This window comes from Leiobunum rupestre, chromosome 8 (assembly GCF_980474605.1).
Source record: "Leiobunum rupestre chromosome 8, qqLeiRupe1.1.hap1, whole genome shotgun sequence".
Lineage (NCBI taxonomy): Eukaryota > Metazoa > Arthropoda > Arachnida > Opiliones > Sclerosomatidae > Leiobunum > Leiobunum rupestre.
Genome location: NC_143391.1, coordinates 45,918,191 through 45,990,106, shown reverse-complemented (window position 1 = coordinate 45,990,106; position 71,916 = coordinate 45,918,191). Strand labels below are relative to the sequence as shown.

The 71,916-nt window shown below is 39.2% G+C and overlaps 1 protein-coding gene across 1 annotated transcript; it reads left to right on the top strand.

The window, feature by feature from the left end:
• The first annotated feature begins 32,721 nt into the window (after nucleotides 1–32,721).
• On the top strand, nucleotides 32,722–43,035 carry LOC149933513 (uncharacterized). Its single transcript, XM_090156170.1, has 6 exons — nucleotides 32,722–32,794; nucleotides 33,967–34,096; nucleotides 36,006–36,139; nucleotides 38,387–38,428; nucleotides 41,299–41,328; nucleotides 42,876–43,035. The coding sequence occupies exons 2-6, from the start codon at nucleotides 33,982–33,984 to the stop codon at nucleotides 42,951–42,953; spliced, it is 399 nt and encodes a 132-aa protein (XP_090012296.1). The 5' UTR covers nucleotides 32,722–32,794; nucleotides 33,967–33,981; the 3' UTR covers nucleotides 42,954–43,035.
• Nucleotides 43,036–71,916: the final 28,881 nt, after the last annotated feature.

Sequence of the window (71,916 nt, the reverse complement as noted above, 5' to 3'; positions counted from 1 at the left end):
TTAAAATTTTCTTAAATTGACCTATTTGACATGAAATGGGACGTTATTGTTTATATCGAACATGTACAAGTCACCAATCATCAAAGGGATTTACCTCCCAAGATATAAAATTTATCCCTGTCCCCAAGCCTTGAAGGAACTTAGAACTGTGTAAATTGTGGCTAGAAGCAAGAAATCGCCCTGATATAAAAACGCAGAATGTTAAATCACATCATATTATATGCTCAAAACATTTTATCAGTGGAAAAGGCCCAACACTGGAATTTCCGCATCCTGTAAATGAAATTACTAAAGTATGTCGAACATTAACATTATTCACATCATATATATATCTCCCTCTCTCTAATCATCATTTTTCTTAGCCATCATTTGTGTTAGACCACAATTATTGTATGTATACCAAGGATAACGCAGAACAACAAATCGTGGATCCAACTGAACCTTTAGTGCCAGTCTTAACCAAAACTTTACTTCTAAATGATGGCGATGCAAATTGTGAGCCTGAACAGATGTTGGAACAATTTTCTCTAAATGAAGTGAACGTTCATGTGACAGAAAATTATAATTTGCAACACCTGCAAGACAATGAACTTTTGATTGAACAATCTTCAAAAAACCACACACAAGAGTTTCAAACTAATGAAGAGGATTTAAACAACAAGTTACAAGAGATTGAAAGTAAAGTAGTTCAATCAGAAGAGCCCAATAATATGCATTTGCCAATTGAATCTCTTCGCCAATTAGCGCAAGAATTTTTACTATATCAATCAAACAACTTAGACTCCATTTATTGGTTTATTCATTTAAAACAAGAAAAAAGTCTAATCTTGATATTACCCAATTGATTTTCAGCTAATGTTCAAATACTAATATATTTAAAGTGGAAATGGATGGCAAGTTAATTCCGAAACTCAAGTTTTGTAATGAATATATTTTGAATAGTCATGCAATCTTTAAATCAAATGGAAAAGATTGGAAACATTTGAAATATTCTAACGGGTAAATCAAAAGAAGTTGATTCGAAATTTAGTTTACCCACACACATTCTTCAATTGATGGTCAGAGGAATTACCACTAACTTTAAATATGCTGATGCATTTTTCCCTGTGGTAATCTCAAAGCCGAAGATCTGTACTCAATCGTTTGGGAAGGTATTGAAAAGTTGCAGGGAGCTAGGTTTAACATACTATGTGTCGTCTGTGATAAAGCTACATCGAACCAAAAGCTAATAAAAGTTTGCACGGAAAGTGATCAAAAATTGCATAACCACCGAGTGGGCTACAGAAGCAAAAACCCATTTAGAAATAGTGAACCATTATATTTTATATCCGATGTGTGTCATGCTATAAAACTGCAAAGAATGGACTCAGCATTAGTGGAAAATTTAAGAAAAATACAAAAAATGAAACCAGTAAAGCACCTCAACCGGTGCGGCTCTTAAAGAAAAACGGAAATTTTTTGTTATGGAAGCATGTAGAAGATATATATCGAATTGATTCCTCATCTTATAACACTATGAGAGTTAAACTCGCTACACAGGTGTTAAGTAGTACTGTTGCAAATGCAATTGAAGAAATTGTAGGTGAGGAGGCGTCTGAAACTGTCAAATTTATTCGCATGTTTGATCAGTTCTTTGATATTTTAAATGTTTCAAACGTATCAATGACAAAATCCAAGAGAAAACCAGCCTTAGCACCTTTCACTCTTCTTAATGATTGGCGTTTTAAGGTAATGAATTGAAGTGAGAACTAGAGGAGAATGAACGACTAAAAGTTTCTTTTTAATTTCAGTGGTTAGAAGACAATTTCTTGGATATCTGGATGAGTGGCAAGATGAAGTGGACGCTTTAGAAGTTGACGAGGGTTTTGACAAATCAAAAATGCTCCTAAGTAGAGAAACACTCGAAGGAATTCAAATTACTGGTAAACTGGTGTTGGTTTAATTAAAAAAAATAGGTATTATTATATAAAAGTGGTACAAATTATTTCAGTGTATTCGACAATTGAAGTAGTGAAGTTTTTATTGGATAAAGGAGCCCAATTTGTGTTGACAGCACGGTTAAATCAGGATTTAGTAAACAACGTTCAGCTTGTGGTGGCGGGGAAAATCCTACTGTAAATCAGTATGGGCAAGGTGTTAAAAGATTGAAGTTAATGAAATCGTTAATGGTAAATGTTAATAATGGAAATTGTACAAATACAAAAAAAGAGAGCTGAGAGACGAAAAATGGCTCGAGATGCACAGCTGTAATAGTAGTATTTCTTGTAACTAGTATTGAGTTATATAACTCAATACTAGTTACAAGAATAACTACTATATTGGGAAAAATGGTCCAGTGCGATGGCCTCCTAGGTCCCCAGATTTGACACCGCTGGACTTTTACCTGTGGGGATTCATCAAGGAGGAAGTATACAAGACGCCAGTCACTAGCGATGACGACTTGCACCAGAAAATAATTGCAGCGATCCAACTCTACCGTGGTTCGTTCCAGAATATGCTTCATTGCGTACGGATTTGTATAGCAGCGGACGGTGGCATTATTTAACCGTATTTGTAAAACACTTTCTGTAATTCCTTATTATAATAATTGCACTTGTTCTAACACTTAATTTGTAAAGGTAAAACAATGATTTGGCTCAAAACATGTTCATTTTTCACAAACAATCATTACAATAACATGAGGCGTAAACACATTTGGGTAGTACCAACTTGTTAATTTTCATGACCTATTATTTCAGTGACAAAATGTACGATTTTGACCATACCAACTCCATTAAAGGTTTTCGAGTATGCTCTGCAACGTACTCTTTGAAACTTTTCGTCTACCACCTAGCGTTCAAAAACTACAAATTCTAAAACCGTGACCAATTTCACGATTTTTTTGAAATTCACTAATAACAACGATCTCCGCCGATAGAGTACATACTGAAAATTTCACATTTCTAGAAGGTATAGTTTTTGAAAAAAATGCCTTAGCCGATCAAAGAAGACACCCTGTAGATTACACCTTGCATTTGTGGTTATAAATTACACGTTGCATTTGTGGCTATAAATTACACGTTGCCTTGGTGAATATAAATTACACGTTGCCTTGGTAATTATAAAGTACACGTTGCCTTGATAAATATAAATTACACGTTGCCTTGGTAATTATAAAGTACACGTTGCCTTGATAAATATAAATTACACGTTGCCTTGGTAATTATAAAGTACACGTTGCCTTGATAAATATAAATTACACGTTGCCTTGGTTAATATAAATTACACAGGGTTGGTTTTTGATTTGAAAGCTCAGCAGAGTTGGAAAACTTTTGATACATAATTGAGATAAAAGTAAACGATAAAAAAAAAGCTCTTCACAAATCATGCTATGCTACGCATAAACACTTTGATTCAATGAAAAACATCTCATTAAAGGTCTGTTTTTGATTAAAAGTTTTACCAAAATTAGTATATATTTCACTTGCTCACTAGAACCAGTAAATAGATTTAAAAATAAAACCTATTTATTTTCTAACTTATGGATTTTATTTTCAATTATAAATTTTAGGCAAAATATGCCCTATGAGGCAGAGCAAAGGGACAGCTATTAAATAAAAATGCTTTTATCAAAGCAATTGGAAGGTTGACTTAAGAGGGAGTAGTTGGGATCTATGAAGGTACAGATATTGGAAATGTTTTAGAATTAAAGAGTTATTTTTTGGAATTATTTTAAAAAGCAAAATATATTTCTTAAATAATTTCCATCAATTTTCCTCACCTTTTATATATTTTAAAACCCTTTCTTAAATTTGAGCCTTGAAACTGTAACAGTAAACTGGGAAAATTTTAAATTGCAAATGATTACGTGTAAAATTACAGCATTTAAATTGCTGAAACTCATTATAGAAACTAAACTAGTAAAAAAGTCATCAAAACGAAATTGCAATCAATTTAATCAAGAATGTTATTAAAGTTAACAGAAAATTTGGATGCACAATCAACAGATGATATTCTCTACCTATAGAGAGAGCCTGCAAGTGCAAGGAGATCCATGTGTCTTGTCCTTTAGCTTAGAAAAGATCAGTCATGAATGTTCTTTTATTAAAGATACTTTCAAGAGACCCTCTAGTCAATTTAAAATACGTAATTCAGTTGCCGTTCATTGTGAAGCCAAAGTTACGACTGAATGACTTATTTCAATTCTTTCTTGCAAGTCCCTTTAACAACAGGCTACTGCACACATTATATCAGGCCTTTCTAGAAAAAAATGTGGCCTGTAACCCTTAAGGTTCACCGTCCCCTACTTATTTTTTTTGTTGTTTTATTTACTTTCATATATAATTCCGTCCCCCGCACTCTGATTACCGATTCTCAAAGCCCCCGCGTCAGACCCATCTGATCTGGAACATATTGCTTTTATATTAATTTAATCATTTTGATAGATATTCTTAACCCCTCGTTATGTACCATATACCAATCCTCTTATAATTTTAAGATCTATTGCATAATAATAATTAAAATTAACTTAAACCTAAGAACTTAAATAATTTATGACTGGTACACAGGAATCCCGTATAATTTATATAGCTCATAGTATCTGGTCTAACCTACCCTTAAAAATAAAAATTAAGTTAATCAATTAAACAGTTCTCTAAAACTAAATTATAAACTAAATCCCTGCCTTCAGCGATACTAAGATTAGAGACCTCGCACTGTAGAGATAATTGGCGTATTTCCCCTCGCCGTATTACCGTGGTGCAATACCTTCCGAGCCATCTCAACCCAGGTTTTTCCCAAAACCATTCCGAACTAAACCCGTAATATGCCCTCTGCTCACAGCAATCCCATAGAACTGTTATCATGTTCGCGGGCCTCTAATCCACTACAAGGTAGTGATAACCTAAGAAAAAGCACACGTTTTTCTAGGCTGTCACCATCAAGTCGAAAGGGCACCTGGACATTTCCGCTTGGAAACAAAATTAAGGTAACCTCGAGACTCAATGGCACCCCCCCCCGCAACCCCTGAGACCCCAGCAATCACGAGGAACCAACCACAAGTGATCCTTCCAAACGGGACGACATCATCCGTACCATGATAGAACCGAGTATGAGGTGCACCAATGACCCAAATAAAATGGGAGGTCACCAATTTCTTTCGTTTTTTCCGCTCCGCCCCACATATCCCCAGAACAAAACCAGAGGACAGAGCCCCAAAAAGGCAGAACTCTGCTTTTGCAGGAAGAGATGAGAAGACCGGGAAGTTATTTTTTATAATCGAGTCAACGCCCGGAAAAAGTCGGTCGCTCCAAATCCGAGATGAACTTTCGGAACCCAAGTCCGGAATGACCGTCCGCTAAGTCCATTCGCGGCCGCGTCCGTTGAAACCCCGCTATACAAAAAGTTGATTCCGATGAAACTGAAGCTTCGCACAGTCACCCCGAGCCGTTTCATGAGCCTCCTCGAACGAGTCAACTCGCAGCTGACCGCCGATTCTCCGATGATCCCGAGAATAAACATCCAACGACATGAGATCCGACCCCTTGCTTAGCCAGATCCGGCTCGTTAGTTACCGTAATCCGGGCATCCGTGCCGTAAGCGAGACGAACGGACAGTTTGGAACTGTCATCGCAAAACAAGAAGTCCCCTGTCGAGCCCCTCCAAAATTTCGTTTCCCCCTTCCCGTAGAATATCCAGGGTCAAAGTCGGAAATAACTGTTTAAACGTAGAAAAGTAAATTTTCTAAGAAAGGTGCAATCTCTCGCTATTGTCCGAGGAAAGGTTAAAATAAGCCACCTCGAGGTCGAGAGCTCATATCCGTTTTACTGCTTGGAGTAAATTTTGCTGTTCGTATTCTTCCCCTCGCTGTAGTATTTTTGTAAAGTTTTGGAGTTTCAGAATTAATTGTAGCCAGTCGTGTAGTGTTATCAGAGTTTAGTGTATATCTTGTGTATTTCCCCCCCCCCCCCCCGCTGATTTAAGCCAGAAGGTCAGGACGTAAAGAGGATGGGACTGATCCTATCGAGAATCGTAAGAAAATCTTTTAATTTGTCAGTGTTTTCCTTGTTTTTATTGTGCATGTTATTCCCCGCTTAAAAGTAATAAATAATACTAGAGATCACCTAACCATCACGAGTGTCAAGTAAAATTATCCCCACAGTCCCCCCGCATGTTGTTCATTTTTTGTAACTACACAGAAAAAAAAACGTTTAGCTTTTAAACATTTGAATTGCAATTTAACGCGTTACAAATGTAAATGGCTACTTTTGCCGTTGATTCACTAAACACCAAAATGTTTAAATCCAAAATGGCTAAACAACTAAACACGAGGAGCAAGCGAAAATCTATAAAAACGCGTAAAAAACCTAGACGTTTAACAAAATCAACATAAACCTAAACATCTGTGTTTTAAAGTGTTCAAAACGGATCCACTCAGAAAAAACAACGTTTAGGTTTTAAACACTTGAATTGCAATGTAACGCGTTATAGATGTAAACGGACAAAATGGCTAAACAACTAAACACGAGAAGGAATCTAAAATCTATAGAAACACGTTTGAAGCCTAGACGATTAACAAAATCAGCATAAACCTAAACACCTGTGTTTTAAATTGCTCAAAATGGTTCCTCTGGGATATAGATTTGAAACGGCTTCTGTTATAAAAGCCAAAGTTTCCGCTAATAACGCGTTAGATCCGACTGCGCTGATGTAACCGTTTATTTTGCTCCTTTCCTATTCTAATGTCCCTCACATATTTAGTTATAATTCGTTAACGAGTTATCCTACGGATTTGCGGTCGGTGACATTCGGCACTAAACAATACGTAACATCCGGAAGTATGGTTGGTCTTGTCCAATATTTAGTGAAATTTCGAGAAAACCACGTTTTCGAGTGTACTTTTGGTCATAACTCGGAAACTATTAGTACTAGCGACCCACGTTAACACATACTACAGAACGATACCCAACTCGACCAGAGTTCTAAATTTAAAAGTTTTTTTTTCATATTAGAGAAAAACAACCACGTAATTCAGTACAATTATTCGGAAACAGCTCATCGTACGGACCTGTGGTTGGTCTCATTCGACTCAGCGTGAAAAGTATCATCGGGCTCAACACCAAATGCGGTCCAATTCGTTGAACGCAAATTTCGGCGCCAACTGCCCCCTAAGGCCTCCTTTGCCCCACCCCCAAAAACTATGTTTGCCACCCCGCATCGCTGCGAACTCATCATCCTTAAAGTAGGCCAAATTGCAAGTTGGGACGAATTTTGCCGTTGAGCTACCCTCTAGGTAGGGACGGTTTGCAGTCATATATTTTATTATACCTCTCGTGAAAAACGTTCGTTGACAAGCCACCCCCGAGTCCCCCGGGCTAGAAATTAGGTGAATCAATTGGGAAACGACTTAGTTCTTAACGCCATCTATCGTTCGGTTTTTAAACAAATATACGGAATTTTACCCGCCAAAATAGTCAAGTCGTCTGATAAGTTAATATATGTTTTATAAATGATTTGTAATTTCTGACAATACATTACTTTCCTGTATATCATTCCAATGACTTAAATTAGTAAATCTCACTAGATTATCATCGCTGTCATGTGTTTTAAATAGTTTAATTAACTTCAATATCCCAGTGGCCAAGGTCTTAGGCCAAGGAATAAAATCAACATATCTGAAAAACTAATTCTTTCATCATCACAAGGTGCTCTTTTTTAATATTCCCTACATTTACAAAATATAATTAATGGTTGTGGCTCTGATGTCTGCATGGCTCCAGATTATTATAGTTGCTAGCAGACTTGGAAACAGCGGTAGTCCTGGGGCCAATGGCCTTTAAAAAAATCAGGGGGCTCTTAAAATAAATCAATTGAACGGGGGTAGTGGGCCACCAGGGCCCCCAAGACGAGAGCGAAATCTATCGTTACTGATAGTCTGATGTGTTACAAATTTTACTACTTAAGCCCAGTTCACACTATACAATTAATTAGGCAGAGGCTTGGTGTGTTGGCAGACGGAAATCCAGTAGCTAAGTGAGCTTCTCGCGTTGGCCGCTAGAAGGCTCTATGGTAATCTAAATGGCTAATTAGTTGGTTTCAATTAAGTGGCCCAATTAATTGTATAGTGTGAACTGGACTTTAGTTACGTTTAATATGTTTTGAACATCTGGCAACGCTGTTCCTTTGAAATATTCGCATAGTCGCGTTATTTATGCTTGACTTCCATTTCAAGACGATTCCGAGCTGCTCACGTTTTTCTTTGAAAGTAAGTCTACGTGAGAGATGATTTTATTTCTTATTAATAATTACTTTGTAATACGAAATATCTGCGTAACGAAAATTTAGGCCTAAGTTAAGCTTGGATGTTGTATTGTACTATTTTCATGAATACCAGTGCTAGTCTGCCTAATGAAATCTATAGCCAAACGATTATTAAATAAAAACTTAAACATTTTAGTTCAAAGCTAATTATTAATTCGATCAAAAAATTAATATTAAATTCAACAATGTTATTACAATTTAGGGAAGGCATTAATTATAAATGCTGGATGTAAAGATAAACTAGCGAAGAGGTTAAAAGAAGGAAGGGGTTAGTCTAGAAATTAAGCTTAGAATATAATTATTGGCAAATTGATATTATTGTAGTGAAGTAGAACTCATGAATTACATGCAATGTGATTTAGACAAGAAGCGATCTCCACTACGATAAAATTCTTATTAACTTGACCCCCTGACTCCTATTGTCAAAAAACATGGTGGTAATAGATAAAGTCAGTACCATTGCGGAGGGGGCGGTTCGATCTGGGCTTCATTTTTAACGTTAGGCAATTTTGGGTTGGTACAGGACCGTTCTTAGAGCGCTCGTAGCCCCGGGCAAAATGCATGGGCGAAACTGAGTGTAGAGGCCCTCCGGTATATACATCCCTATGGTAAAATTTTAGAGGCCGTGGGCGACCACCCGGTTCACCCTCCCCCCCCCCCTCACCCAGCACGGCCCTGTATGTTGGTATTATAACTGCTGGCCAAATTAAAAGTTAGCCCAGGGCGACAAACCCTCTGTTCAAGTCACAGAACGAAATCGTATACTTGGCGCTACGAACCTATAGTGTTATGTAAACACGCAAATTTATCGTCTAAATGATTCTTGGGCATCTTTCGTTGTAGACACACAACTTACTAAATATTGTCCACGCAGTTCGAAAGCTTCTTTATGAGCTCTACTTCACTTCACTTCAGTTTGGTTGGGTCAAATATTACAGAAAAACAAAAAATGTAGTTTTAGGAAAGAACATAGCTGAACGGGCTCGTCTCACACCAAGAGCCCGAGCTCGATTTGAAGCTGAGCTCAGCCTTTTTTATGAGAATGATACGAGCCCGAGAAGAGACCAAAACGTTGTGGTCATTTAATTTGAGCCCGAGAAGAGACCTTTATATTATAGCGTATTTTTGTGTGCTCGAACTGAAACTATTTTAATATAGCGTACATTTGTGAGCTTGAGATGAGTTCATTAAAATATAGAAAATTGCAGTTAGCCTTAGCGGAGTCCAATATAATGTACTACTACGAGTCCGAGCTGAGACCATATTTTTGTAACGAGCCCGATATGAGACCTTTTTATTTTTAAGAGACGGTTGTGTCCGTTTTTGCACCATTATATTTCCCGTCGGCCACTGTGGAGCGCTGCGGAGCAGAGCAAGAGTACGTACTTAATAATCGGTCCCCAAAATCGTCATTTGTTAAAACCACCAAATATTTAAAATTTGTGGAAGAACATCATATTGATATAAAATGTTGGATAATCAATAAAATATTTTTGCCAATAAAATTTTCTTTAGAATCAATTTTTTCTTTGAATAATCCGAAACGTCTCAAGAACTTGATACGTTTTGAATTCTTATGTTGCGGGAACTCGCCGCCAGAGATGGGCAAAACCAATTTTCAGAGCTCACACTCCTCACTTTAGAGTCAGCTGTTGGAGCTCGCACTCGCACTCTTCTCTTTTTTTGGCGGAAGCTTGAGCTCGCGCTCGCGCTCTTCTCTTTATATGGCGGAAGCTTGAGCTGGCACTTGCGCTCTTCCCTTTTTTGGCAGAAGCTTGAGCTCGCGCTCGCTCTCTTCTCTTTTTATATCCGAAAGTGGAGCTCCCGCTCACGCTCTTCTCTTTTTATATGCGAGAATGAGCTCGCGCTCAAGCTCTTCTCTTTTTTCATCCGAGAGTGGCGCTCGCGCTCAAAAATAGTTATCCCACTCTTTTATCGTTCTTTGTCAGAGCACGGCCAACTTTGACACTCGCGCAATAGCGGCCAACCCATTCGCCGAAATTCCATGAACAAGGATTTTCCCATTATAAACTCTCGGCGTTCAGCACCACGCTCGTTTTTATATTAGCTTCAATGCAAAAACTATTCTAAGAATAGTTTTCCGCTAGGGGCGCTCGACACTGAGATATAGTTTTGTTTCGTAGGTGCATAGATGGGCATTTCGAGAGTTGTTAATACCAGTTTCGCTACAGAGCTTGACCAAATAGTGCCTGCGATCACGCATTCATATCATGGCGTAACCCGATCTAGTAATCCCTGCAATTTCATTTATGAGTGGGGTCGTTTTAGCACTACCAGCGTGAACAAAAGTATGAGCGACCAACATGGTAATCTCGCGGAAAGAGTCGTTCTTTTTTGGTTTCGACACAAAAAACAATGAGTGAATCGTCATTCGTGTTCTAGTTCACTTAAAAAACCTAGGTACATATTGCTCACTGAAGTTTTTTCTCGATAAAATTTTAATATTTTTTTATTAGAGTGAATAGGTCACGTTGAGCTAAACATTTTGATTAGTATAACGATCTGAGCTCCGAGATAATATTGGGTCTTTTTGGGGCGATTGTGAATTTGTAGTTTCTTTTTTAATAATTCAATATTTTACCGAGAGGGAATGTGTAAGCTTAATGTTTATTCGATAACGAGGATATCTGAGTTTCAAGAGATATTTTTTTCTGAATGTGATCCTGCTTGATAAAAACTAAATCCAGAAATATGTTTTCATGGAATGACGAACGGGTCATTTACAAATGTTCAAAAACTATCGAGCTTATTGTGGTCACGTTTTAACAAAATAAACTACCCATAGTCAAGAACAACGAAGTTCAAGTCTAAAGGGCGAGCTCTTTTTCGCTTTTTTCCATCCATCGATATCTGGCGTGAATCACGGTAGCGTAAACTATGAACAGAAGAACTTATAGTATATCTCTGTTAAGTTGTTTCGTTTCAATTTAGGGCCGGGAGTAGTGGCTCACTCCTGTAATCCCAGGCGTCCGGGAGGCAGAGTTTGTGGAAGGCCGTGTGAGGACGACTACCAATCCCCCACCAGGTGGTCGGGATACTTCCGCCACGGGTGTCCCCACATATCCCCCCGTGGCCGTTACACATATCTCACCCTGATTAATCAGTTATTGTGTGTGTGTGCTGGTGTCTAAGGCCTCGGGTCGACACCGATGTTTGTGTATCTCAAAAAAAAAAGTTTCAATTTAGGTTTTTCTGTCGCGGTCAGACAGTCAGTCACTTTTAATTGCCTTTAATTTTTAATTTACCTACTGGTTGTTCCAAAATAAGGTAAATAAGCTATTCACTCTACCATAGAGAGATTGAGTGGTTTAGTTCTTTAGTTCTTTAGTTCAGTTTACGCCCGACAAAGGGTTATAAACCCATCACGTCGAGACAAGGAGGAGCTAGTCGTACAGGTTCAGGTACGCAGCAAGGGCCTTTCGGAATTGGGCCCTGTTGGGGATATCTTTGAGAAAATCAAGAGCACGCGTCTATTCGCGACGCCTACCCGTATAAGGGTGAAGCGTCTGCTAACTCTAGTAGTTTCTTCCACCACCGCTAAGAGCGCCACTGTGATTTCCGTCGCCAATAAGGGGAAATGTGGAATCACAACATATTTTATTTCGCCGCTGTCGGTTTCTGGCCACGTAACGTAACGAGATTCGACCAGTATTTTTAAAGTGCTTGTTGATGGATTCCGTGTGCTGCACTACCCCTTTGACCAGCCAGTCTATATTTTCCCGCAACGCGCGTGTAGTGTAAAAGTCGATCCACACTATGAGGCTTTTGCGTCTTCTATCCTTCTTGCGCTTTTCCCGTCTAGCGCGCGCTGCGTTCATATACGAGAAGTGCGCAAATGTTTCAAGTATGAACGAGACGCGCCTAAGCGAGAAAAGCGCTCGAAGAAGCGAAATCCTCATAGTGTGAATCGACCTTTGACAATAGGGCGAGCAAAAAACGAGGAGGAACTACTAGAAGAGCATTGCGTTAAAAACGAGAACTGTTCCAAGGGACCACGCAGCACCTGGTATTTCATTTCGAAACACAGCGACTGAACTTGTTCATTAGGTGTCATACTTATAGATATTATGTTACTTATTTTGGGATTGTACTGAAATTAAAGCTTGATTTCGAAAAACAATTTATTACATTTAATAATAACTACAGTATAATCAAACCCAAGCTACATTTTAATCAATAATAAACTGATAAAGCTGGTTTCCCACTCGACGGAAAGTATGCCGGAAAGACGATAATAAACGCCGAGCTAATAATTGATTCCTATTGGATATACCGCTAACGTTCAACTTTACGCTGCTAATTTTCCGTCAAGTGTGAAACCAGCTTAAGTCGTTTTCTACAATATCTTGCTTTGTTAAAATGGTTTGGCGCTCCGTCTCCTTTTCCTTTCGTTGCATAATTTACAAGTAAGAACTTTATTGGGACTAGGGAAATTAGTACCAGTAATTGGCACTAAACCATCGTAGACGTAAAACATATTTAGCTTACGCTTGCCGAAAGTCCCGGAGTTAAATTTTTCCGTAAAAGAAGGACACATAATTAAATCGATATTTTGCACGTCTACTGATTTTAAATTGTTCCCTGAACCTAAACTATCGGCGTCAGCGCTGTCGTCTTCGTCTGACGTTGTTAAGATCTACTCTAATGTGACCGCTATTTGTAAGTTCATACGTGTAATGTTCATTCTCTTCCGTCTTATTTTTTTGTGGAGGAAAAAAACGTTTATAAACTGATAAATGATAAAGTCCAGATAATATTTGTAAACGATATTTCTGAGCAAATAATGTGGGTATTTTTTAAAACTAACTCAAAACTCGGTTCGTATGAATTTTTCAAAGAATAAAGTCGTCGTTAAAAAAAATATTTTCAACGTTTGAATCGTTGCAAAAAATACTATTATCGTAGATAACTACGGTATCTGAGGGCTTCAATATTAATTGAAATATTCACGACGTGAACGCCGTTCATAACTCCTTTCAAATAAATTAATATCGGTAATTTTTAACAAGATAATATGTTTATTTATTATTGTTTGGATTTGATAACACGGTTTTGTAAATTTTCGTTCATTCGTCGAGCTCCGTTGTAATATCACGGTACGAAGTGGTAACGCAATAATATTAGTAATTTTTCAAATCTCACTCACTCATTGCAATATATTTAGGGGCGAAGTTTCCTCGACCTATGAAATTGTATCTCGCTATCCTATATTTTCTGAAATAATACTGGTCATGGACCGTGATTGAGCTGAAAGTGCCCATCTATGCGTAGGTGAACATAGAAAATCCAACGAATGGGCTGGCCGCTATTGCGCGAGTTGGCCGTGGTCAGAGAAAGAAAAACCGCCATCATCTCCGACGGTTCGATGGTCCGACCTGGCAACCTCTGACTCAGAGGTCGGAGATCGCCCTCTTTTTTTTAAAGAGAACGGAGCTCGTACTCTTCTCTTTTTTATCCGAGAGCTGAACTCGCACTCGCGCTCTTCTCTTGTTAACCGAAAGTGGAGCTCGCGCTCGCGCTCTTCTCTTTTAATACCCCAAAGTGGAGCTCGCGCTCACGTTCTTCTCTTTTTTCATCCGAGAGTGGCGCTCGCGCTCAAAAATAGCTCTCCCACTCTTTTGAGCTGAGAGTGCGCCCATCTCTGCTCGACGCGTTTGAATCTTAAACGTTTCAAGAACTCGACGCGTTTGATTCTTACACGTTTCAAGAACTCGACGCGTTTGATTCTTACACGTTTCAAGAACTCGACGCGTTTGATTCTTACACGTTTCAAGAACTCGACGCGTTTGATTCTTACACGTTTCAAGAACTCGACGCGTTTGATTCTTACACGTTTCAAGAACTCAACGCGTTTGAAACTTAAACGATTTTAGAACTCAACGCGTTTGAAACTTAAACGATTGGAGAACTCGACGCGTTTGAATCTTAAACGTTTCAAGAACTCGACGCGTTTGAATCTTAAACGTTTCAAGAACTCGACGCGTTTGAAACTTAAACGATTGGAGAACTCGACGCGTTTGAATCTTAAACGTTTCAAGAACTCGACGCGTTTAAATTTAAAACGTTTCGACAACTCGACGCGTTTGATACGTAAACGTTTCCAGATTTCGACACGTTTTAAACTTTAACTTTTCGAGAAATCTACGAGTTGCAAAATTAAACGTTTCGTCAAATAGACGAGTTTACATTTTAAGCACTACAAGACCTCAACACGTATAAAACAATAATTTCTAGAACTAAACATGCTTTAAACGCAAACGTTTTGTAATTCGACGCGCAAAAAGACTTAACGTTTCTTCTACTCAACGCGTGTTGGTATAGTATATGTCTGTGAGAGCATTGCATTTTCCCGTTTAGAAAAACGTCTAGAATTTAAACATTGTTTTTTCTGTGTAGTGTATAAGTGTTAAATAAAGATTTTGTGATTGACTAAAGACAGAGGGTTTCCATTCTGAATTCGAATCTCCTCCCCTTTTTTCCTTTTTTTCTTTTCCTCTGTATGTAACCCCCCTCTCTCGGATTTAATTCACTCCATGATAAGGCCATGACTCGCATTCCGTCGCCATCTTCCCCAGCCTTGGTGAATTAAAATCTTTGAGCAAGGGCTAGGAATATTTCCGTCAATCACATGACGATTTTCCTATAAAAAGGTTGCAGGCCATTTCAATGTCACTCTAATGTCACTCTTTTTTACTACAGGCGCGTACTTGTGCGGAGCTTCAGTTTTTCATGATGCATGCCAAATTTAAATACTAATGTATAATTCTACTTTAAACCAAAAGTTTAAAATAATAAGTGCAGACTTGGATAGATAGAATTTAGTACATGTCTGTTTTATAAATTATTAAGAGAATTATCTTACATATAGAACGTTGCAAACTCCTTTAACCGTTAAATTTCTTATGTATTTATACAAAATTTTAACTTAACATATAAAACAGCATATTAATTAAGGTTATAACATTTTGCGAGTAGTAGTTTGAAACACAAAACTGCAGGATTCAGTTACGACAGCATAGGAGACGTCTAAACAGGGCTTCCACATTTAATATCCAGGGCTTCCACATTTGATGTCTAAATTTCTCTCTGGCGATAATTTCATTTAACAAAAAAATCCCTTTCATCCCAATTTTGGATTGGAAATACTCATTTTTATCCCTCGCTATATTTTGGAGCTTTTAGTACTAATTTATATAAATATTCAGTTTAATTCTGAAAAGAATTCCAAATATAAGGTTTTATTTTGTACAAAATTACTTACATTTGAGTAATTTTACAAAAATATATCATCAAAAGTCGCAAATGGATATGTAGATCATGACTTTCATTATTATCTAACGTATTGGAAATATTTTTTACACCTGTGACTTATAACATATCCATGGACTAAATATACATTTAGAGTACGACTACAACAGGCTCTGTTATCAGAAAAGCTAAAAAATCCCTTTCTTCCCCAATGCGTTCATAGAAGATAAAGTTAAATAACGCCTACACAACTAGTGTTAGTTATCATTAAGTGCAGCTTAGGCAAAAACGTTTGGTGTGCTATTATTAGTATAATTTCTTCTCTCCACCAAAGCTAAATGGTCAGGCTTTATGCAAATCAAACTGTATCAGTATCATTCGGGGTCTTCAACCGTTTCCTTAACACTCGTGTTTTTCTCTTGGGCGCTTTCCAAAATAAGAAGCACTATCCCAGCATCCATCGGGGAAAATACTTTATTAAGGTATTCACCTCGTTTCTTATTTCTAAAATTTCTGACCATCGATTAAACAGTGTCTATTAAACTCGATTCTTAGAAATAATGGTACTTGGTATTAATAAAATCATTTTAGGATCTAGCACACCTTTGCTAGTTCAATAATGAACTTTGGGCATTTGCTATTGTGTTTATCGCTTCACCGTTAAAAAAACAAATGAATAATAAATGGAAACAATTGGGTTCAAGGCCAAATACCGAAATTCAAATTACTAGCTATTTCACTGTTTTGGAGTCCGAATTTTGTGAGCCTAAAACTCTGAAACAAAGCATTTTAGGGTCCATTTTCATAGCGCATTTTTAACTCATTAGGACCCAAAGAACACGCCCTAATGCATACTTATCCGTAACACCCTGTCGTCCAAATTTCATTAAACCATTCGGGGGTGCGTTTAAGAAATCGCTCAGGTGTATGATATAATTATTTTGTTTCTATTACCATCCTGGCCTAGGGTTGTGTTGGGAAGATAATTAATGGCAGAACATAACTATTTCTATGTTAATATGGAATTTATTGGGCTGCCATCGGCTTCTTTAGAGAACACCTGAATCCGGTACAAAATATTTACTGCGACAAAACTAGCCAATCGTGTTTGCTGTAGCAGCATTATCTGGAGTATTTGGATTGCTGGTTGTAGTCGGTCCTTTCGTTAACCGTTTGAGTTTCTTCCAGGCACTCTTATCCAGGATCTGAGATGAGAGAGATTACATGTAGCAGTACGAGAAATTGCAACGTTTCCTTTTGTATAAAAGTAAGCGAAATTGCGCTGTACATTTGTTGTAGTCGAAGATATTGTTATTTCTAAGATGGTTATGTTTCTGAAAGAGACGGGTCAGTTTCGGTATCCACCAACTTGGTTATGTTGCACTATGGAAGGAATTGTATGTTTTGGGATTTAATGGCGCCGCCTTGAGAATGGCAGAGTTTATTATACAGTGTGTTTTGAATTGCTCTGACTGGGAATTCTTTTCAGAAACTGCAAGAGATAGAGTTTCGAAATTTTCAGGGTATTATTTATAGTATGGGATCGCATTAAATCCTAAATTTCAGACAAATCGAAAATAATTTCGGGTTTTTGTAAAACATATTTTTTCACCGGTAGGTGCTCGAAAAAACGTTTTAATGAGAAAGTTGTAGAGTATTGTCGAAAATGTTCAAAGATATTGGTTTCATTGGAAAAGAACACTTTTTCACGAAGATATGAGCTGATGAAAAAAACAAGCTGTCCATAGTAGCCATTAGCCTTCGCATTTTTGTACGTAAATGAAAGAAATCACGTTAAAATATTAAATTCCTTAAAAAAAGTATATGTAAATTACCAAAACGCCAATTTAGTTCAGCGTCTCTACCAAACAGCTGCTCTGTTTTTGCAGACGCAAACGAACTTAATGCTCATACTGAAAGCATTTGCTGTTAACATTTTTACCTCTTTTTATTCAATGGAAAAGCGGTAAGCATTGGCAATAGAAATAGCGAAGTTTCAAAACGTTGCCCATCGAATCAATATGTGAGCGGCGCCGCGTGACCAACATCATAATAGCCAAGCCACTCCCATCCTGGGGACTGACGTCAGACTTCCTAACGCTTTTCAATGTTCGTGGTTTAAATAAATACATTCATGGTAGAGTTTAAAAAAAAACATATACTATATTATCGCCATATAGCTACCTCAGGTTCATTTTACTCATAAGTGCTGCCAAATATGGTCGCAGAGTGCCTTTAATTATGGGCGTATCTTCTCCTCCCAATGAATAAAGCCATATTATTTGCTGAAAAGAATAAATGTATGCATATTACGGAATTTCTCAATACTTGAGAAAGGTCAGACAGACAAAAGTACCCCTTTATTCATTGATCTTCGTGAATAAAATACAGATTGCATTTCAAGATAAAAGTGTAGGCTTCAAGCTTATTTAAAATAGCGCCATCTAGCGAGAAAATATCCGACTACATTTGTAATTAAAGATTTCTAGGTTGAAACTTAATTTTTAAGCAGCACACCACTTTCACGCACTAAAATTAAAACTCGGTGTGTAGGCGTCGATACTTCTGATAAAAAAGACTACGCACGATGCCTATTGTAGTTCATCTGATTTATCATATTTTCTTTTTAATATAATAATCAGCACCAAAACAAACTTTAAACTTTTGTTAATCATCATTTTAAATTTATCTTCAAAATTTCCGAATGCAAAAAATACTAAACCTGGTTTTGGGTTTTAATTTTATTTCTTATCGCCAGAGTACTCCCCCCCCCCCCCCCCAGACCGCCGGGTTAAAACTGCTTTGCCCCACCCCTTGTCAAACGTTCCTACGCTCTTGTTGTGATGTACTCTGTCTCACTCAAAATTGAAAGCACCAAAGGCTGGCAAAGGTAGAAAGGAGCATCCTTTAATTTAAGATGTTAAAAATTTTAGTTTTGGAGTAATTTTTAGGAAATAGCCAGCAACTTCAAAATACAGTTTGGCTGTTTTTGTATGGAAGAAGTTGGTAGTTTGGGGTAAGAGGTGTATTCTTTTCGCCCCAAAGCGAGCGAATAGTTTTGGCCCGCTGTTAAATACTAAACTATTAAAAAAAAAGCCAAAGGTTCGAAATGCTAACGATAGGTATAATACGTTAACACTATGCTAAACTGATTATAAAGAAAAAACAAATGCTATATTGTGCAGTGCTAATGGAAAATCACTAATTTATAGTACTACACTATGCTCTTCTACGAAATTGCTTCTGTTGAGAGCCCTCAAATCTAATCAAGGCGGGTAGAAACGTTTTCATTATTCAGTCAATAATAAGTGATGGTCTTTAATAAAGATATTCTAAGAAAAGGTTTCTAGAATTCTGGTATAAAATTGTGATTTATGTCTAGAACTTAGGACCAGATAGAACATCAAATAACGCGTGTTGCTTTATCGCATTTATTATAATATATATCGTCTGTTCTTCATTTGAATTATATATCGTCTATTTTTTTGAGTTTCACCGAAACATCAACATACAATCTCTTGGGTTATACATTATACAATCTATGGACGACAGTCATAGCATGTAGAATTATGGTAATAAAAAGGAAATCACTGTAAACAAACTGCGGTTTCTAGTCGCAGCCAAGAATGTATATATCTCTAATTAGGGAGAATGATTATGTTGAGATGATTTTTAGCAGTGGCGTAGCCAGGATTTGGTTTGGGGGGGGGGGCACACCATTGAAAAAAAAGTAAAAAAATAAAAATATTTGTACGTACGACCATACGTTTCGGGGGGAATGTGCCCCCTGTGCCCCCCCTGGCTGCGCCACTGAATTTTAGCGTTGCTTCCAATTCCCTCACCCTCGAAGAGTAAACTCCTGTCCTCAAAAAAATCTCTCAGGTTTCGCATTGGTTCCGTAAAATTTACGTCTTTTGATGCGTTTAAAGCGCACCCCGGTGAAGTTTTTCTTCCTGTTCCTCGTGCCAGAGGAAAATTCAATCATGAAGCCCGAGGATCGTCTTGACATTCTCTCTAAGTATAAATAAATACGTTCTTGGGCTAATTAATGGTTTTATGACCAGCCTAACTGTGGAATAGGACTTTAAGGGCGCTCTTAAGTTGATTAGACCTAATTCTAGAAAACGCCATATACATTTATAAATAAATTCATGTACAAACATCTGTTCTGGGTACCTTCTGCTGGTCACGTGTTGTATTTCTTTTAAACGCGAAATATCACAATCTTAAGAATTGGGTTATCGGTTGCTTTCTATTACAATGAATTATAATATTATAAACGTTACAGATTTGTGTTGGGTCGAATTTCAAAAACCTTTAATTCACATTACGGATTGGCCCCGTCTATTTGGTAAGAAAACTTGGGGTTGCTTTTCATTATTTATTATCTTCTAGCTCTGCTTTAAAATACCTTTTTGAATTTGCGGCCGACAGTGGCGGATACAGTGTGTCAGAATTTATAGCCCGGTGTACCTGGTAATGAAAACCACACCACACCACCGGAGGTCTATCATCATAGTGCCCTACGCCAGCGTCCACAAGCCCGGACAGGTGACAAATCCAGCATGGTTAGTAGTACCCTACTACTGATGGTCGCACCTTAGACGCAAGCCACTCAACCCAGCAGAAGGTGCAACAATGGGACGACCAGCACCCACTTCGTACACAGCAGTGGGATTAAGAATCGATGCTAAAGCAACTCCAGCCGACACCCTACCTACGTAGGTAAAGAGTCATACCCTTCAGAAAGAGCTCCTAAAGGGGAACGATGGGCACACAGCGGTCCACGTAACCCGGCACAGCTGGCACTGGAGATACCGGTGGCCCCAAAAGGCCGGGAAACAGGACCAGTGCGCCTCATACGGAGATCCGCCGCCCCACAGCAGGCTACCCAATCCTCCGAGGCGGCCAGTTTGCCTGGACCCTCTCCGTTAGCCTGAGCCGATACTCAGTTTCCAGCAAAAACCTGACCGAAGTTGGAGGTGGAGATAGGACCATTTGATCAGAGCTAACATCTCCCAGTGCACCACCACCCTTATGGGTTACAAGAGCCGGACCCCGACTCCCCGGCAAAGCCACCAGTTATTGCACACTCTAACCCATTTAGATCCAAGTGGTGGTTACAGTTAAAAAAAACTCAAGGGGGGAAGCGCGAAAAGACATCTTGAGCTATGGGTGTAGTAACAAATCATCAAGTCACATGGCGGGAGCGCGCCCTCCCCTTGCCGTGAACCCCCCTTGGTGCTGGGCCGCCCACGTCAAGAGGAGGTGCGCGCCCCATATGTATCCGCCACTGGCGGCCGATAATTTAAAAAATCCTTATTTTGGTCGCAATCTCAAAGATTTAAAAATAATACTGAAATGTGATGTCTAATTTTATAAATTCTCCAAATAATATAACATATTAGGTACCAACAAAATTATTTCAATTGCTCATGTATATCTTTTAAAAATAGTTTTGGCTAACCTCTTCTTAAATTATTCGATACGGGATTTAAACGGTAAGCTAGCTGAAAGTATTTGGCAAATTAATTCGCGGATTTAAATATTCGATTTGTTATTTATTTGGCTTGAAACAATATTTGATATTTGAAACAAAATTTGCAAATTCATTAGAATTCAAAATCGATAAATAAAACTTCAATAATATTCAACATATAAAGTCACACCTCTAAAACGCGTAGGTTGGAACTTATATGAGTATAGATTGTACCGAATAAAGCTACGTTTACAATCCTACAAGTTCCCCGTTCACGTGTGGCTCAGGAATGCACATTTTGTAGGCTAGATAGATTTGCAGTTAATATTATAGTTGATTTGCCTAAATATTAATTAATTTTTATTTGAAAATAATGACAACCATAATTAAATCTGATATATCTGCTTACCTTAGTATATGCAACTCGCAAATGTCCCATTTCAAATTTTTATTACCCGTAATTTACAAATCTGTAAAATAAACAAATTTTTATTACAAATGTTTATTCAATATAATATTAATAATTATTAATTTGTTTAATTTTTTATTTATATCGCTTTAAACTTTAACACTTTTCATTACATTTAATTAAGATCTTATTACCTTAAAGCTTCAAGGAAACGAGGTTAAAGGTAAACGCAGGTATATTATACTGATTGAGAACAACGCACTTCCGTACTCGACAAAAGCGTTCAATATAAATCCTTAAGAGTTAGAACGCTGACATATTTTTCAATTAAATTTAATGGATTAAACGAGATCGACTGTTTTGTAAATGCAAAGTTAAAATCCGCTGTTGTACTGGAATTATTTAGAACGAAACCTTTTCTCATTACGACAGAAATTGATTTGAAAAGTCCGTGAGCGTCGAGAGCAGCACCAAACGGGTCGATACAGAGCTCATTTAATTATGAACAGTCAACAAAGTGAGGCCGAGTAGTACGAAAGTCTCTGTTGAATAACCCGTGTAAATAATCAAAATTTATTGAAGTTCTACCCAATGAAGTAACAGTAGCGTTTGTTTACCTTAATTAAGCTTTTTGTTTGATTTCCGTTAATAACCTCTAAATTTTGGTACGTTCGTTTGTATAACGGGTTCTGAGAATGTTATAAGAGATAGATTTTCAAATCGTTTAATTAAAGAATGTTTAAATCTTCGAAGAATGTTTACATTTTTCAAATGTAACTCTCATGTTACAATTTCAAAATATTCCAAGAGACACAAAACGAACCATACATATATCGTAATCAGGCATCGGCTATATTTGACTCTCAATTTTTAATTTCAACAAATGTCAGGGATTTTCCCCTGGCACTGGATGGGATAATGTCACCGGCGTGTTTACTTCAGTTTTAGGGTACCAATGACATACCTCGCTGATTTTTTTGAGGGAAGGAGCTTCTCTGAAGTTTTAAAACTGATCAACTCCGACCACTTTATTTATTTCACCAATCTCGAGTAAGATTATTGTTTCATTCCTTATGAGTTAAAATACGAAAATGACGTGAGCGATATGTAGATGTGGCAGGTAGTCTCGAAAAGGTACCCATTTAGTTTTCGTCAGGTGGGCATAGGAACCTCGTGGGCCTAATGTTCGCCAACTCGAGCCGAGGAGTGGGCACTGGTGGAACGATTCCGAGTTTGAAACTCATGAGAGGAGTTGCGGCGGATACATTGAAGAAGTCTAAAAAGGTCGTTCATATTTCTATTCCCGGATTTTTCCCTGGGTTTCAAACCACCAGCATCCAAAGAAAATTTCATCGCGGCCCAGTGAGATTTTGTTCACCTACCCACATGGACCGTCCACCTCTGTACTGGTTGATCATAAAGCGTCATGGCACCAAAGTTTCATGAAATTACCGAAGCGTGAAACATTGGTCGATATTGCAACCTCCTTTTAAAATAGCGTGCATGAAATGTTCATTTGCGCGAGCTTTCACTAGTTAGAAAACTGAATCGTTTTAATAGAAGCCTTAATTACGGTGCTTTTGCGGTTAAGTAACTTCCGTGAGTATTTTTAGAATATATTTAATACGGCTTGTTCAGGAAATAATGCCTTTCACTAGGACTCTTTGAAGTAAAAAAAAAGCTAATTTGGAAATTTCGCAATCATTTCAATATCAAAGGTAACTAATAGATAATTTAGTATTAGGGAAAACGATGTAACGTATATTTCAGCGTGAAAAGTTGATATCGTTTTACTAAACGAAGTTGAAACCCGGTTTTTTTAAGCCACATCTGAAATGGCTAAACGATGTTAGCTTTTCATTTCTTTGTAATTAGTTTTAATTTGAACTATTTTGGGTGAATAAATTTAGTCTTTAACAAAACAAGAAACTATTGAGTTATTTTTGCATAGATGATTTCAAATTTAAAAGATCGCCATTTTGAAGGTCGACATCACCATTTTTAAAGGAGATTGCTTTACTTAAATTGGTTATATAGTGATAAGAATTTCACATATTTTTTATAGAAGCTTTTTGAAGGTCGACGAGATGGCCCATGTGGGGAACTGTGGTACAAACCAGGTGACACAAGATCTACTTTTTAACTTGATTTCCTGTCTCCCCTTCCAACTTTCATATCACGAATAATAGTTATTATTTTCATTCGCCCTGGAATTGTGAAGAAAATGGGCTTGTATTTATCAACTAAACATTCTAGTTTCATCAATTCGTCGAGGTCTAAATCGGTTCTTTTTAATGATATTTCGTCCTCAACTATTAAGATATCGAGACTTTACAGATTAAAACAGCTACTAGGAGAGGTAACTTCTATGTCACCGTACGAATAGGAATCGAAACCTAATAATTGAAAGCAACTGTTGTTTGAGGTAAGAGGGTATTGGTGAAATTAGTAATTTTCTAAGTAAAACTTTCCCAACTGACATTTCCTGAACTATGGTCAACAATCCGGCCGGTATGTCGCAAGATATCTTTACCTAATATACAGGAATGGTATAAATTTGGAGCGTATGCTGCTTGAAATGTTACCTTCTTTCCAGGCAAACAAAAGGGTAAAGTCACTGCACCGGAAGTGGCTAATAAAGAACCATCTGGTTGCTTAAAGGCTAAGTTTGTTTCGGTGGTTGGAAAGCCTTAAGATGTTTAAAGGTAAATTAACGTGTAAGTACACCCAGGGTCGATGAAAGCTAAGCACGGAACTCTAAGAAAAATATTGAATGATTCTGTGTAGCACCCGAAAGGTTTTATATTTCGGTGCTTTTTTGTTCCGTGTTGTTTGAGGTCGTTTTCATTTCTGCGCGGGAGTGGCTCGCACCCCTGCGGTACCTCCCGTTTCGCCGTTTCCCAAATTAGCATTATTTTTCTTAATCTGGGGCGCTATTCTGAGACGTTCGTTACGTCCCCTACCAGTGGCATCGCTAGGCTGTTTTAGGAGGCGCTTGAGCCACCTGTAATATTTCAGAAGCGCCACCTAAAATTTCTTAAAAGCGCTACCCAAAATTTCTTAAAAGCGCCACCTAAAATTTCTTATAAACGCCTCCTAAAATGAAACTATTGCTTCTACTAAAATTTCCGAAAAATTCTAGTAAAACCATCAAAAGTGTGTCCCGCTTCGCTCTTGAGTTTTTCAAATGTGTCGTTATATACCTTTATTTCTATGTTTACTGGCTACTCTCCTTACCCTCCTATTCTAAACAAAAGGAATGCGCCAACTCCTTCTTAATTTTGGCGAAATCTTGGAATTTGTCTTGAAAAGAGTTAATTGGTCCAAAAAGGTTCATCGAAAACTAAACTTTAGGGGTGATACTCCCACTCCCTCCCCCCAACGGACATCCCTCCAGGGTTTGTGGCTTAAGCGCCCCCAAACTTCCACCCCTGGCGACGCCACTGTCCCCTACCGGCAAAAAGTTTTCGGTACGACCAAGTATTTTCGTTGGAGCGCAAAGTAGCGATTCTGAGACGTTCGGTATATATTTTTTTCGGTTAGGGCGATCGAAAATGTTCGTTACCCGAACGAAAGGGGTTTCGCTGTCGGTAAGAGCTTCTACCTAACATTTTGACCGCATTGAAGAAAGTTCTTTTTAAATTGGCGACCGATTTGATAAGACGTGAAATTTTACGATAAGCGTTAATTGCAGACGGACTACCTCGAAGAGATTTAAGACGACAAAGAATTCTTAGAGATCGTGCGAATGCGTTTGAGCTTGACGAATTTAGGTTTAAAAGGCTTTTTAGAATTAAAAAAGGCCAAGCTTTAGTTCTTTGTGATAGGCTTGAGGAGAGGCTCTCGTCTCAAAATTCTTTGGGGATACCACCAAATATTAAAGTAAGTAAACTGTAGAGTTAAATGGAATTAAACTAAATTATAGATATGAACTAAGTTAATATTGAAAGTAAATTTTTTTTATTTAGATTTTGATAGCCTTGCGATTTTACGCTGTTGGTTCCTATCAATTAGCGATAGGCCAAGACTTAATTCTCGCTGTAAGTTAGTCAACGGTTAGTCGATGTGTTCAGTGGCACCGCCAGGATTTTTTCCCACGTAGGTACTACAATTTGGGGCCCCCTCTTGCCCACCAATTTTAAATATATTTACTTCAACCATAACCTAATGTATTTTTTTAATAATAGTCTGTTTCGCCATTGACAACGTAAATTATTATGTCACTTAAGACTAATAACTCTCGGCGAATTCCTCTTAGTCTTTGGAAATCGCCGAGTGATACAGCCAAGGCCCATTAAAAATTGAAATGCTTTCAAAAATGTAAATAACGCTTACTTTGTGTGAAAATATGTATGCATTATTATATCAGGAGATAAAAATAACTATTATAAACATTAAACATTAGCTAGTTATTTCAGAGATGGTTACCCGTAGACCTCTCTACAAGGTTGAACGGTTCTCTCCCGCCTTTACGGGCACTACGAGCTAACCATCTAATTGTACCACTATTGAGTAAACGCAATATTTCTTGCCCCGCCCCCCAATTCCCATGTAGGGTGGGCACGAAATAAAAAGAGAAAGTGAGTCACCCTTTTTTCTTTGAAATAATACACTACATGCAGTGATGGATTTCCCATTAGGCACACTAAAAAATTGCTTAGGGCGGCCAATTTTAAGGGGCGGCAATTTTTCCCAAAATAAATCAATGTTCAAAATTTTTAACTAGTACGGTGTACCGCTGTATATATTTTAGTTTAATAAACGTCTGTACTGTTTCATACATTTTTCTTTAATGCGTCACGTACCCATTTTACCTCAATAGATCAATTTCTCTTAACATATTGGGGTTATTTGATCGGTCAGGGACTCAGGACAAAGTGGACTCGATGCGGTCAAAGGTAGTGAAGCCAGCGATAAATGATAAATCCCACCCCGAGGATCAGAGGGCGAGGCCCAGGGTCCCAGCTACGGTGAGGTACCGCTATTTTATGCTATGCCGACATGTAGCCTACACAAATCGAGTACATATTTCCTTTTTTCTATTACGGAAAGGTAAAATAGGGGCGGCTTTTCAAAAGTGCGTAGGGCGGCAAATATTTAAATCCGGCCCTGACTACATGTCTACATATCTGCTACTGACGGTCATTTCATAATAGTCGCCAAAATATAGCGAAGAGAACTATATACAAGCCTTAAATCTAGTCACAAGATAGCTTGTTGTTTGTTCATTTTTATCTCTGTCGCACCTGTGCGATTTCGTGTTTCGTCTAGCCACGCGCGTAACTCCCCCTCAGCGGGAGGAGAAGTCACGGCCACGTAAAGCCGTGGCACCCGTTGCGTTTTTGCTCACGCCCTTACCCCCTGGAATTTCAATGGCTATTATCCTTTTTAAATTGAGTAAATATAAACCCATAAAATATGTGCATTAGTTGATAGTCACAAGTTTGAAATTTTTCAGCAATTTCTCTATTAATTCCGCTACGGAAAATTTACCAAAATGAAAAATAGGACCCTCTTTTTTAATAAATTTGGGGCCCCCTCTAGTTTTCCACGTAGGCACGTGCCTACTCGTGCCTATTGCTGGCGGCGCCACTGGATGTGTTAGAGGCGTAAGTGAAGCTATTTTAGAGGTTTTCGCACCCGAATACATACAATTTCCAGTCACTGATGCGCAAATTTTGACCAAGAAGATAGGGTATTTATTAAGATGGTCTTACACTGTCGACTTTCAATTCTAATTAAAATTTTCATTAGATTTGGCAAAGTAGCAGATTTTCCTGGGATAATTGGAGTAGTTGATGGAACACAAATTACGATTGTTGATCCATCAGTCAACGATTAATATTTCAGAGAGTACCTTTACGTTAATCGTAAAGGGTTTCATGCCCTAAATGTTCAGATTGTAAGATTATTTATAAATTTATTTACTCAGAGAGGCTTTAAAAATTATTACAAATGAAACCTAATGATAAGTTTTAAATATTTTTAAAAAAAATTTAATTTAGATTTGCGATGCCAAAATGCAAATAATCAATTGCAACGCCAAGTTTCCTGGGTCAGCGCACGATTCCCATGTTTTAAAAATGTCAGAAATTTCGAGTCATTTAGAAAGATCTTACATTAATGGGAAAAACGATTGCTGGCTAATAGGTAAGCTTAGTTGAATTATATTAAATTTAATTTAAATATGCATAAAATTCAACGTTATTTTCTCAGGAGATAGTGGTTACCCACTGAAGCCGTGGCTAATTACGTCATTTACACACACACAGCGAGGATCTCCAGAGGAAAGATTTGACAAGGCCCTTACTCAAACGAGGCAACTTGTTGAATGCACCATTGGTGTTTTGAAGCAAGTTTTTCGTTGTCTACTTCTTCATAGGACGCTCCATTACCATCCATCTGCTGCTGCCAGGGGGGGCACAGGGGCACATGCACCCCCGAAACGTATGATCGTATGGCTGCTGCAAAAATAGTTTACGCTTGTTGTACGCTTCACAACATGCGCAGAGATGAAGAACATCGGGAAGCTGAAGATGTCTTTACCGAAACAGAGTCATCTAGCGACAGTGAAACAGAGGAAGAGGGGACAGCGGCAAGGCGTTTGAGACTGAGGAGAAAGCAAGTGAGTAGAGAAAGGAGAACCTTGGTGTTGGATGTACTGGAGTACGTACCTACACCAAATGAAACTTGACTTCAAGGAGGACAAGCCGTGCGCAACCATCTTGAACGAAGATTTCGATAGGTAAGTGTTTTAAATTTTTGTCGTTAATAAAAGTAACGAAGCAATTTTGTTTTATTGGTTTTGCTCTTCAACGCTTAATTTAGTGAAACTTGGCTCGCAGGATGGTAACCAGTGCGAAAGTGTTATGAATGAAGGGGGCAATACTCATTAAATTTGTTTTTGGTAAGTGCTAAACGTTATTTGTATTTAATGAAAATGATATAAACCTTTTTTTTTGGCCTTTTTCACACACAATACTATTGCGCTATTCCAAAACCTCACCCCGAGGAGAACCACCAGCATATGATTTTTTTAATTTAGCTTTAGCATTGTTTTCATTTTAAATTTCTTATAATAGCATTGTTTTCATTTTGTGTGATTGTAAATTAATTTTGTGTAATTGTGGATTAATTTTGTGTAATTATAGATTGTGGATTAATTTTGTGTAATTATAGATTGTGGATTAATTTTGTGTAATTATAGATTGTGGATTAATTTTGTGTAATTGTCTTAAAAGTAAAAGGACAATTTTATTTTTCTGATAGCTAGAACTGTTAAAATTACGATTCCCATTTCGGGACCAGTTACTATTACGAAGGAAATTGTTTGATCCATTTAACTTTAGCTTTTTTGCATACCACTCTACACTAAGGGCGTCATCAGTCATCAATTAGTTCTCATAGGGTTTCTTACCTTTTAGTGGCAAGGTAAACCTTAATTTCATCATGCAAATCTTAGTGAACTGCTTGAATTGGCTCGCGTTCTGTTAGAGGAATTTCTAACTGCCCGAATATTTTTTGCAATTGTTCTGAATATTCGTTTACACCCTCCGGAGGTTTCTGCTGGCGTTCACTTATTTTGTCATTAACGTACGTGGTCATCGTTCCCTCTTCTTTCGAAGCGGACGCGCAGGGCGCTTTCAAATTCATCCCAAGATTGGAAGGTGGGTTGTTGTGTGTACCAATCAAAAGTGGGCCCACAAAGGAGACCGGTAACCATTTTTGCACAAAAGTTACCTCATGAACGTTGTTTGTTAAGCGCGTTTATTTTGCTTTGCGTAAATACTCTTTAGGCCCTGCTTCAGTTGGTTTCCCGGTAAAGCTTGATGCGATGAAATAAGGGTAAGGCATAGGCGTATAAAAATGCATAGAAGGAATGTTAGTTACATTCCCACCTGCAGAACTGCTTGAAGTTGTGACGGTTGGCGTACTAGTAGGCTCCAAGCTAAATGCACTATTTTTTGCAATAGGATGCGTAACGTTTTGGGGTATAAAAGGCGCTTGCGGCTGCGATAGTGGCAGATTGTTAGGGATTAGGGATTGACCTGGAGAAAAAACCTTTAGTAATTGGTTGCGCGCTCTGGGTGACAGGAGCTGCTCGCATTGGGCTAATTCCCGCTGTTATGAAACTTGGTTGGCTGATAGCTGATTTAATTGACTCATTATTAAAATTAAATCATCGAACGGGATAGTAAGTACTGTAATAACGACGTTAAAACTAGGTGAGCCGCTAGTATTTGTGGGTATACTAGTTGTGTTGGTATAGTTGGTTCAGGTTTGCTTACACCTTTCATGGGTAACCTAATTAAATTACTTTTTTAGAGTATTACGACGTTGAAGTCGCTCTTCCCTTAGTATAGTCTATTCCTATAATCCTTATGAGCAGAGTCACCCATAAAAGTTATGAAAGTGGTAAGATAAGAGAGAGGCTTCTACACAAAACAATCTCAAAATATTAATATCCTTTGAGAGTTAAGAGCCACAGTAAGCGAGATAAAGTGAAATATAAACGAAAATCATGGGGACAGTTCTACAAAAGAAACGAAAGAATCCGAAACAAATTTGGAAAAAAAAGCAAAAATAAAAATTTAACACAAAAAAGTTAAACCTAAAATATGGCCAAATAAACGTTAGGGCTACTTTAAAAATATCGATACGCCACCTACCACAATAAAAGACTAGATTGAATAAATTCACTAATTAAGGTTTCATAGTAATACACAAATAAGATCTCGGCTGAGCCCCCAATTTTATAGCGCTTGAATATGGGACTAAAGATATCGTGTCGTAGGCTATGAAACAGATGAGGTACGTCTAACTGAAATCGACGCATATGGCCAAATATGCGACAATCATCCGATAAAGTTGAAACCCAAGCTACTGCCTCCAAGGGTCCCGCACTTCGAGACGATACTGTAGGCCTAACCCAGTTGACCATGGAATTTTCGGGAATTATAATTAGTTAATTGAAACAATACCACTTAATTTTGAAAATCTCCCAAAATCCCACGTTACAGCATTTAAAGGAATTCCTGTGGTTATTGGTGGTACAGTGGTCTATGTTAATCTTTGAGAAGAGGGTAAATTTAACTAAATCTAACAATAACAGCAATGTTTATTAAAAAGGTATTTACATTAGTAGATCGTCAGAAGCTACTCTAGTTTTAGATTTCATTTAAGTAAAAAGGTAAACTAGGGGCAGGAGGAAATATATATTTTTTACAGACAAACCCGACGTTATATTTAACGGTAAATTTTCTATGATATTTTGAAATTATTTTACATTTTTATCAACAATTAAAGAACTATTTTCAGCAGTCTAAAACCGACTTGGCAAGTGTGCGTTATCGCCCCACGAAGAATAGCACGGAGCGAGACTGTAAATTACCAACAAACAGCCCTATATACAGAAGATATGGTATTAAATACGGTCAGGGTTAATGGTGTTTTTACAAGATTGTACATTCCATACATTTTGCTATTAAAAGGAATAACCTGTGGTATTTGATGGTATAATCAAAATATATTCAATACGCTAGTTTGTAAATTACCAACAGACAGCCTTAGAGAAGATAAATATCAGGTGTTTTTACGAGATGGTACATACCTGATGGTTTTAAAATAATTTTATTTTAAACCTAATATGTGAAATAATAGTGTCGATTAAAATAACCCAACAGAATATTTTCATCAATATTTTTTATTCGCGCTCGGCTCTTACATTTCCCTACCCACTCTTCCTTTCTTGGAATTCCCACCCACACAATCCTCTAATTGAAGACCCCCCCACCCCATTAAACGTTTAATTTAAAAACATTTTTTTAATAACACCAGTTAATTTGTAACATGTATTTTAAAATGAAATTATATAAAGATATATGAGACAGAAACGAAAAATAAATTACTTTTTAAACGTGCTAGAGACAGGGCCGTAGCTGGGGTCTAGGGGCGCCAAAATATCATTTTTCTGTAAAGGATTTAAGCTAATTGGGGGGCACCAAATTTCCACACGCCCCGGGCGCTATTTTTGGTAGCTACAGCCCTGACATGTAGCTAGGCAGGGGTGGGCGGGGCGAAGGGCCCGGGAGTCGTTGGGGCGTTAGGATCTATTGGCGCCAAAATATAATTATTCAACAAGGGGGGTGCCAAAAATGTTCACTTGCCCCGGGCGCAATTTGGGGTAGTTACAGTGCTGTTGGTATTGATTTCAACAAAGTTAACCCAGTCAGGTTCGAGTATAGAATTAAGTAGTTGACGAGTTGCTTATTCTCAATCGGTAATACCAAAAATGTATTTATTTATACTCAGGGAGAATGAATATGTCGAGATTATTTTTAGCGTTTCTCCAATTCCACCCGTTGGGCCCCCCGGTATGCTCCTCCGCTTTAATAAAATCAAATAATGCTGCAATCTCATTGGTTCTTAAAAATTACGTTTTTCGACGCGATTAACGCTGCAGCGAGGACGCAAAAAATAAGACCGCCTCCTTTTTCCCTCCCCCCCCCCCTTAGCGTGACGGGGTTAGGGGCTCAACGTGTCCGTCGATAGTCTCGACATATTCATTCTCCCTGAGTATAAATAAATACATTCTTGGTAATACATGGATTTCGGCTTCCGAAAATGGCTTGCTACTTCCCACATATTCACTAAAATTTGTGATACATTAATTTGGTCTTTGGGACAAAAATTACAAAATTTAAAGGTCAGAAAATTATTAAGTATCGTAAAAATTTTCCCATTTAAACCGTTTTAAAACGAATAATTGTCAGTATAATTTTTCTTAGCTAGGTTAATTCTTTCTCATTTAAATGAGAATTTAACGCGGATACTAAAAAAATACAGATTTGTTTGCTCTGACGGGAATATTTAAGGAGATATTATTCGTTTCTTAGCGTTTACGTTATTAGAAATTTTTTCGAATTTGTATTATATGACCATTTTCGAATTTTTTCTGAATTTGTATTATATGACCATTTCAGAAATTTCTCACTGAGAAAAGATAACACCTGAATGGTAGGAAACTAATGTGGAATATTATATTCAACTTATGGTGTTACAAATGGGCTTTCAATTTTACTAACCCCGTATTCAATTCAAGAAAGGTTGGCTCATAAAACTGCCACCTTCCTATCAATAATAGTTTTCCGGTAATAAAAAAATGTGCAACGAAGTACGAATGAAGGATTTACAGCACCTGTTTGATCTGAAAGAGTGACGTCTACAACTTTTATCAACTCAATCATTATAGATATAAGGTGAAGTAGACAATCCTTGTAAATTGGTACAGTTCTTCAAAAAGAGAGCATAAGACAAGTTTGCTTCCATAATCTCGACAGGTAAGGTGATTTTAAAAACGTATGTTCAAGGTTTCCACCTTTTTTTTAAATTTTTATCGTGTAAATTAATATTAAACTTGTTAAAACATACATTTTAAATTGATTGAAATATTTCCAGAAGTTTATAGTATATCTTAGGCCTAGTTTTCACTAGGCCAAAAACGCCACGACGGTTAGCTTCGACGATAAAAATTCCCGTTAGGCCTAATACATTATTTTTGCGTCCACCCTCGCCGTCGTCGCGTTTCTGTCCTAGTGGAAACCAGCCCTTATCTTGAAGTGTACCTATTACTCTGACGAAGACCTTCGGTTCGAAAGCTCAGTTCGAAAGCTAATTTTCTCTAATAAACTCCTTGGCATGAATAATTCTAAGAGTTTTAAAATTTATTAGAAGAACTTTTTCAAAATTGAATGAAATATTATTTTGGGTGCTTAAACGGCACATATTTTTGTTCATTATTGCACAAAAAGTAATGTGGAACATTGCATCCTCTAATAAATAATTGTAAGATTATTTTTAAGTGGGCGGTTTTTGATCTATATAAAGTGTTCAATATCAGCTGTTGAAAATGTGCAAAACTGAAGGAGTTTCTGTCCAATAGCCTATATTTAAACGATCAAAACAAAGTATAGAAATACATCAACAGTGTTGATACTTTTTGAGGCTAGTCCATAATTAGACTTATTGCCTTTCTTCGTTATTATTGCTGTCTTCCAAGTCGTCATTTACATTTTGATACATAAAGCATTAGAATTATCAATCAGTTCATCATTTCTAACGACCAATAATTTAATATTCGCGACATTCTTTGCTTCTGGTGGCCTCACTATACTGTTGGGTAACCTAAAATCCGGTTTTTCTAATCGATGATTTCGTTGAGCAGCCGATGAGCAAAGCTACGACCAAACCGGTAACGCGAAATACTACAGTAAAAATCGGACTTATGTTTACTTAATTTTGAGGGCTTCATGTACTTTACTATAGAGGTCTGTTTTCGGAAATTTATTTTTGGTTGAAAACTGCATCGTAACCCTTTTTTTTAAATTATTAGTTACTTTGAGAAGTACAAAGGTTCAACCAATTACTATTAGAAGCATTATTTATAAATTAATTTTTTATTAAATTTTCTGTTTCTAATTTTCCGTAATAAAACTTAAACGGCTTTTTTCAGTTGTTTGATTAAAAGATGACGAAGATTCTAATCGTGGTAGCAGCTTTATCATGTTTAGTTTTCCTGGGCTTTGTTCATTCGGATGCTGGCTTAGATGAACTAGCGATAAAAACAATTGAAGTTTTTTGTGGTAAGTTTTAGAATTTTATAATTTTATTTGTAATTTGGTACCGGTTTTCGAATGTTTGACTTTATGTTTAAGAGGAAGTTTTAATTAGCTCTACTTCCAAAGTTCCAATACAATACTTTCTGACTACTTGGAGACTCGAATTTGATTTTGTGTTCTCTGAAACATTTGACATTTTAGAAAATCATTAATAGACGATTCAATAAAACTGATTCAACGGTTCGCTAGGAAGTATTAAAACATGCAGCATGGACATGACTGTTAATTTTGATGCAGCCTTTGTTAAGACTGTTTTTCAAAAGCAAAAACACCGCAATGGTGAGATCATCGACGCGATAAACTTGCGTTAAGCTTCACGGAGGGTTTTTGAGTCGACGCGAAAAAATTAAGTTAGGCCTAACCGAAATGTTTTTGGTCAAAGCTCAACATCACTCCGTTCTTAAAGAAATAAGGAAAAAATTAGTTTATAAAGTGAATGTTAAACCTTGCTGGCTTGAGCGTGGTTTGAAGCTGGCTTCTTTGGGTAGCCCACGGACTGTAAATTTTACAGTCCATGGGTAGCCAGACGAATCTGGTCACCACAAATATTTCATTCAGCGATACGTAGAGAGGGTCTTTTATTTGGGCACCTGTTGATATAAAGTACACTCTGTTAAATAAGTCTTCGGCCGTTGGGATTTTGGCACTTATTTCCGATTATCTCAAAAACTATGAATGATAGCAAGTTGAAACCAATTTTATTTTTAATATTTTACTAATATCTTTCATACCGATTCACGTGTATCATTTCCATATCCGCCGGAAACGCCAAATATCGTTTTTGACACCTTTTTTAATAATGATGTAACGCCCCTGAAACCTGCATTTTTGGATTCACAAGGGTCGATTCATATTTAGAAAGTGCCATTTTCATCTGGCTACGTCGAACGGCTGCTAAGATATGGCCTACCGAAAATTCGATTATCATTCGGAAAATTCTAAAATGCCTAATTAATCAATATTATTAATCCGGTATATAACCACAGCGTTCCAACAACTCGTTAAATCAATATATATATATGCGTATTGTATTACCCGCAATGAAACGACGAAAGTTGTTTTTTCCTCAACAATAAGATATTATTTCTCGGTCGCCTCGAGCATTTTAGAATTTTCCGAATGATAATCGAATTTTCGATAGGCCATATCTTAGCAGCCGTTTGACGTAGCCAGATGAAAATGGCACTTTCTAAATATGAATCAACCCTTGTGAATCCAAAAATGCAGGTTTCAGGGGCGTTACATCATTATTAAAAAAAGTTGTCAAAAACGATATTTGGCGTTTCCGGCGGATATGGAAATGATACACATGAATCAAGACATCGGTATGAAAGATATTAGTAAAATATTAAAAATAAAATTGGTTTCAACTTGCTATCATTCATAGTTTTTGAGATAATCGTAAATAAGTGCCAAAATCCCAACGGCCGAAGACTTATTTAACAGAGTGTACCTTTCTTTTCTTTATAGATTTTGAGTCACTCTATAACAACAGTAACATACATTGAAAAACGTAGATAAAACAATAATTTTATACAAAATAGATAGCTTCGTATAAACCTTTTCCTTTGAAATTTAATATTCGATTCCGAAAATTATCGGTGGTCACATGATTTAGTTATTTTCTGTAGTGTTTTTAAAATTATTTAGCGCGCGCTTCATTTAATTTCCAGGGCACACGCAAAATCGCGCGAGATGAAAACCGCTAAAATATTAAGAGCGCGCGTTTAAATTATTGGATCGGGCTGAGAAAAACATTCGTCAGTAGATAGATAACTTCAATATATATTTACCAATGTAGGAAAGTATCGTCTTGTTGAATAAACTCATTTCTTCCGCGCTTAAATGTCTCTTGTATCGCTTTTCTTCGCAGGAAACAGCACAGCTCAGAATATTTTGAAAAAGTGCGGCATTCGCTTCTGGCGGTATGGATCAGCAGTTCGTACTTGTTCCAAAAGTTTAACAACGGAAAAAGCCATGAAATACGCTTGCGCTAACAAAGCAGAGGTAAGCCACTTAATAAACTGAAATTTGAAGATACGGTTTCGTGGGAAAATGGGTAACTCGCTAGTCCAATCTCGGGCCACAAGGCTGCACGGGCCCAGTTAATTTGTATACCGGCTTACCTCATCTGGCGCCGTGCCTCATAATAATAGGATTTATTACTTTTTATACAAGGTTTTACGGATAAGTATTTCAAAAAGGCAGGGGCGTGTTCTATGGGTCCCAACCTGAGTATTGTCTGTGGTGGCGGCACCAGGACTTAATTTGAGGTAGGTGAACTGTTCGTAGGCCCATATTTGCAATTGAAAAGACGAAATAGAAGCCTAAAATTTTGTCTAGTTGTGTTTTGTCCATAAAACGTACTTGGCCGTCGTGTATTCCGCTGCACTCAAAAATTAAACGGGCTTTAAAAGTGCTGCTATATGGAAAATAATTTTAGTTTGCACGAGTCCTTAATTTTGAATTTGGAGGCCCTAAAATTAAAATATTTTTAATTGCATTGCTGGCACCGCCACTGATTGCCCCGAACCAACGATAGGCGTTGGACACCCTCTTACAGCTTTTAGAAGAATGAGCCTTAAAACCTGATTGGAACGAGTACTAACGACATCTGAAGTTGCAAAACTAGGATATGGTTTTCAAAAAATAGCCTAGGTTCAAATACCGGATCCTCGGAGCAAATTTTTTTTAAATAAAACTTTTTTATATATTATATTTACTGTAAACTGTGTTAAATTTCTATTTAATACCTAAAATATTTTTAATTAACGCCACCCCGTCGAAAACGTGTACGGGGACTTGTAGGAGTGTAGATTGTGAGACAAGTTCCCCCGTTTTCGAGGGATGGCTTAACCTGTCTACCGATTTCGATTTTTAAACAAACAATTTAATTTTAATAACATTTTACGTTTAGAATCAGTGATTTATTGAATAAAATGTCCTAGTTTTTCCATCTCCAGAAAGTGTAACATGAAGGGTGAATCGGAAAAGTATCAGAAGCAAGGCAGCACTAGCTATTGTTTAGGCTGAAAGTTATCAGGGACGTAAATAACTTATTCGTGTTAACATAAGTGTGACACTTCTTATTCTTCACATGCAAAAGTTTTACAGAGAGCTATTAACAAGACAGACTGCATTACGGATTTCGCCGCCGTTTTGTGTCCGCTTGCTAACGCGTCACTCGTAGCCTTAGATAGCACCTCGCTAGGGGAAGATTTTCTTCTTGTGATGACGTCGCTCCGTTACTAGCTCTCAGTAAATATTCCCCAAAGTGACAAACTTATGGAACAATATTAAAGACTTATCGTGTTACTAAATTTTAACTATAGTCCTTTGTTATATTTCAATGACTACTATTCAAACGATAAATATTTTATTTCAATTTGAACACTAAAGAATGCCCAGTAAGATTTTCAAATTAAGGTGGTAAAAATTTAAAAAATGAACAGTATACATTTAAGTTTGAGCAGTAAACAGAAAATGGTGACTATTTTTTAGATCTTATTTTTTTCAATATGAGTCTTGAAAAAAACAACTATTTTATTTTATCGAAGGAAGCAGCCTGACCCCTAACATGCGAGTAGCAACTGGGTGGAAAAACACCAACATATTTCCGATATATATGAGGATGAAATTGGTGGCGCCGTCTATCGTATAGCTTTGAAATGTGGGGGCAGTCATCTAGAAATGGCGTCTGTATCAAAGCTTGAATCGCTAGTTTTCATTATACCTACCATAAACGTTGTTGATATTAACTTTAATTAATTTGCTAAGAAAAATTCCTGCAAATGTCAAATTAAAGTAACCCCATTTTACTCTTATAAAATGCCACTATAAAAGCTTCACCTAGATTTTCGGAAAATCAGTTACATTTCTCAGCTGGACAGCTTGAATTAAAGCTTTTTCTTTTATTTTTAGTAACAAATACCAACAGGTGCAAGCTCTTTCTCGTAGATTAAATTGTAAAACCAAAAGGATGTTTAGCGAATAAGAAGATTAGTCAATTAAGAAAAGGGATCAAAAAGCTAAACCCAAAATTTGAAGAAAATTAAAAACTTACAAAAGCTCGTACCGATAGGTCTTCGAGCGAGCAAAAAGACGCGAAACTCGGACCAAATAGATCTTCGAGTGATAAAAACTTAATAAAATAGCCATTTTATTTCATTTAATTTAGCTAATACTTTGGTTACCAGTTTTACGGGACAATTTTTACCTCGATTTTTACTGTATTTAAATTTCGTTTTCTTTCAGATGGGCACGTGCATGCTAGGGACTATTCCTCATGACTCCGAAGTAAGTTTAGCAGTTGGGCTTAAAAATATGTTGAGGATATTCGTAATAGCAAAAGTGACATAATTACCAAATGTGTACCAGTTCCTCCCTTACAAAAAATTTCTATAAGGTATTTTATAGAGTTGATCTATAAAAATTTCATAGAGTAGTCTTAAGCTATTTCTATAAAATGTTTATGGAATGTGGCTATAGAATGTTTGTGGAAAATGGGTCATTTTTCTAAAATGTTTTTTTAGAATTTCTTTAGAAACTTACTTATGATTTTAAGGGTTTTCTATAAACATTTTAAAGGTTTTTTAGTTTTATATTAGTGGCTTCTATAAGCATTTTAAAGAATACTTCTTTTTAAAAAGTGGAGTTTCTATTAAGATACTAAATGGTTTCTTAAGAAGCATCGTAATACTTTAAATACATTAGCTATTAAGAAGTTCAGGTCAAAATTATACTTAAATATATAAGCCTTAAAGAGTTTTAATAGAAATTATTTTAAATAGATTCTAAAGAATGGTTTGTAGAATTGATTCTTGGTTTTCCTATGATTTTCGCTATAGAAGACTCTATAGGTTATAGAACCCCTTTTGCCCTCTATCACTCTCTATACGATTTTATAGAGGCTTTAAAGAATATTTTTTTACGGGCTATATACTTTACTAAAGATTTACTGAATGACGCTATCGAGATAGACCACATAGAAGCCTAGGCTAGGATGTACGATGCTCTTTTTTCTGGTTTGTTCTTTCGTGTTCAGTATTAAAACGTAGGTAGATGGCAGTAGCGTTTCCGTCGAGTGACAAATGTCTTACTAGCCTTCTCCAGTGCTTCCTTAGATCTCGAAGCCCTCACCAGGTGGCATTATTTCTACTTTTTAACTTCTTTCCCTCCCCTCTCCACCCCCTTTTTCACTCGTAACATTCATTAAAAAAGGTTCGATCGACACACGTTTGGGAATAATGTCACTTTGTAGTAGTGAATGTAATAAGCTGGTGGATCGCGAGGCCCGACGGACTTCCGACCACTAACCTTCCTGCCCATTGGAACCCGGCCACCTGGAATAACGGCATTAAATGTCGTTAGCTGACTGGGGAATATGGTGGTTCCTATGGTATCAGCCTAGCTCATTGTTATTATTATTATGCCTCAAAACCGATGTTACAAACGAATTTTTTGTCTTAAGGGAATATAACTACCAACACTTCTCTAGGTATTACCTCGGTAACCTAGCAATATGCAACTCTGAAAATATCAAAGGGAGTGGCCGTTATTGGAACACCCAGGGAACTAAAGATACCCAAATTGTTGTGTTCTCTTTAAACAATAAAACTTCAACCTTAGCTACAGGTACGAAAATTAGATGCGAAACAAAAATCGAATTTCTCAAAAATTTTAACCTTCTTTAAAATCCTTAATGGTGCTAAAAATATTTGGGAATTTTAAATAAATAGCAGAGATATTCTTCCATACTAAAATGATAATAGAGTCTAGCTATCAAAATACACAACTTATTAAAATATTTACTGATTTGTCTTTCAACTCGAAAGAATCTGCGAGAGAGATAATTAATTTATTTAGTCTGCCAAAAAGATGAGCAGTTTCTAGAATAAAAAGAAACTTACACATTTTTATAAAATGTATTTATAAACTTATGGCAAAACGTATTCAAATTGTTATTGTTATAAGCAGGAAAGGACATGAAATTCACGTTTCTGAATTCCTTTTTTGATTTTACTTGTTTTTATATAGGCCTATTGTGTTTTGCCAAACAAATTATTGAGAAAATTCTTGATGACAATAGACGATTTGGAAAACTCCATAAAATGAATCTGTGTCCTTCCAAAAGAATTGATTTTCATAAATCATCGGTAAAGAAGATGAATTGAACGTGTCCTACAAAGAGACAGATTTAGGACAGGTGCCGCTGTTTCGACTATATATTTCATTTGTAACTTGCGAGATCCATTTTACAGCGTGCAATCTTCGAAAGAAATTGAATGTATTCATTTCGCGTTTTCGTTAGTCATATAATTATCGCTTGAATAGAATAGAAGGCTAGCGTTATTTCGCCAATAGGAAGTCGAACTAGGTCGTTTTGGCCATTTTGAGATTTACGGATATTGAAGTTTCGGAATTTTAGTTTCTTTTTTATGTGAAATCTACATTGATTTTTTCAATTAACCAAAGTCAAGATGACTCAGGACATAATATTAGTACATTCCTGTTTGTAACATAACACACTGCTTCGTTAGGCTTCGGTGGGTCTCTCAATTTTCACTAACGATTTAAAACAAAATATACTAATTTCCTGCCACATATGCGTAACCACATACTATATAAAACGGACTAATGTAAAAGTAGATCAAACAACCTTATATACAATTTGAGAAACCAATTTCAAGAACCCAAGATTGCTCAAACTTAATGGCTTGGTAACATAGAGGTATCGGCTACCGATTGAGCAACGTCGCAATTAAATTGAGATCAAGTACCGTTAAGGAGAAAACAACGCGGCGTGGTGTATTTAGCTCGACCATCTTCGACCCTTGCACCGCATAGAAAATAACAGGTTCTTTCTCTCATTTAGCTACTGGGTATTTGGATGATATTTCAACTTAAAGGGAATATAACATCTAGAATTTCTGTCCCACCCTAAGAACTTCACTCTCTTAGCTTTTGATATTTTTGCTGCTGCGTAGTGGATTGTTGCGGAGATAATCGGCCAAATTGTTGGGTACTTCCAAATAGAAGGCGTTGTAGGTTATATTCCATTTAAGTGAATAATAATAATAATAATAATAATAATCAGCTAGGCTATTACCCAAGACACAGCATCAGAAAAATGATTTTGATAATGCCTTAAAAAAATTATTTTTCAGTCAGACGTTGTCACGGTGAAACGATACCACGTGAGTAACTTCAATTTAAAGAAATGTGTGAATTAGTGTTGCGGTTACTTAGGTCTCTGTTGACAATATCCCTTTACATTTAACCTATCTTTTGGGAGAAGGATCTTCAATGTCACCTTAGCTTCTCATTTGAGATAATGGTCTTCAATACGATCTTTAAAATATCCCGTAAGCTTTAACTTTAGAGATAAGGATCATCAATATTTTCTAAGGTAATCTTTTTGGGTAAGGAAAGTACCATTGTGGTACACGAAAATACCGCGTGTAATTCAAAAACGTCCCCAAGAATCTTTGCAGAAGAATATTTAAGAAGATATGGAATAGAATGTCTAAGATATTCTTCTTTCTACTGAATCCCCCATTAAGGTATTTGTTATTTAAACATAAAATAAATATTGCTTTAAAATTGGCAAGCTAGTTGTTAAACTATTTGGATACCAAATATAAATGAAATATAATAAATAATTAATTTCACCAAATTTTTAGGATAAAAAGCAAGATAAACTAGAGAGGCTAGAAACACTCCAAATAATTTCGAAAGAGCCCGTTATTGTGTCTTAGAGAGCGATTTTGTCCGATAAAGGTCAAAAAGGTGACCTGAAGTCAAGTATCCTAAAATGTAAAATATTGGCCTAAGAGACTGAAAAGATGTGTTAGAGCTCCTTTTTTTTGTCGGGTAACACGATACAGTGGTCTTAGACCTACCTTTTTACCGGTTATCATGAAATAGTGGTTGGGTAGCTGAAAAGTGTTCCTTGAACCTGAAGTCGTAAGATGGTTCGGTAGAAACACAGCTAAAGTGGAGTAAAAAACTGATAATTCAAAAATGCCGGTTATATTGAAATGAGGTCAAAAACTCGTGCCCCGTCCAAATATTTCTTAACAATATTTGTAATGTAATGCAATAACAAGTATAAAAGCCATACTAATTTCATCTTAGATCCGAAAGTCCACTATGGGTTATTCGGAGCTGATAAGAAATTAACTTTTATTTAAATTAATATAATATGTTTCATCCAAATAATGAAACTTTATTTTCTGGCTTTTCAAAAAATATTAACCAGATTGTGGTATCTCTAAATATATCAAATATAAATTATGAATCTTTAAGTCAGTTCAACGGTTTTAATTGCAAGCAACTCCGCAGAAAGAGTATTATTTTAGAAAGTTTTTTGAGTTTATTTAAAACGATAGTTGAACGAAAATCTTGATATTTTTCACAATTTGAAAAGTTGAACTCTAGGATAGCAATGACGTCTGACCTTTTAATAATTGACGTTGTTAGCGTTTGTGGATATAGGTATGATACAGAAACATTTTAACACTTAATATAGTGGTTTTTAAAATATCAAAATGGCGACCATTTTTCGAGATGGGGTTGAATCCTACCTAATTGGGGATGTGATAAAATAGTTTAGCATGTCCTAAGGATCCATTTCATATAATAAATGAAACTGAACAGTTTGAAGAGTGCGCAAAGAAGGATACATAGCCGCTTCACTCAATGATATCCTAAAAATAATTTAATTTATTTCTCTTTTCTAAAGGATTGTCTTGGTATAGAGCTAACAATTGCTCAAATCAAGAAATTTAATGAAGAAATAAAGAAAGCCAATCAACAGTAAAAAAGGATATATGTAATCTTATAATTTATGCGTAACGTTCCGCTGATAAGGTGTAAAATTAAATCGATGATTACAACTACAAGTATTACATTTCTTATGTTGTCCTAAGTAATTGCAGTAAAACCTTTCGGCTCAAATCAGACAGGTTAAGTGTTGCACATAAATTGTTTAGTTGGTGTCTGCTGGTGTTAGCTCTCAAGCATTCAACGTAACTACACGAGTTACGTTACGTGGCGTTAGCTCTCAAACACCTCAATAACTACACGAGTTACGTTACGTGGTTTTAGCTCTCAAACACCTCAATAACTACACGAGTTACGTTACATGGCTTTAGTTCTCAAACCCGCGAACAGCGCACGGATTCCTAGTGTGGGAGCGGTGGCGGCGGCGGGGGCAGGTTTGCCAGATTAATTTCAAGAATCCCGCACACTCAAAAACACTCAAAATTGGGAAACTAGCCCAAAAACTCGCCCAAACAAAATTTGTTCTTTTTTCGTTAACCCGATGATTAAAGCAATAAACTACGAAGGCACTTTAGCCCTTGGTAGTGGTATCAGGGAACGTATAGCCTTTTGAACGATAATTCGAAAATTTAAAGAAAGCAGTAAGAATATAGCAGTAAGAATATTTATCGTCGTACGTAATAGCGTATTATGAACCATAAATTTAACATAATTTAAAAAAATGAAATTATGATAGAAGTACACATTTTTTAATTGTTGTCGTCATTTCAGGGGAAAAAGGGAATCCACTTATCTATTTTGCTGTTATTTAGATAAAAATTCTAGAATCTAAAAAATGAAGGTTTCATTTTGGGTCTATTTTTGGTTTTAAAGTGAGTTTAGAAGTTTTCACAATAAAACCAAGGAAATCAAATACTAGCGAATCCTTCGAACAAATATAGCGTTTTCAATTACTTCTCGAATCTGATACTTTGAAAGTCATTTGACTAAAACCATTTTAAGAAGCACGGCATGCTTCGCGTATTCTTTAATTACAAAATTAATTTTGTTCTTAAAGCCTGAAAATAACTTTTACCTCTTTTACATACTCTAAATCCAAGTTAATTGTTTAACATATCTGCCACCTCATTTAACAGTACAGTGCCGAAGGGAGACCTTTGTTTAAAGCGCGCCTTCAGAGTTGGCAGTCGGAGAAACAGGATAGCCATTGGTGATTTTGTTCTAAAATTGTATTTATATGTTAACAATCGTTTTCGGAAGCTACTACCTCTATGAATTTTCCTAAAATGAAGCCAATTACTTACGTCATCATTCAAACATTCTAGAACGGTTCTTCCCGCTTTTTAAATATTTTAAACAGATAATTCATTATTCAAACTTTGTCCCCCACCCAATCACCTTGCTTGTAGACGACAATGCAGCTCTGAATACGTGGTTTTGTTATTTCAAGATAATGGTGACAAACTTTATAGAAATTAGAAATACACATAAAACAAACAAGAAGCGAGAAGAGTATCGATAAGTTGTCATGATATTATTTCGTTGTCGCGTACTAGGCTTTAGGCAAACATTCTAGCAGGAAATTTTTAAATATATCAGTGGTTTTCTAACAGCTTTTTCAATAAATAGTTTCAAATAAAATATTGAAATGTTTAAGCGGGTCTTGGTACTGTAGCTGAAGACAGGGTACTGTGTAACATTTTTATTTCAGCAGGCTAGTTTTACATACTACCACTACTCATACATACGCTCTATCTACAAAATTAAAACTACAAAAAGTGCAACCCAACTAAAGACTGACTCTTAATGCTCTTTCCAGTGTACAGGGGGCCATTTGCTTTATTGTACGATCGCCCAGAATTGTTTAATTGCGGTTTGGAATATCATTTTGGTCAAAGTCCCAAAATATTTGGGTGGGAACCACTACATTCCGTCCCCACTTCACTGACGTTAGTTAAGTTAAATCCCAGTTGTAGTGGGTCTTAGCAGACAACTTTTAAAATAAAAATAAACTTCCTTCAAAGGTTTCATCATAGAATATATTATGCGTAAATAATAGTTTTTAACGCAATTATAAGATACACCCATTTATTGACAATTATTGACACATTTATTGAAAATGCAGCTCCGTTGTTTTTCTCGATATAATAAAACACTTAAAAAAAGACGACCGAGTTTTAACGTTTTGTTTTTATAAATATAAACATAATAATGTCAAAACAAGTGTCATTTTACTCAATAATATTTTTCAAACAATAAGATAAAGTTAGAAAGAAGATATTCGATTACGTTCAAAAAACGATAAGCTGCGACTCAATAGACTCTTATACACACATATAATTTCATCTCGCCATAGACCTGCAGAACAGTGAAGCTTTCATTAATGTGTTATTCATTTCTAGTTTATGATTGAAGTAACACGCGTATTAAAATGAATAAAGTATTTAATGCTAGATCCAGTCAAACCCAAAACTTACCAATACTGTCGCCGAGAATGATGCAAAACGTACATTTATTTTCGAATAGACTAAACCCAATTGTTTTCGTGTTGAAAATGTTCGGATTGAACCTGAGCTATTTAGGTTCTGCTTCCGCGTTGTACAAAGGCTATCGTTTCATTTTCATTTCGTACATTAATATTTGTCCCATCTACAAACTCATCCAAGCGACCAATTCGAGTGCGCGATTAAATTCGGAATTTCTATGGTCAATTTCAATGGCAGTCTCAATAGACTGGTTGTTATTCAATAAAAAATCGTTGGAAAGACTAGCTCTCTATTTGGATGAAGCATTTGTTTCGTCTAAAACGCCGCTTTACACCAAAAGAAGTTTCGTATTGGTTATGTTGCTTTTCTCAATCGCCCTATTGCAACCAATGTTGGTAATAAACTCGTTAAATTTTATAAATGCGCAGTTGAATTTGAAGTTAACGTATAACTTCATTGATAACTTTTCCTTTTATTGGTTCGTGATTTTTGGACTCAGCCAAGTGACCTTTTTCTATATTTTCATCTGCCATTTCATCGCTCACAGGTGAGTTTTTTGGAACTAGATTTTAAAATATTTAAAGGTCGCTCTTACCTGGCCTGTGGCGCAGTCAGGAATTTGGTTAGGGGATGAGCGAAAAATTAAAAATATTACCCTTACGTTTACCCCTGTGCCCACTAGCTGGGTCTTAATGGGCCACGTTGTGCAATAACTGGTGGCTTTACCGGGGAGTCGAGGTTCGGCGCTTTAACCCATAAGGGTGGTCGCGTACTGGGAAATGTTAGCCGTGGTCAGATGGTCCTATCTTCACCTCCAAATTCGGTCAGGTAGGGGTCAGAAACTGGGTTACGGCTCAGGCTAACGGAGAGGGTCCAAGCATCCGTGCCGTTTCGGAGGATTGGGTAGCCTGCTTTGGGGCGGTGGGTCTCCGTATGAGGCGCAGTGACCCTGTTTCCCGGCCTTTTGAGCCACATTGGGATCTCCGGTGTCAGCTGTGCCGGGTTACGTGGTCGCTGCGTGCCCGTCGTTCCCCTTTAGGAGCCTTTTCTGAAGGGCTAATCTTTCTACTTACATAGGTAGGGTGTTTACTGGTGGTGCTATAGCATCCACTCTCTATCCCATAGCTGTGCGCGAATTGGAAGCGGGTCGCTTCATTGCTGCGCCTTTTGTCGAGATGAGTGGCTTGCGTCGAGGGTGAGACCGTCAGTAGTGGGGTTCTGCCACCTATGACTGTTTTTGTCCGTTGTCCGTGCTTGTGGACGCTGGCGTAGGGCAAAATTATAAGACCACTGGTGTAGTAGTCGGCCATGATTGCGCTAGGGGCACCGGTATACAAATATCTGACAACTTACGCCCGCTGGCTACGCCACTGACGACATCTAGTGAGATAACTCCACATTCGCTATTTGTAGTGTTGCCTTCCGCGACAGGTTAACTTATATTGTCTTGTAAGACCTAGATTTTTTCATCTGTATCAAAATCAGATTATCGGATTTATGTACAACACGACACGCTGAATTATTTCTATTCTTTAACCTAATTTACACTAGATAGGTTTGCTATCCCCGAAATCTGACCAGATAATAAACTTTATTATTAAACTCGCTCTACCACACAAAGCGCAACCACCCAAAATAGTAAATTTGGCAAATGCCCAACCTCTAGGGCTCCGATTTAAAAACTTTCAATGGCGATGTAGGTACATTCGAACGAGATATCATTGACTCTTCTAGCCCTAACCGTTGAAAAGATATAAGCGACACGGCGGCATCGGCATCGGCTACACGGTACGTGAAACTAATACACACAATTCCTTAGGATAGTGTTTAAAAACCATGGTGGTATTTGTGTTGTTGAATTTAAAGTGTAAATTTCAAGTTGAACGTTTCTTCTAAGAAAGGTTTAAACTAAAAATACTTACGGATCGGACGAATAGTGTAAATTAGTAAGAGCTTGAAAGGTTTATTTATTATTACCTATACGCATAGACATTCTTCATTTCAAAGCTTAATTACACAATTAAAAAAGCAGGTTAAGTAAAAGTAAAATAATTTGTGTCGTGTAATTGATCATTTAAAAAACACCTTCAGGCCACGTGTAAATTCACACCAAAAAACCATCGTGAGTTAAAAACCTTTAAGACACGCGGAGATCACGTGTTAAATTACACGAACTGTGTTTCGTGAGCTATTTACCCTAAATTCTACGTGTTCTACACGTGTGTAATTTTCAAACACGTATTATCCACGAAAAATACGAAAATTCCACTATAAATACACGTGATTTTGCTACCTGGGTAGTGATATGTGTAAATGATCACAAAGTGATATACACCATTTTTCACAACTGTTATGTACTAAAATAGTACTTGTTAATAACGGTTCATTATACTTTTTAGACTGCAGTCAATTAGGGATTGCTTGCGCTTAGCAACCGAAGCCGATCCTTGGTTTTTGGTTACAATTTCGAAACAATACACCGCAGCGTATCAGGGAGTGTTATTAGTCGATCGGTGTTTCTCACCCTATCTTCTGACGTCGTTGAGTAGTGAAATGCTTTTCCTGTGCTACGGATTGACCACTTTCGGAGCAAACCTCACCCAGTTTATGACCTCTGAATTTATCTTCTTTCTGTGTATCGGAATAGTCTGCACCGTTTTTATTTGCGTCATACTTTCTTCCGCTCGTGTCGGAAGCGCATTCGCCACCGGCTTACCTGACGTTACGCAGTTTGCCGAACGATTCCCAACCAGTTCCTTTGAGTTCCGGCAACAAATTGTCCTTCTCACTCAACATATTTCCAATCAGTGAGTATGGAACGCTATATTATTTTCTCAAACTTCGAATAGTGTAAACCAGTTTCAGAGCCAGGAGTAGGTAAAGCAGGCTGTATAGCCTACCTTTCATGGGCTTAGGGGCCCACAAATCCATTTTTACCATTTCGCTACCTTAGATAAAATAAATTTGAGGAAAAAAAATATTGAAATATTAAAATGTTGTATTGAGACACCATTTCTAAATCTGGAAAAAAAGCTATAATGAAAATATGTTTAATGGGAATGAAGGCTAAAAGGCGCCGTGTAAATCGGCAAAAAAGTAAATTGTTTGTTTTTGTGCCTTAGGTAGTGATTAACCTTCTGTAAAAAGTCTAAAAGAGATCCATTGTTGAAAAAGTATTAAACTATACCTCCTAAAATCCTACTAGTGTTTGTTAATGGATAACTAGGAGCAACAAACACTAGGAGAACGCAGCTAGCCTTTACGCTGAACGTCTTACGGCCGGGGGGGGGGGGGGTAAGACAATTATCGAAATTCCCCTTCCGACGGCAGCAGGCGCTAAAGCGTCTAGCCAATGAAAAACGTACACAAGAAAATCTACGACTTTTGACGGGTTGCGTTATCCTTGTGTGGGGTGTTGTGTTTGTTGCTCCTTGATGGATAATATGTAAAACGTGTTAACTGCATTCCATGAAAAAGTTTATTATTTCTGCTTTCCTCGAAGAAGGGGTGTAAGAGATTACAGCGTTCCTCGAAGAAGGGGTGTAAGATATTACAGCGTTCCTCGAAGAAGAGGTGTAAGAGATTACTGCTTCCCTCGAAAAAGGGGTGTAAGAGATTACTGCTTTCCTCGAAAAAGGGGTGTAAGAGATTACTGCGTTCCACGAAGAAGGGTTGTAAGAGATTACTGCTTCCCTCGAAAAAGGGGTGTAAGAGATTACTGCTTCCCTCGAAAAAGGGGTGTAAGAGATTACTGCTTTCCTCGAAAAAGGGGTGTAAGAGATTACTGCTTTCCTCGAAAACGGGGTGTAAGAGATTACTGCTTGCCTCGAAAAAGGGGTGTAAGAGATTAATGCTTCCCTCGAAAAAGGGGTGTAAGAGATTACTGCTTCCCTCGAAAAAGGGGTGTAAGAGATTACTGCTTCCCTCGAAAAAGTGGTGTAAGAGATTACTGCTTCCCTCGAAAAAGGGGTGTAAGAGATTTCTGCTTTCCTCGAAAAAGGGGTGTAAGAGATTACTGCTTCCCTCGAAAAAGGGGTGTAATAGATTACTGCTTCCCTCGAAAAAGAGGTGTAAGAGATTTCTGCTTTCCTCGAAAAAGGGGTGTAAGAGATTTCTGCTTTCCTCGAAAAAGGGGTGTAAGAGATTACTGCTTCCCTCGAAAAAGGGGTGTAAGAGATTTCTGCTTTCCTCGAAAAAGTGGTGTAAGAGATTACTGCTTCCCTCGAAAAAGGGGTGTAAGAGATTTCTGCTTTCCTCGAAAAAGGGGTGTAAGAGATTACTGCTTCCCTCGAAAAAGTGGTGTAAGTTATTACTGCTTCCCTCGAAAAAGGGGTGTAAGAGATTTCTGCTTTCCTCGAAAAAGGGGTGTAAGAGATAACTGCTTCCCTCGAAAAAGTGGTGTAAGGGATTACTGCTTCCCTCGAAAAAGGGGTGTAAGAGATTTCTGCTTTCCTCGAAAAAGGGGTGTAAGAGATTTCTGCTTTCCTCGAAAAAGGGGTGTAAGAGATTTCTGCTTTCCTCGAAAAAGGGGTGTAAGAGATTTCTGCTTTCCTCGAAAAAGGGGTGTAAGGGATTACTGCTTCCCTCGAAAAAGGGGTGTAAGAGATTTCTGCTTTCCTCGAAAAAGGGGTGTAAGAGATTACTGCTTCACTCGAAGAAGGGGTGTAAGAGATTTCTGCTTCCCTCGAAAAAGGTTTGTAAGAGATTTCTGCTTTCCTCGAAAAAGGGGTGTAAGAGATTACTGCTTCCCTCGAAAAAGTGGTGTAAGAGATTACTGCTTCCCTCGAAAAAGGGGTGTAAGAGATTACTGCTTCACTCGAAGAAGGGGTGTAAGAGATTACTGCTTCCCTCGAAAAAGTGGTGTAAGGGATTACTGCTTCCCTCGAAAAAGGGGTGTAAGAGATTTCTGCTTTGCTCGAAAAAGGGGTGTAAGAGATTACTGCTTCCCTCGAAAAAATGGTGTAAGAGATTACTGCTTCCCTCGAAAAAGTGGTGTAAGAGATTTCTGCTTTCCTCGAAAAAGGGGTGTAAGAGATTACTGCTTCCCTCGAAGAAGGGGTGTAAGAGATTACTGCTTCCCTCGAAAAAGGGGTGTAAGAGATTACTGCCTTCCTCGAAGAAGGGGTTAAGAGATTACTGCTTCTTTCGAAAAGGGGTGTAAGAGATTACTGCTTCACTCGAAGAAGGGGTGTAAGAGATTACTGCGTTCCTCGAAGAAGGGGTATAAGAGATTACTGCTTCCCTCGAAAAAGTGGTGTAAGAGATTACTGCTTCCCTCGAAAAAGGGGTGTAAGAGATTTCTGCTTCCCTCGAAAAAGGGGTGTAAGAGATTACTGCTTCCCTCGAAAAAGTGGTGTAAGGGATTACTGCTTCCCTCGAAAAAGTGGTGTAAGAGATTTCTGCTTTCCTCGAAAAAGGGGTGTAAGAGATAACTGCTTCCCTCGAAAAAGTGGTGTAAGGGATTACTGCTTCCCTCGAAAAAGGGGTGTAAGAGATTTCTGCTTTCCTCGAAAAAGGGGTGTAAGAGATTTCTGCTTTCCTCGAAAAAGGGGAGTAAGAGATTTCTGCTTCCCTCGAAAAAGGGGTGTAAGCGATTTCTGCTTTCCTCGAAAAAGGGGTGTAAGAGATTCCTGCTTTCCTTGAAAAAGTGGTGTAAGAGATTACTGCTTCCCTCGAAAAAGGGGTGTAAGAGATTTCTGCTTTCCTCGAAAAAGGGGTTTAAGAGATTACTGCTTCCCTCGAAAAAGTGGTGTAAGGGATTACTGCTTCCCTCGAAAAAGGGGTGTAAGAGATTTCTGCTTTCCTCGAAAAAGGGGTGTAAGAGATTACTGCTTCACTCGAAGAAGGGGTGTAAGAGATTTCTGCTTCCCTCGAAAAAGGGTTGTAAGAGATTTCTGCTTTCCTCGAAAAAGGGGTGTAAGAGATTACTGCTTCCCTCGAAAAAGTGGTGTAAGAGATTACTGCTTCCCTCGAAAAAGGGGTGTAAGAGATTACTGCTTCACCCGAAGAAGGGGTGTAAGAGATTACTGCTTCCCTCGAAAAAGTGGTGTAAGGGATTACTGCTTCCCTCGAAAAAGGGGTGTAAGAGATTTCTGCTTTGCTCGAAAAAGGGGTGTAAGAGATTACTGCTTCCCTTGAAAAAATGGTGTAAGAGATTACTGCTTCCCTCGAAAATGTGGTGTAAGAGATTTCTGCTTTCCTCGAAAAAGGGGTGTAAGAGATTTCTGCTTTCCTCGAAAAAGGGGTTTAAGAGATTACTGCTTCCCTCAAAAAAGTGGTGTAAGGGATTACTGCTTCCCTCGAAAAAGGGGTGTAAGAGATTTCTGCTTTCCTCGAAAAAGGGGTGTAAGAGATTACTGCTTCACTCGAAGAAGGGGTGTAAGAGATTTCTGCTTCCCTCGAAAAAGGGTTGTAAGAGATTTCTGCTTTCCTCGAAAAAGGGGTGTAAGAGATTACTGCTTCCCTCGAAAAAGTGGTGTAAGAGATTACTGCTTCCCTCGAAAAAGGGGTGTAAGAGATTACTGCTTCACTCGAAGAAGGGGTGTAAGAGATTACTGCTTCCCTCGAAAAAGTGGTGTAAGGGATTACTGCTTCCCTCGAAAAAGGGGTGTAAGAGATTTCTGCTTTCCTCGAAAAAGGGGTGTAAGAGATAACTGCTTCCCTCGAAAAAGTGGTGTAAGGGATTACTGCTTCCCTCGAAAAAGGGGTGTAAGAGATTTCTGCTTTCCTCGAAAAAGGGGTGTAAGAGATTTCTGCTTTCCTCGAAAAAGGGGAGTAAGAGATTTCTGCTTCCCTCGAAAAAGGGGTGTAAGCGATTTCTGCTTTCCTCGAAAAAGGGGTGTAAGAGATTCCTGCTTTCCTTGAAAAAGTGGTGTAAGAGATTACTGCTTCCCTCGAAAAAGGGGTGTAAGAGATTTCTGCTTTCCTCGAAAAAGGGGTTTAAGAGATTACTGCTTCCCTCGAAAAAGTGGTGTAAGGGATTACTGCTTCCCTCGAAAAAGGGGTGTAAGAGATTTCTGCTTTCCTCGAAAAAGGGGTGTAAGAGATTACTGCTTCACTCGAAGAAGGGGTGTAAGAGATTTCTGCTTCCCTCGAAAAAGGGTTGTAAGAGATTTCTGCTTTCCTCGAAAAAGGGGTGTAAGAGATTACTGCTTCCCTCGAAAAAGTGGTGTAAGAGATTACTGCTTCCCTCGAAAAAGGGGTGTAAGAGATTACTGCTTCACCTGAAGAAGGGGTGTAAGAGATTACTGCTTCCCTCGAAAAAGTGGTGTAAGGGATTACTGCTTCCCTCGAAAAAGGGGTGTAAGAGATTTCTGCTTTGCTCGAAAAAGGGGTGTAAGAGATTACTGCTTCCCTTGAAAAAATGGTGTAAGAGATTACTGCTTCCCTCGAAAATGTGGTGTAAGAGATTTCTGCTTTCCTCGAAAAAGGGGTGTAAGAGATTTCTGCTTTCCTCGAAAAAGGGGTTTAAGAGATTACTGCTTCCCTCGAAAAAGTGGTGTAAGGGATTACTGCTTCCCTCGAAAAAGGGGTGTAAGAGATTTCTGCTTTCCTCGAAAAAGGGGTGTAAGAGATTTCTGCTTCCCTCGAAAAAGGGTTGTAAGAGATTTCTGCTTTCCTCGAAAAAGGGGTGTAAGAGATTACTGCTTCCCTCGAAAAAGTGGTGTAAGAGATTAATGCTTTCCTCGAAAAAGGGGTGTAAGAGATTACTGCTTCCCTCGAAGAAGGGGTGTAAGAGATTACTGCTTCCCTCGAAAAAGGGGTGTAAGAGATTACTGCCTTCCTCGAAGAAGGGGTTAAGAGATTACTGCTTCTTTCGAAAAGGGGTGTAAGAGATTACTGCTTCACTCGAAGAAGGGGTGTAAGAGATTACTGCGTTCCTCGAAGAAGGGGTATAAGAGATTACTGCTTCCCTCGAAAAAGTGGTGTAAGAGATTACTGCTTCCCTCGAAAAAGGGGTGTAAGAGATTTCTGCTTCCCTCGAAAAAGGGGTGTAAGAGATTACTGCTTCCCTCGAAAAAGTGGTGTAAGGGATTACTGCTTCCCTCGAAAAAGTGGTGTAAGAGATTTCTGCTTTCCTCGAAAAAGGGGTGTAAGAGATAACTGCTTTCCTCGAAAAAGGGGAGTAAGAGATTTCTGCTTCCCTCGAAAAAGGGGTGTAAGCGATTTCTGCTTTCCTCGAAAAAGGGGTGTAAGAGATTCCTGCTTTCCTTGAAAAAGTGGTGTAAGAGATTACTGCTTCCCTCGAAAAAGGGGTGTAAGAGATTTCTGCTTTCCTCGAAAAAGGGGTTTAAGAGATTACTGCTTCCCTCGAAAAAGTGGTGTAAGGGATTACTGCTTCCCTCGAAAAAGGGGTGTAAGAGATTTCTGCTTTCCTCGAAAAAGGGGTGTAAGAGATTACTGCTTCACTCGAAGAAGGGGTGTAAGAGATTTCTGCTTCCCTCGAAAAAGGGTTGTAAGAGATTTCTGCTTTCCTCGAAAAAGGGGTGTAAGAGATTACTGCTTCCCTCGAAAAAGTGGTGTAAGAGATTACTGCTTCCCTCGAAAAAGGGGTGTAAGAGATTACTGCTTCACCTGAAGAAGGGGTGTAAGAGATTACTGCTTCCCTCGAAAAAGTGGTGTAAGGGATTACTGCTTCCCTCGAAAAAGGGGTGTAAGAGATTTCTGCTTTGCTCGAAAAAGGGGTGTAAGAGATTACTGCTTCCCTTGAAAAAATGGTGTAAGAGATTACTGCTTCCCTCGAAAATGTGGTGTAAGAGATTTCTGCTTTCCTCGAAAAAGGGGTGTAAGAGATTTCTGCTTTCCTCGAAAAAGGGGTTTAAGAGATTACTGCTTCCCTCGAAAAAGTGGTGTAAGGGATTACTGCTTCCCTCGAAAAAGGGGTGTAAGAGATTTCTGCTTTCCTCGAAAAAGGGGTGTAAGAGATTTCTGCTTCCCTCGAAAAAGGGTTGTAAGAGATTTCTGCTTTCCTCGAAAAAGGGGTGTAAGAGATTACTGCTTCCCTCGAAAAAGTGGTGTAAGAGATTAATGCTTTCCTCGAAAAAGGGGTGTAAGAGATTACTGCTTCCCTCGAAGAAGGGGTGTAAGAGATTACTGCTTCCCTCGAAAAAGGGGTGTAAGAGATTACTGCCTTCCTCGAAGAAGGGGTTAAGAGATTACTGCTTCTTTCGAAAAGGGGTGTAAGAGATTACTGCTTCACTCGAAGAAGGGGTGTAAGAGATTACTGCGTTCCTCGAAGAAGGGGTATAAGAGATTACTGCTTCCCTCGAAAAAGTGGTGTAAGAGATTACTGCTTCCCTCGAAAAAGGGGTGTAAGAGATTTCTGCTTCCCTCGAAAAAGGGGTGTAAGAGATTACTGCTTCCCTCGAAAAAGTGGTGTAAGGGATTACTGCTTCCCTCGAAAAAGTGGTGTAAGAGATTTCTGCTTTCCTCGAAAAAGGGGTGTAAGAGATAACTGCTTCCCTCGAAAAAGTGGTGTAAGGGATTACTGCTTCCCTCGAAAAAGGGGTGTAAGAGATTTCTGCTTTCCTCGAAAAAGGGGTGTAAGAGATTTCTGCTTTCCTCGAAAAAGGGGAGTAAGAGATTTCTGCTTCCCTCGAAAAAGGGGTGTAAGCGATTTCTGCTTTCCTCGAAAAAGGGGTGTAAGAGATTCCTGCTTTCCTTGAAAAAGTGGTGTAAGAGATTACTGCTTCCCTCGAAAAAGGGGTGTAAGAGATTTCTGCTTTCCTCGAAAAAGGGGTTTAAGAGATTACTGCTTCCCTCGAAAAAGTGGTGTAAGGGATTACTGCTTCCCTCGAAAAAGGGGTGTAAGAGATTTCTGCTTTCCTCGAAAAAGGGGTGTAAGAGATTACTGCTTCACTCGAAGAAGGGGTGTAAGAGATTTCTGCTTCCCTCGAAAAAGGGTTGTAAGAGATTTCTGCTTTCCTCGAAAAAGGGGTGTAAGAGATTACTGCTTCCCTCGAAAAAGTGGTGTAAGAGATTACTGCTTCCCTCGAAAAAGGGGTGTAAGAGATTACTGCTTCACCCGAAGAAGGGGTGTAAGAGATTACTGCTTCCCTCGAAAAAGTGGTGTAAGGGATTACTGCTTCCCTCGAAAAAGGGGTGTAAGAGATTTCTGCTTTGCTCGAAAAAGGGGTGTAAGAGATTACTGCTTCCCTTGAAAAAATGGTGTAAGAGATTACTGCTTCCCTCGAAAATGTGGTGTAAGAGATTTCTGCTTTCCTCGAAAAAGGGGTGTAAGAGATTTCTGCTTTCCTCGAAAAAGGGGTTTAAGAGATTACTGCTTCCCTCGAAAAAGTGGTGTAAGGGATTACTGCTTCCCTCGAAAAAGGGGTGTAAGAGATTTCTGCTTTCCTCGAAAAAGGGGTGTAAGAGATTACTGCTTCACTCGAAGAAGGGGTGTAAGAGATTTCTGCTTCCCTCGAAAAAGGGTTGTAAGAGATTTCTGCTTTCCTCGAAAAAGGGGTGTAAGAGATTACTGCTTCCCTCGAAAAAGGGGTGTAAGAGATTACTGCTTCACTCGAAGAAGGGGTGTAAGAGATTACTGCTTCCCTCGAAAAAGTGGTGTAAGGGATTACTGCTTCCCTCGAAAAAGGGGTGTAAGAGATTTCTGCTTTCCTCGAAAAAGGGGTGTAAGAGATAACTGCTTCCCTCGAAAAAGTTGTGTAAGGGATTACTGCTTCCCTCGAAAAAGGGGTGTAAGAGATTTCTGCTTTCCTCGAAAAAGGGGTGTAAGAGATTTCTGCTTTCCTCGAAAAAGGGGAGTAAGAGATTTCTGCTTCCCTCGAAAAAGGGGTGTAAGCGATTTCTGCTTTCCTCGAAAAAGGGATGTAAGAGATTCCTGCTTTCCTTGAAAAAGTGGTGTAAGAGATTACTGCTTCCCTCGAAAAAGGGGTGTAAGAGATTTCTGCTTTCCTCGAAAAAGGGGTTTAAGAGATTACTGCTTCCCTCGAAAAAGTGGTGTAAGGGATTACTGCTTCCCTCGAAAAAGGGGTGTAAGAGATTTCTGCTTTCCTCGAAAAAGGGGTGTAAGAGATTACTGCTTCACTCGAAGAAGGGGTGTAAGAGATTTCTGCTTCCCTCGAAAAAGGGTTGTAAGAGATTTCTGCTTTCCTCGAAAAAGGGGTGTAAGAGATTACTGCTTCCCTCGAAAAAGTGGTGTAAGAGATTACTGCTTCCCTCGAAAAAGGGGTGTAAGAGATTACTGCTTCACCTGAAGAAGGGGTGTAAGAGATTACTGCTTCCCTCGAAAAAGTGGTGTAAGGGATTACTGCTTCCCTCGAAAAAGGGGTGTAAGAGATTTCTGCTTTGCTCGAAAAAGGGGTGTAAGAGATTACTGCTTCCCTTGAAAAAATGGTGTAAGAGATTACTGCTTCCCTCGAAAATGTGGTGTAAGAGATTTCTGCTTTCCTCGAAAAAGGGGTGTAAGAGATTTCTGCTTTCCTCGAAAAAGGGGTTTAAGAGATTACTGCTTCCCTCGAAAAAGTGGTGTAAGGGATTACTGCTTCCCTCGAAAAAGGGGTGTAAGAGATTTCTGCTTTCCTCGAAAAAGGGGTGTAAGAGATTACTGCTTCACTCGAAGAAGGGGTGTAAGAGATTTCTGCTTCCCTCGAAAAAGGGTTGTAAGAGATTTCTGCTTTCCTCGAAAAAGGGGTGTAAGAGATTACTGCTTCCCTCGAAAAAGTGGTGTAAGAGATTACTGCTTCCCTCGAAAAAGGGGTGTAAGAGATTACTGCTTCACTCGAAGAAGGGGTGTAAGAGATTACTGCTTCCCTCGAAAAAGTGGTGTAAGGGATTACTGCTTCCCTCGAAAAAGGGGTGTAAGAGATTTCTGCTTTCCTCGAAAAAGGGGTGTAAGAGATAACTGCTTCCCTCGAAAAAGTGGTGTAAGGGATTACTGCTTCCCTCGAAAAAGGGGTGTAAGAGATTTCTGCTTTCCTCGAAAAAGGGGTGTAAGAGATTTCTGCTTTCCTCGAAAAAGGGGAGTAAGAGATTTCTGCTTTCCTCGAAAAAGTGGTGTAAGAGATTACTGCTTCCCTCGAAAAAGGGGTGTAAGCGATTTCTGCTTTCCTCGAAAAAGGGGTGTAAGAGATTCCTGCTTTCCTTGAAAAAGTGGTGTAAGAGATTACTGCTTCCCTCGAAAAAGGGGTGTAAGAGATTTCTGCTTTCCTCGAAAAAGGGGTTTAAGAGATTACTGCTTCCCTCGAAAAATTGGTGTAAGGGATTACTGCTTCCCTCGAAAAAGGGGTGTAAGAGATTTCTGCTTTCCTCGAAAAAGGGGTGTAAGAGATTACTGCTTCACTCGAAGAAGGGGTGTAAGAGATTTCTGCTTCCCTCGAAAAAGGGTTGTAAGAGATTTCTGCTTTCCTCGAAAAAGGGGTGTAAGAGATTACTGCTTCCCTCGAAAAAGTGGTGTAAGAGATTACTGCTTCCCTCGAAAAAGGGGTGTAAGAGATTACTGCTTCACTCGAAGAAGGGGTGTAAGAGATTACTGCTTCCCTCGAAAAAGTGGTGTAAGGGATTACTGCTTCCCTCGAAAAAGGGGTGTAAGAGATTTCTGCTTTGCTCGAAAAAGGGGTGTAAGAGATTACTGCTTTCCTCGAAAAAATGGTGTAAGAGATTACTGCTTCCCTCGAAAAGGGGTGTAAGAGATTACTGCGTTCCTCGAAGAAGGGGTATAAGAGATTACTGCTTCCCTCGAAAAAGTGGTGTAAGAGATTACTGCTTCCCTCGAAAAGGGGTGTAAGAGATTACTGCTTCACTCGAAGAAGGGGTGTAAGAGATTACTGCGTTCCTCGAAGAAGGGGTATAAGAGATTACTGCTTCCCTCGAAAAAGTGGTGTAAGAGATTACTGCTTCCCTCGAAAAAGGGGTATAAGAGATTTCTGCTTTCCTCGAAAAAGGGGTGTAAGAGATTACTGCTTTCCTCGAAAAAATGGTGTAAGAGATTACTTCTTCACTCGAAGAAGGGGTGTAAGAGATTACTGCGTTCCTCGAAGAAGGGGTATAAGAGATTACTGCTTCCCTCGAAAAAGTGGTGTAAGAGATTACTGCTTCCCTCGAAAAGGGGTGTAAGAGATTACTGCTTCACTCGAAGAAGGGGTGTAAGAGATTACTGCGTTCCTCGAAGAAGGGGTATAAGAGATTACTGCTTCCCTCGAAAAAGTGGTGTAAGAGATTACTGCTTCCCTCGAAAAAGGGGTGTAAGAGATTTCTGCTTTCCTCGAAAAAGGGGTGTAAGAGATTACTGCTTCCCTCGAAGAAGGGGTGTAAGAGATTACTGCTTCCCTCGAAAAAGGGGTGTAAGAGATTACTGCGTTCCTCAAAGGAGGGGTTAAGAGATTACTGCTTCCCTCGAAAAAGGGGTGTAAGAGATTACTGCTTCCCTCGAAAAAGGGGTGTAAGAGATTACTGCTTCACTCGAAGAAGGGGTGTAAGAGATTACTGCTTCCCTCGAAAAAGTGGTGTAAGGGATTACTGCTTCCCTCGAAAAAGGGGTGTAAGAGATTTCTGCTTTCCTCGAAAAAGGGGTGTAAGAGATTACTGCGTCCCTCGAAGAAGGGGTGTAAGAGATTACTGCTTCCCTCGAAAAAGGGGTGTAAGAGATTACTGCCTTCCTCGAAGAAGGGGTTAAGAGATTACTGCTTCTCCAGAAAAGGGGTGTAAGAGATTACTGCTTCACTCGAAGAAGGGGTGTAAGAGATTACTGCGTTCCTCTAAGAAGGGGTATAAGAGATTACTGCTTCCCTCGAAAAAGTGGTGTAAGAGATTACTGCTTCCCTCGAAAAAGGGGTGTTAGAGATTTCTGCTTTCCTCGAAAAAGGGTTGTAAGAGATTACTGCTTCCCTCGAAGAAGGGGTGTAAGAGATTACTGCTTCCCTCGAAAAAGGGGTGTAAGAGATTTCTGCTTTCCTCGAAAAAGGGGTGTAAGAGATTACTGCTTTCCTCGAAAAAATGGTGTAAGAGATTACTTCTTCACTCGAAGAAGGGGTGTAAGAGATTACTGCGTTCCTCGAAGAAGGGGTATAAGAGATTACTGCTTCCCTCGAAAAAGTGGTGTAAGAGATTACTGCTTCCCTCGAAAAGGGGTGTAAGAGATTACTGCTTCACTCGAAGAAGGGGTGTAAGAGATTACTGCGTTCCTCGAAGAAGGGGTATAAGAGATTACTGCTTCCCTCGAAAAAGTGGTGTAAGAGATTACTGCTTCCCTCGAAAAAGGGGTGTAAGAGATTTCTGCTTTCCTCGAAAAAGGGGTGTAAGAGATTACTGCTTCCCTCGAAGAAGGGGTGTAAGAGATTACTGCTTCCCTCGAAAAAGGGGTGTAAGAGATTACTGCGTTCCTCAAAGGAGGGGTTAAGAGATTACTGCTTCCCTCGAAAAAGGGGTGTAAGAGATTACTGCTTCCCTCGAAAAAGGGGTGTAAGAGATTACTGCTTCACTCGAAGAAGGGGTGTAAGAGATTACTGCTTCCCTCGAAAAAGTGGTGTAAGGGATTACTGCTTCCCTCGAAAAAGGGGTGTAAGAGATTTCTGCTTTCCTCGAAAAAGGGGTGTAAGAGATTACTGCGTCCCTCGAAGAAGGGGTGTAAGAGATTACTGCTTCCCTCGAAAAAGGGGTGTAAGAGATTACTGCCTTCCTCGAAGAAGGGGTTAAGAGATTACTGCTTCTCCAGAAAAGGGGTGTAAGAGATTACTGCTTCACTCGAAGAAGGGGTGTAAGAGATTACTGCGTTCCTCTAAGAAGGGGTATAAGAGATTACTGCTTCCCTCGAAAAAGTGGTGTAAGAGATTACTGCTTCCCTCGAAAAAGGGGTGTTAGAGATTTCTGCTTTCCTCGAAAAAGGGTTGTAAGAGATTACTGCTTCCCTCGAAGAAGGGGTGTAAGAGATTACTGCTTCCCTCGAAAAAGGGGTGTAAGAGATTACTGCGTTCCTCGAAGGAGGGGTTAAGAGATTACTGCTTCCCTCGAAAAATTGGTGTAAGGGATTACTGCTTCCCTCGAAAAAGGGGTGTAAGAGATTTCTGCTTTGCTCGAAAAAGGGGTGTAAGAGATTACTGCTTCCCTCGAAAAAATGGTGTAAGAGATTACTGCTTCCCTCGAAAAAGTGGTGTAAGAGATTTCTGCTTTCCTCGAAAAAGGGGTGTATGAGATTACTGCTTCCCTCGAAGAAGGGGTGTAAGAGATTACTGCTTCCCTCGAAAAAGGGGTGTAAGAGATTACTGCCTTCCTCGAAGAAGGGGTTAAGAGATTACTGCTTCTCTCGAAAAGGGGTGTAAGAGATTACTGCTTCACTCGAAGAAGGGGTGTAAGAGATTACTGCGTTCCTCGAAGAAGGGGTATAAGAGATTACTGCTTCCCTCGAAAAAGTGGTGTAAGAGATTACTGCTTCCCTCGAAAAAGTGGTGTAAGAGATTACTGCTTCCCTCGAAAAAGGGGTGTAAGAGATTTCTGCTTTCCTCGAAAAAGGGGTGTAAGAGATTACTGCTTCCCTCGAAGAAGGGGTGTAAGAGATTACTGCTTCCCTCGAAAAAGGGGTGTAAGAGATTACTGCGTTCCTCGAAGGAGGGGTTAAGAGATTACTGCTTCCCTCGAAAAAGTGGTGTAAGGGATTACTGCTTCCCTCGAAAAAGGGGTGTAAGAGATTTCTGCTTTGCTCGAAAAAGGGGTGTAAGAGATTACTGCTTCCCTCGAAAAAATGGTGTAAGAGATTACTGCTTCCCTCGAAAAAGTGGTGTAAGAGATTTCTGCTTTCCTCGAAAAAGGGGTGTAAGAGATTACTGCTTCCCTCGAAAAAGGGGTGTAAGAGATAACTGCTTCCCTCGAAAAAGGGGTGTAAGAGATTTCTGCTTTCCTCGAAAAAGGGGTGTAATAGATAACTGCTTCCCTCGAAAAAGTGGTGTAAGGGATTACTGCTTCCCTCGAAAAAGGGGTGTAAGAGATTTCTGCTTTCCTCGAAAAAGAGGTGTAAGAGATTTCTGCTTTCCTCGAAAAAGGGGTGTAAGAGATTTCTGCTTTCCTCGAAAAAGGGGTGTAAGAGATTTCTGCTTTCCTCGAAAAGGGGGTGTAAGAGATTTCTGCTTTCCTCGAAAAAGGGGTGTAAGAGATTACTGCTTCCCTCGAAAAAGTGGTGTAAGAGATTACTGCTTCCCTCGAAAAAGGGGTGTAAGAGATTACTGCTTCACTCGAAGAAGGGGTGTAAGAGATTACTGCTTCCCTCGAAAAAGTGGTGTAAGGGATTACTGCTTCCCTCGAAAAAGGGGTGTAAGAGATTTCTGCTTTGCTCGAAAAAGGGGTGTAAGAGATTACTGCTTCCCTCGAAAAAATGGTGTAAGAGATTACTGCTTCCCTCGAAAAAGTGGTGTAAGAGATTTCTGCTTTCCTCGAAAAAGGGGTGTAAGAGATTACTGCTTCCCTCGAAGAAGGGGTGTAAGAGATTACTGCTTCCCTCGAAAAAGGGGTGTAAGAGATTACTGCCTTCCTCGAAGAAGGGGTTAAGAGATTACTGCTTCTTTCGAAAAGGGGTGTAAGAGATTACTGCTTCACTCGAAGAAGGGGTGTGAGAGATTACTGCGTTCCTCGAAGAAGGGGTATAAGAGATTACTGCTTCCCTCGAAAAAGTGGTGTAAGAGATTACTGCTTCCCTCGAAAAAGAAGTGTAAGAGATTTCTGCTTCCCCCGAAAAAGGGGTGTAAGAGATTACTGCTTCCCTCGAAAAAGGGGTGTAAGAGATTACTGCTTCCCTCGAAAAAGTGGTGTAAGAGATTACTGCTTCCCTCGAAAAAGTGGTGTAAGAGATTACTGCTTCCCTCGAAAAAGGGGTGTAAGAGATTTCTGCTTTCCTCGAAAAAGGGGTGTAAGAGATTACTGCTTCCCTCGAAAAAGGGGTGTAATAGATTACTGCTTCCCTCGAAAAAGGGGTGTAAGAGATTTCTGCTTTCCTCGAAAAAGTGGTGTAAGAGATTACTGCTTCCCTCGAAAAAGGGGTGTAAGAGATTTCTGCTTTCCTCGAAAAAAGGGTGTAAGAGATTACTGCTTCCCTCGAAAAAGGGGTGTAAGAGATTTCTATTTTCCTCGAAAAAGGGGTGTAAGAGATTACTGCTTCCCTCGAAAAAGGGGTGTAAGAGATTTCTGCTTTCCTAGAAAAAGGGGTGTAAGAGATTTCTGCTTTCCTCGAAAAAGGGGTGTAAGAGATTACTGCTTCCCTCGAAAAAGGGGTGTAAGAGATTTCTGCTTTCCTCGAAAAAGTGGTGTAAGAGATTACTGCTTCCCTCGAAAAAGGGGTGTAAGAGATTTCTGCTTTCCTCGAAAAAGGGGTGTAAGAGATTACTGCTTCCCTCGAAAAAGTGGTGTAAGTTATTACTGCTTCCCTCGAAAAAGGGGTGTAAGAGATTTCTGCTTTCCTCGAAAAAGGGGTGTAAGAGATAACTGCTTCCCTCGAAAAAGTGGTGTAAGGGATTACTGCTTCCCTCGAAAAAGGGGTGTAAGAGATTTCTGCTTTCCTCGAAAAAGGGGTGTTAGAGATTTCTGCTTTCCTCGAAAAAGGGGTGTAAGAGATTTCTGCTTTCCTCGAAAAAGGGGTGTAAGAGATTTCTTCTTTCCTCGAAAAGGGGGTGTAAGAGATTACTGCTTTCCTCGAAAAAGGGGTGTAAGAGATTTCTGCTTTCCTCGAAAAAGGGGAGTAAGAGGTTTCTGCTTTCCTCGAAAAAGTGGTGTAAGAGATTACTGCTTCCCTCGAAAAAGGGGTGTAAGCGATTTCTGCTTTCCTCGAAAAAGGGGTGTAAGAGATTCCTGCTTTCCTTGAAAAAGTGGTGTAAGAGATTACTGCTTCCCTCGAAAAGGGGGTGTAAGAGATTTCTGCTTTCCTCGAAAAAGGGGTGTAAGAGATTACTGCTTCCCTCGAAAAAGTGGTGTAAGGGATTACTGCTTCCCTCGAAAAAGGGGTGTAAGAGATTTCTGCTTTCCTCGAAAAAGGGGTGTAAGAGATTACTGCTTCACTCGAAGAAGGGGTGTAAGAGATTTCTGCTTCCCTCGAAAAAGGTTTGTAAGAGATTTCTGCTTTCCTCGAAAAAGGGGTGTAAGAGATTACTGCTTCCCTCGAAAAAGTGGTGTAAGAGATTACTGCTTCCCTCGAAAAAGGGGTGTAAGAGATTACTGCTTCACTCGAAGAAGGGGTGTAAGAGATTACTGCTTCCCTCGAAAAAGTGGTGTAAGGGGTTACTGCTTCCCTCGAAAAAGGGGTGTAAGAGATTTCTGCTTTGCTCGAAAAAGGGGTGTAAGAGATTACTGCTTCCCTCGAAAAAATGGTGTAAGAGATTACTGCTTCCCTCGAAAAAGTGGTGTAAGAGATTTCTGCTTTCCTCGAAAAAGGGGTGTAAGAGATTACTGCTTCCCTCGAAGAAGGGGTGTAAGAGATTACTGCTTCCCTCGAAAAAGGGGTGTAAGAGATTTCTGCCTTCCTCGAAGAAGGGGTTAAGAGATTACTGCTTCTTTCGAAAAGGGGTGTAAGAGATTACTGCTTCACTCGAAGAAGGGGTGTAAGAGATTACTGCATTCCTCGAAGAAGGGGTATAAGAGATTACTGCTTCCCTCGAAAAAGTGGTGTAAGAGATTACTGCTTCCCTCGAAAAAGGGGTGTAAGAGATTTCTGCTTCCCTCGAAAAAGGGGTGTAAGAGATTACTGCTTCCCTCGAAAAAGGGGTGTAAGAGATTACTGCTTCCCTCGAAAAAGTGGTGTAAGAGATTACTGCTTCCCTCGAAAAAGTGGTGTAAGAGATTACTGCTTCCCTCGAAAAAGGGGTGTAAGAGATTTCTGCTTTCCTCGAAAAAGGGGTGTAAGAGATTACTGCTTCCCTCGAAAAAGGGGTGTAAGAGATTTCTGCTTTCCTCGAAAAAAGGGTGTAAGAGATTACTGCTTCCCTCGAAAAAGGGGTGTAAGAGATTTCTGCTTTCCTCGAAAAAGGGGTGTAAGAGGTTACTGCTTCCCTCGAAAAAGGGGTGTAAGAGATTTCTGCTTTCCTCGAAAAAGTGGTGTAAGAAATTACTGCTTCCCTCGAAAAAGGGGTGTAAGAGATTTCTGCTTTCCTCGAAAAAGGGGTGTAAGAGATTACTGCTTCCCTCAAAAAATTGGTGTAAGGGATTACTGCTTCCCTCGAAAAAGTGGTGTAAGAGATTTCTGCTTTCCTCGAAAAAGGGGTGTAAGAGATAACTGCTTCCCTCGAAAAAGTGGTGTAAGGGATTACTGCTTCCCTCGAAAAAGGGGTGTAAGAGATTTCTGCTTTCCTCGAAAAAGAGGTGTAAGAGATTTCTGCTTTCCTCGAAAAAGGGGAGTAAGAGATTTCTGCTTCCCTCGAAAAAGGGGTGTAAGCGATTTCTGCTTTCCTCGAAAAAGGGGTGTAAGAGATTCCTGCTTTCCTTGAAAAAGTGGTGTAAGAGATTACTGCTTCCCTCGAAAAAGGGGTGTAAGAGATTTCTGCTTTCCTCGAAAAAGGGGTTTAAGAGATTACTGCTTCCCTCGAAAAAGTGGTGTAAGGGATTACTGCTTCCCTCGAAAAATTGGTGTAAGAGATTTCTGCTTTGCTCGAAAAAGGGGTGTAAGAGATTACTGCTTCCCTTGAAAAAATGGTGTAAGAGATTACTGCTTCCCTCGAAAATGTGGTGTAAGAGATTTCTGCTTTCCTCGAAAAAGAGGTGTAAGAGATTTCTGCTTTCCTCGAAAAAGGGGTTTAAGAGATTACTGCTTCCCTCGAAAAAGTGGTGTAAGGGATTACTGCTTCCCTCGAAAAAGTGGTGTAAGAGATTACTGCTTCCCTCGAAAAAGGGGTGTAAGAGATTACTGCTTCACTCGAAGAAGGGGTGTAAGAGATTACTGCTTCCCTCGAAAAAGTGGTGTAAGAGATTACTGCTTCCCTCGAAAAAGGGGTGTAAGAGATTACTGCTTCACCCGAAGAAGGGGTGTAAGAGATTACTGCTTCCCTCGAAAAAGTGGTGTAAGGGATTACTGCTTCCCTCGAAAAATTGGTGTAAGAGATTTCTGCTTTGCTCGAAAAAGGGGTGTAAGAGATTACTGCTTCCCTTGAAAAAATGGTGTAAGAGATTACTGCTTCCCTCGAAAATGTGGTGTAAGAGATTTCTGCTTTCCTCGAAAAAGAGGTGTAAGAGATTTCTGCTTTCCTCGAAAAAGGGGTTTAAGAGATTACTGCTTCCCTCGAAAAAGTGGTGTAAGGGATTACTGCTTCCCTCGAAAAAGTGGTGTAAGAGATTACTGCTTCCCTCGAAAAAGGGGTGTAAGAGATTACTGCTTCACTCGAAGAAGGGGTGTAAGAGATTACTGCTTCCCTCGAAAAAGTGGTGTAAGGGATTACTGCTTCCCTCGAAAAAGGGGTGTAAGAGATTTCTGCTTTCCTCGAAAAAGGGGTGTAAGAGATAACTGCTTCCCTCGAAAAAGTGGTGTAAGGGATTACTGCTTCCCTCGAAAAAGGGGTGTAAGAGATTTCTGCTTTCCTCGAAAAAGGGGTGTAAGAGATTTCTGCTTTCCTCGAAAAAGGGGAGTAAGAGATTTCTGCTTTCCTCGAAAAAGTGGTGTAAGAGATTACTGCTTCCCTCGAAAAAGGGGTGTAAGCGATTTCTGCTTTCCTCGAAAAAGGGGTGTAAGAGATTCCTGCTTTCCTTGAAAAAGTGGTGTAAGAGATTACTGCTTCCCTCGAAAAAGGGGTGTAAGAGATTTCTGCTTTCCTCGAAAAAGGGGTTTAAGAGATTACTGCTTCCCTCGAAAAATTGGTGTAAGGGATTACTGCTTCCCTCGAAAAAGGGGTGTAAGAGATTTCTGCTTTCCTCGAAAAAGGGGTGTAAGAGATTACTGCTTCACTCGAAGAAGGGGTGTAAGAGATTTCTGCTTCCCTCGAAAAAGGGTTGTAAGAGATTTCTGCTTTCCTCGAAAAAGGGGTGTAAGAGATTACTGCTTCCCTCGAAAAAGTGGTGTAAGAGATTACTGCTTCCCTTGAAAAAGGGGTGTAAGAGATTACTGCTTCACTCGAAGAAGGGGTGTAAGAGATTACTGCTTCCCTCGAAAAAGTGGTGTAAGGGATTACTGCTTCCCTCGAAAAAGGGGTGTAAGAGATTTCTGCTTTGCTCGAAAAAGGGGTGTAAGAGATTACTGCTTTCCTCGAAAAAATGGTGTAAGAGATTACTGCTTCCCTCGAAAATGTGGTGTAAGAGATTTCTGCTTTCCTCGAAAAAGGGGTGTAAGAGATTACTGCTTCCCTCGAAGAAGGGGTGTAAGAGATTACTGCTTCCCTCGAAAAAGGGGTGTAAGAGATTACTGCCTTCCTCGAAGAAGGGGTTAAGAGATTACTGCTTCTCTCGAAAAGGGGTGTAAGAGATTACTGCTTCACTCGAAGAAGGGGTGTAAGAGATTACTGCGTTCCTCGAAGAAGGGGTATAAGAGATTACTGCTTCCCTCGAAAAAGTGGTGTAAGAGATTTCTGCTTTCCTCGAAAAAGGGGTGTAAGAGATTACTGCTTCCCTCGAAGAAGGGGTGTAAGAGATTACTGCTTCCCTCGAAAAAGAGGTGTAAGAGATTACTGCGTTCCTCAAAGGAGGGGTTAAGAGATTACTGCTTCCCTCGAAAAAGGGGTGTAAGAGATTTCTGCTTTCCTCGAAAAAGGGGAGTAAGAGATTTCTGCTTTCCTCGAAAAAGTGGTGTAAGAGATTACTTCTTCCCTCGAAAAAGGGGTGTAAGCGATTTCTGCTTTCCTCGAAAAAGGGGTGTAAGAGATTCCTGCTTTCCTTGAAAAAGTGGTGTAAGAGATTACTGCTTCCCTCGAAAAAGGGGTGTAAGAGATTTCTGCTTTCCTCGAAAAAGGGGTTTAAGAGATTACTGCTTCCCTCGAAAAAGTGGTGTAAGGGATTACTGCTTCCCTCGAAAAAGGGGTGTAAGAGATTTCTGCTTTCCTCGAAAAAGGGGTGTAAGAGATTACTGCTTCACTCGAAGAAGGGGTGTAAGAGATTTCTGCTTCCCTCGAAAAAGGGTTGTAAGAGATTTCTGCTTTCCTCGAAAAAGGGGTGTAAGAGATTACTGCTTCCCTCGAAAAAGTGGTGTAAGAGATTACTGCTTCCCTCGAAAAAGGGGTGTAAGAGATTACTGCTTCACTCGAAGAAGGGGTGTAAGAGATTACTGCTTCCCTCGAAAAAGTGGTGTAAGGGATTACTGCTTCCCTCGAAAAAGGGGTGTAAGAGATTTTTGCTTTGCTCGAAAAAGGGGTGTAAGAGATAACTGCTTCCCTCGAAAAGGGGTGTAAGAGATTACTGCTTCACTCGAAGAAGGGGTGTAAGAGATTACTGCGTTCCTCGAAGAAGGGGTATAAGAGATTACTGCTTCCCTCGAAAAAGTGGTGTAAGAGATTACTGCTTCCCTCGAAAAAGGGGTGTAAGAGATTTCTGCTTCCCTCGAAGAAGGGGTGTAAGAGATTACTGCTTCCCTCGAAAAAGGGGTGTAAGAGATTACTGCCTTCCTCGAAGAAGGGGTTAAGAGATTACTGCTTCTCTCGAAAAGGGGTGTAAGAGATTACTGCTTCACTCGAAGAAGGGGTGTAAGAGATTACTGCGTTCCTCGAAGAAGGGGTATAAGAGATTACTGCTTCCCTCGAAAAAGTAGTGTAAGAGATTACTGCTTCCCTCGAAAAAGGGGTGTAAGAGATTTCTGCTTTCCTCGAAAAAGGGGTGTAAGAGATTACTGCGTTCCTCAAAGGAGGGGTTAAGAGATTACTGCTTCCCTCGAAAAAGGGGTGTAAGAGATTACTGCTTCCCTCGAAAAAGGGGTGTAAGAGATTACTGCTTCACTCGAAGAAGGGGTGTAAGAGATTACTGCTTCCCTCGAAAAAGTGGTGTAAGGGATTACTGCTTCCCTCGAAAAAGGGGTGTAAGAGATTTCTGCTTTCCTCGAAAAAGGGGTGTAAGAGATTACTGCTTCCCTCGAAGAAGGGGTGTAAGAGATTACTGCTTCCCTCGAAAAAGGGGTGTAAGAGATTACTGCCTTCCTCGAAGAAGGGGTTAAGAGATTACTGCTTCTCTCGAAAAGGGGTGTAAGAGATTACTGCTTCACTCGAAGAAGGGGTGTAAGAGATTACTGCGTTCCTCGAAGAAGGGGTATAAGAGATTACTGCTTCCCTCGAAAAAGTGGTGTAAGAGATTACTGCTTCCCTCGAAAAAGGGGTGTAAGAGATTTCTGCTTTCCTCGAAAAAAGGGTGTAAGAGATTACTGCTTCCCTCGAAGAAGGGGTGTAAGAGATTACTGCTTCCCTCGAAAAAGGGGTGTAAGAGATTACTGCGTTCCTCGAAGGAGGGGTTAAGAGATTACTGCTTCCCTCGAAAAAGTGGTGTAAGGGATTACTGCTTCCCTCGAAAAAGGGGTGTAAGAGATTTCTGCTTTGCTCGAAAAAGGGGTGTAAGAGATTACTGCTTCCCTCGAAAAAATGGTGTAAGAGATTACTGCTTCCCTCGAAAAAGTGGTGTAAGAGATTTCTGCTTTCCTCGAAAAAGGGGTGTAAGAGATTACTGCTTCCCTCGAAGAAGGGGTGTAAGAGATTACTGCTTCCCTCGAAAAAGGGGTGTAAGAGATTTCTGCTTTCCTCGAAAAAGGGGTGTAAGAGATTACTGCTTCCCTCGAAGAAGGGGTGTAAGAGATTACTGCTTCCCTCGAAGAAGGGGTGTAAGAGATTACTGCTTCCCTCGAAAAAGGGGTGTAAGAGATTACTGCCTTCCTCGAAGAAGGGGTTAAGAGATTACTGCTTCTCTCGAAAAGGGGTGTAAGAGATTACTGCTTCACTCGAAGAAGGGGTGTAAGAGATTACTGCGTTCCTCGAAGAAGGGGTATAAGAGATTACTGCTTCCATCGAAAAAGTGGTGTAAGAGATTACTGCTTCCCTCGAAAAAGGGGTGTAAGAGATTTCTGCTTTCTTCGAAAAAGGGGTGTAAGAGATTACTGCTTCCCTCGAAGAAGGGGTGTAAGAGATTACTGCTTCCCTCGAAAAAGGGGTGTAAGAGATTACTGCTTCACTCGAAGAAGGGGTGTAAGAGATTACTGCGTTCCTCGAAGAAGGGGTATAAGAGATTACTGCTTCCCTCGAAAAAGTGGTGTAAGAGATTACTGCTTCCCTCGAAAAAGGGGTGTAAGAGATTTCTGCTTTCCTCGAAAAAGGGGTGTAAGAGATTACTGCTTCCCTCGAAGAAGGGGTGTAAGAGATTACTGCTTCCCTCGAAAAAGGGGTGTAAGAGATTACTGCGTTCCTCAAAGGAGGGGTTAAGAGATTACTGCTTCCCTCGAAAAAGGGGTGTAAGAGATTACTGCTTCCCTCGAAAAAGGGGTGTAAGAGATTACTGCTTCACTCGAAGAAGGGGTGTAAGAGATTACTGCTTCCCTCGAAAAAGTGGTGTAAGGGATTACTGCTTCCCTCGAAAAAGGGGTGTAAGAGATTTCTGCTTTCCTCGAAAAAGGGGTGTAAGAGATTACTGCTTCCCTCGAAAAAGGGGTGTAAGAGATTACTGCTTCCCTCGAAAAAGGGGTGTAAGAGATTACTGCCTTCCTCGAAGAAGGGGTTAAGAGATTACTGCTTCTCTCGAAAAGGGGTGTAAGAGATTACTGCTTCACTCGAAGAAGGGGTGTAAGAGATTACTGCGTTCCTCGAAGAAGGGGTATAAGAGATTACTGCTTCCCTCGAAAAAGTGGTGTAAGAGATTACTGCTTCCCTCGAAAAAGGGGTGTAAGAGATTTCTGCTTTCCTCGAAAAAGGGGTGTAAGAGATTACTGCTTCCCTCGAAGAAGGGGTGTAATAGATTACTGCTTCCCTCGAAAAAGGGGTGTAAGAGATTACTGCGTTCCTCGAAGGAGGGGTTAAGAGATTACTGCTTCCCTTGAAAAAGTGGTGTAAGGGATTACTGCTTCCCTCGAAAAAGGGGTGTAAGAGATTTCTGCTTTGCTCGAAAAAGGGGTGTAAGAGATTACTGCTTCCCTCGAAAAAATGGTGTAAGAGATTACTGCGTTCCTCGAAGAAGGGGTATAAGAGATTACTGCTTCCCTCGAAAAAGTGGTGTAAGAGATTACTGCTTCCCTCGAAAAAGGGGTGTAAGAGATTTCTGCTTTCCTCGAAAAAGGGGTGTAAGAGATTACTGCTTCCCTCGAAGAAGGGGTGTAAGAGATTACTGCTTCCCTCGAAAAAGGGGTGTAAGAGATTACTGCGTTCCTCAAAGGAGGGGTTAAGGGATTACTGCTTCCCTCGAAAAAGGGGTGTAAGAGATTACTGCTTCCCTCGAAAAAGGGGTGTAAGAGATTACTGCTTCACTCGAAGAAGGGGTGTAAGAGATTACTGCTTCCCTCGAAAAAGTGGTGTAAGGGATTACTGCTTCCCTCGAAAAAGGGGTGTAAGAGATTTCTGCTTTCCTCGAAAAAGGGGTGTAAGAGATTACTGCTTCCCTCGAAGAAGGGGTGTAAGAGATTACTGCTTCCCTCGAAAAAGGGGTGTAAGAGATTACTGCCTTCCTCGAAGAAGGGGTTAAGAGATTACTGCTTCTCTCGAAAAGGGGTGTAAGAGATTACTGCTTCACTCGAAGAAGGGGTGTAAGAGATTACTGCGTTCCTCGAAGAAGGGGTATAAGAGATTACTGCTTCCCTCGAAAAAGTGGTGTAAGAGATTACTGCTTCCCTCGAAAAAGGGGTGTAAGAGATTTCTGCTTTCCTCGAAAAAGGGGTGTAAGAGATTACTGCTTCCCTCGAAGAAGGGGTGTAAGAGATTACTGCTTCCCTCGAAAAAGGGGTGTAAGAGATTACTGCGTTCCTCGAAGGAGGGGTTAAGAGATTACTGCTTCCCTCGAAAAAGTGGTGTAAGGGATTACTGCTTCCCTCGAAAAAGGGGTGTAAGAGATTTCTGCTTTGCTCGAAAAAGGGGTGTAAGAGATTACTGCTTCCCTCGAAAAAGGGGTGTAAGAGATTTCTGCTTTCCTCGAAAAAGGGGTGTAAGAGATTACTGCTTCCCTCGAAGAAGGGGTGTAAGAGATTACTGCTTCCCTCGAAAAAGGGGTGTAAGAGATTACTGCGTTCCTCAAAGGAGGGGTTAAGAGATTACTGCTTCCCTCGAAAAAGGGGTGTAAGAGATTACTGCTTCCCTCGAAAAAGGGGTGTAAGAGATTACTGCTTCACTCGAAGAAGGGGTGTAAGAGATTACTGCTTCCCTCGAAAAAGTGGTGTAAGGGATTACTGCTTCCCTCGAAAAAGGGGTGTAAGAGATTTCTGCTTTCCTCGAAAAAGGGGTGTAAGAGATTACTGCTTCCCTCGAAAAAGGGGTGTAAGAGATTACTGCTTCCCTCGAAAAAGGGGTGTAAGAGATTACTGCCTTCCTCGAAGAAGGGGTTAAGAGATTACTGCTTCTCTCGAAAAGGGGTGTAAGAGATTACTGCTTCACTCGAAGAAGGGGTGTAAGAGATTACTGCGTTCCTCGAAGAAGGGGTATAAGAGATTACTGCTTC

Excerpts from the sequence above, each read along its gene's own strand:
- LOC149933513 (XM_090156170.1), top strand. The coding sequence starts at position 33,982 with ATGACGAAGATTCTAATCGTGGTAGCAGCTTTATCATGTTTAGTTTTC. Across the intron at positions 36,140-38,386 it reads CTTGCGCTAACAAAGCAGAG|ATGGGCACGTGCATGCTAGG; the intron begins GTAAGCCACTTA and ends GTTTTCTTTCAG. Across the intron at positions 41,329-42,875 it reads TCACGGTGAAACGATACCAC|GATTGTCTTGGTATAGAGCT; the intron begins GTGAGTAACTTC and ends TCTTTTCTAAAG.